Source organism: Sciurus carolinensis, unplaced genomic scaffold (assembly GCF_902686445.1).
Source record: "Sciurus carolinensis unplaced genomic scaffold, mSciCar1.2, whole genome shotgun sequence".
NCBI classification, from domain to species: domain Eukaryota; kingdom Metazoa; phylum Chordata; class Mammalia; order Rodentia; family Sciuridae; genus Sciurus; species Sciurus carolinensis.
Window position 1 is genome coordinate 337,983 of NW_025920116.1, and position 72,089 is coordinate 410,071.

At 41.3% G+C, this 72,089-nt stretch overlaps 2 pseudogenes; both read right to left on the reverse strand.

The window, feature by feature from the left end:
* Positions 1-15,147: 15,147 nt before the first annotated feature.
* LOC124973565 (alpha-1,6-mannosylglycoprotein 6-beta-N-acetylglucosaminyltransferase B-like) lies at positions 15,148-18,393 on the reverse strand (annotated as a pseudogene).
* Positions 18,394-34,253: 15,860 nt separating this feature from the next.
* Positions 34,254-34,892, reverse strand: LOC124973568 (cell division cycle-associated protein 3-like; annotated as a pseudogene).
* Between the last annotated feature and the right edge of the window lie 37,197 nt (positions 34,893-72,089).

The window sequence follows — 72,089 nt, forward strand, 5'->3', positions numbered from 1 at the left end:
GTGGTTTCTTCTACCCTGTTATTCAGATGTGAAACTCAGGCTCAGAGAGGGACACTCACTTGCCCCAGGGCACACAGCAGAGTGGGGGCATCGTGGGGACTGGAACCCAGGTCTGTCGACCCCCAAGTCTGTGATCTGAAGCACCTTGCCCTGCTGTTCCTAGAGCCTGCCTTTTCAGGGTAACAAAGTGATTTTCACATTCAGGACATGGACAGAGGCCCAGTACTTGCCCAACCATCTTCTAGACACAGAGCTGGGAGCTGCTCTCCCCCTGGGGCAGGTGGGTAAATTTGGGGGTGGAAAGGAACAGACATCATGGTAGGCCAGAGCACATGGATATGAGCAGGGGCCCTGGGGCCCACACCAAGCTTCTGCCTCTGCCTTTCCTGCTGTGTGACTTGGTTCAAGTGGCTTCACCTCTCTGTGCATCAGGTTCTTCATGGTGGTGATGGGAGGCCCTTCATCAAGGGGCAGCTAGGAAGATGCAGTGCATGGTAGGAGGGCCTGATGCTCTGGAACATGCCCTGCAGCCCTGCCTGGGGCCGTCACCTACCTCTCCAAGGAGCCCAAGCAAGGTACGTCCACGTATCACTCCCATTTCACAGGTGCCGGATCTAAGGGCTCAGAGCCCTGCCTGAGACCACCTAGCTAGGATCACCCTGTATTTTCTTCCTGAATCTTCAGGCATTATCTGAGCACCTACTGTGTGCTGGGCTTTGCCCTGAGTGCTGCTGCAGTTGCAGAAGGACAGCTTCACAGCAGCCCAGGTCGGCTTGGGGCCCTGTTCTCAGCAGAGCTTTAAGATGCCTGAGCACCACTACGCCCAGTGCTCCCGAGAGGGAGGCTCCGTCATTCTCCTCAGGCAAATGAGAACACGGAGGCCCCAAGAGTTAGGCCAGGCAGAAGGTCTCAGCCTCATGGAAGGTCAGCCAGCCAGGACCGGCGGGCAGACCCACCATCAGTTACAAAGCAGCACCACCCATGTGGAAAGGCCTGGCAGATCTGGTGGACCACAGTTCAAGCCTGGGCTCCTGGGCACCAGGAAGGCTTCCTGGAGGAGGCAGACGGGAGGCACCGAGCGGGACACCTGGAGAGGACATCTAAGGCAGTCCGCAGGTGCTGGGCTGGACGGGACCCAGGACTTAGGGGCCTGCAGGAAGGGGCTCCGACATCAAATGGTGGACGCAGGGATCAGTGGCTCACGTGGGCGTATCCAACCACTGGGGGCGACAGCCGGCTTGGCACCGTCCCGCTAGGTGACAGTTTTGACCCTGGGGCTTGTGCTTGATGAAAAATCACAGAATGCAGGGCCCCTGAGATGAACCTCAGACACAGCTGGCAGCCAGGGCCAGTGGGTGAGCCAGAGCAAAGCAGGGATGGGGCTGCAGAGACTCCAGCTGTGTGAGGTCTGGGGTGGGGAGGCTGGCGCCGTGGGAGTAAGTGCTGTGGAAATGCCCAGAAGTGCATCCGGGGCCCGGGGCAGGAAGGGCTTTGGTCAAGATGGAAGCCACGTGTTTGCCCCTCTTTGGGTGCCTGCTGGTGCCCGACCCTGTGCTCCATGCTGGGCACGCCCACATTGGGCCTCCTCTTTCCACCAGCCTGATGGGAGACTCCTGTGCCACCCTGCCTCACAGATGAGGACCCTTGGGCTCTGAGAGCCAAAGGCACCGGGGCTCTGACTCCAGAGTGCAAGTTCTCAGCCTTCACAAAACACAGAGGCCTCCTCCCTCTCAGGACTCCCTTTGCCCATTGGGGTGGGGGAGACTGAGCCAGAATGTCCCCTCCCCAGCTTTAGAGGAGTCTCCACCACCCTTCCTATGGCCTCAGCCTGTCCAGTCCTCCCAGCCTCACCCATCAGCCAGACTCCAACCCGGCCTTGCCATCCAACCCTACCCACCCTGCAGAGCCATGCCAAGAGGGCCCTGCCCCAGGGAGCCTCCCAGGCCAAATGGCCCTTCATCCTCGGTCACCTCCTCCTGCATCAGGGTGTCCTGTGCTGGGACCATTTTACTGGGTTTCTTGGTTAGAAGGATGATATCAGCTACTCTTTATTAAGCCCCTGGTGTAGGCCAGGCTTGGTCCATAGCAGAAGTTGTAATCATGGTAGAAGTGCCAGAGTGGACATTGCAATCGCCCCGGGGTCTCCATGGGGCTGCTTCCAGGACCTGCCATGGATACCCACGTCCAAGATGCTCAGGTCCCTCGCGTCCACAGCAGAGCATTGGCACATAACCTCCGCTCCTCTTCCCAGACACGTCAGATCATCCTGATGACTCACAACACCTCATACGAGGTGAACGCTCTGTGGGCAGTGGACACACTGTCCTGATCAGGACATCAGGACCCTTCAGAGAGCACTGTGCACACGTCACATTGTCCCCGAAGTACTTTCCATCCGTGGTTGGTTGAATGGACCCGCAGATGCAGATGGGGGCTGTCCTGGGCATCTCAGCCCCCGAGGCGCTGGGCACCTGTAGCGAGGACTTTGATGTGCACTGTTCATTGAGCACTTACTGTGTGCCAGGTTCCAGGGCACCATGGCAGCTGACACCTCCCTCCCATCTGCAGAGCCACACTGCCACAGCCACCTGACTGGCTGATAGTTCACTAGATCCAGATGGCAGCCCAGGGTAGCCCTGTCCTGGCCCCTTTCTCAGCTGAGACAAGTGGCCCTCAGATGGGTGCAGGGGATTTGCCCTGAGGAGAGGTGGGGCCAGGTCCCTGGCAGCCCCTGGATGTGAGCCCAGCACTCCATCCATGGCTACTCTCCCTGCTGGTAGGAATAGTGACACAGATGTGATGTCTATGTAGGTCCAGTCCCAGCCCCTGGGCCCCCAACTGGCCTATCTTTGTTCTGATCTCTCTCTCTCTCTCTCTCTCTCTCTCTCTCTCTCTCTCTCTCTCTCTCTCCCCCCCCCCTTTCCCTCTCCCTCTCTCTCTCCCTCCTTCTCTCCCTCTCTCTCCCTCTCTCCCTCTGTCTCTCCCTTTTTCCCTCTCTCCCTCCTTCTCTCTCCCCCCTCCCCCCTCTATCCCTCTCTCTCTCTCTCTCTCTCTCTTTCTCCATCTCTCCCTCCTTCTCTCTCTCTTAGTCTGGCTGTTGATTCCCTTATCCATCTTCCCTTCTCTCCTCTCCTCTCCCCACTGCCACCTGGGCTCAGGACCCTCCTCCATCCTGAGTGTGGGGGATGGACACAGCGCCACCTGGGCAGAGGTCCCCGGCAGCAGGGGGTGGGTGGCAGGTGTCCAGGGACTCGGGAGCTCCCCAGCCCCAGGAGGTGCAGGGAGCCTCAGGGATAGCAGGGCGGGCTGCGAGGCTGACCTGAAGGCTGGCAGGGAAGCCCACCAGGTCCCGGGGAGAGTGTCAGGGTGGAGAGAGACTGGAAATCATGGGGAGGATGGAGACCCAGATGGGGGCATGAGACAGCCCACAGCGGCAGGGGATGGTCGCCCAGGGCTATAGCTGAGTGGGGAGGGGTGGACTGTGCATGTGTGTGTGCATGTGTGTGCATGTGTGTACGTGCATGTGCATGTGTGGGGCTATGTGTGTATGTGTGTGCACATGCATGTGCATGTACATATGTGTGTGCGTGTGTGTATATGTGCACATGTGTGTGTGCATGTGTGGGGATATGAGTGTGTATATGTGTGAGGGTGGGTGTGCATGTGCATGTGTGTATGTGCACATGTGTGTGTGTGCATGTGCATGGCAGGATGGGACTGGGGCGTGCATGTGGAGTGAGGTGGGGTGGGATGGGTGGACTCTTCGCGTCAGGGACTGGAGACAGCTGGTGCATGAGCATCGCAGGACGGGCCAGGTGCTCTCTGGGCCGAGGGGTCGGTGGCCTACTCTCTGAGTGGAGGGAAGGCAGGTGCAGAGACAGAGGGCGCCTCCCCGCTGCCAAGGTCCAGGAACAGCAGCAAGGGAGTTGAGGCCCCGGGCAGCTTGCAGCCCCTGCACAACACATTCATGGATGCATTTTTTCCTATCTTTAAAATCAGGAGTTGCCACAGATTTCAGGGGAAGCAGCCTTGTGAGGCTGGCTGGCCAACGTGGTAATTAACAAAGGAGCCCGGATTACTGGCCTCTGTATTTACTGATGTGCGCACACAGGAGATGAGTCGGCTAAATAGCTGATTTCCCAGTGGCTTTGGCTCCTGCTTGCTGCAAGTTGTGAACAAAATGACTGTCCATGCATTGAACGGGCTTACACAGCCCTCCATATGGAAATGGAGATAATCCAGGGCCCACTTGTGTCTGGGCTCCGGCAGGGGAGTCAGGAGGGGAGAGGAGGGGGCCTGGGAGGCTCCACAGAGACCCTGGGAGGCTCAGGGCCTCTCACGGCTGGAAGGGAGTTTAGCTAGATTTTGTTGGTCAAACACTTAGGAGAATATGTTCTCCCACCTCCCCACCCTGGGGCTGCTCAAGGCCCACACAGTAAATATTTTAAACTCTGTGGACTGTAAGATGTGTATATTAACTACTCAGTTCAGTCACTATAGTGCAAACTCAGTCCTAGACAATATTATAATGAGTGGATGTGCTGTTTAAATAAAACTCCATATACAAAATAGGTGGTTGGCTGGATTTGGCCTGCAGGTTCTTGAGTCCTGACCACTGTCCTACCATGGCCATAAGAGGCCCTACAATCATCTTTTTAATTTAGTTCTGAGTTCTGATTTTTTTTCTTAGAAAACTTGAAGCAAAATGAACAGCAAACACAAAGGCATGGACACATGAATTCACACATTGTTTTTGGAAAGTTAAAAGCAAATAAAAATTCTTGGAGTACAAACCAGGATAGATGTGCCACATGGAGAGGGTCAAAACCAGAAAGGTAGGAAGGAAGTCGTCATCTTTTTGTCCGCAGTGGTAAGTGTACCTGAGCAACACACCTGGGCAGAGAGTGAGCCAGACCCCAGGGAAGACTGAGCCAATCTTTCTAAAGCTTGGTTGTCTTGCATCAAAAACAAGGAGAATAATTGGACTTCTCAGAGGGTGCCGTGACACTCGAGAGGTGACCCATTTCCCAGTACCCAGGAAATGGTGGCCTTCACTCATCTAATTACCCTCCCTGTTTCTTAGCAAAGCTGAAGGGCAGTCCCAGGGCTACTGAACAGGGAAGGAGACCTGCCATGGAGCCCAAGACACTGCAGATGTTCTCCACTTCCGGTCTTGCAATCTTGCAGGAAGGACTTCACAGGGGTCACACACAGTAGCAGGCAAGAGTTTATCTGAACAAAATAGAAAGACAAGTGAGAAGTACAGGTTCTGAGTATCCTGGACCATCTCCAAAGAGAACAGCAAGGCCCTGATAGAACTGGGGGTTTTTACAGGGTTTGAGTTCCTTTGTCCTCATTCTATTCTCTTGTATCCCCTTAAGTGGCTAGTTATCCCTTGGTCTATCCTTTAGTGCATTTCCTACATGAGGGTTGTAATGACCCCGTCACAGGGGTGATTGTGACATAGTTTTAGTGGTAAGGGATAGTGGTGACATGGCCTGGGACCACTAGTCCCTTTGAGATTATTGTTAACTGTGCCTGAGGGAGAGTCCCATATTTCAGAAGCTTGTCTGCTTTGACAAGATTCCCCATGATTTCAAGTAATGGTTTCCTTAAAGAGTTATCATTACCTATGGGTTAGAGAGTATTGGCCATTCCCCCCGCCATTTTATGAATGTTTGCTTGTCTGATAAGACTCCTGGGGCCTCAGTTTTGTGACTCATGGACTTCTAACATGCATATGTCCTTTCCTGTCCACCTGTTCAGGGCTGCTTCACCCACCTAACAGGGGTACAAGTGGCTCCATAGCCCCTTTTTGGAAAAGCAGAGGTTATAGGGCCATGTCCTGTTGCTCTCTTCCTTCCCATTCAAGGTCCTAGGTCCTTCACACTTTGTCCTCTAACAGCTCAATCCTTTCCTCCAGGGTCAGCTGGATTCAGTAGCATGGTTTCCTGGAATTCTCTTTAAGAATCCCCTTCCCCCTACTCTAGTAGCAATTTATAAACACCAAAGATTCTAGGAACAATTACCTTGTCAAAGTTAGCAGCTTTCTGCTAAAAGATCAAACTGTTGGATGGGAAAATGGGAGGAGGGAGGAGGAGAAAATCTACCCCATGGGGGAGAGAAGCCCTCCCAGGGATCAGCAGACTGAATTCTGATGAGGAGGAGAAAACCCTGGCTCCCCCAGGCACACAGGCATCTGCTGGTGACCTTGCACCAGACACTGAACCCTCCTGTGTTCACCTCCACTGCCATAATGTGTTGTTCAGACAAACCTCCTGGTCCCTTCTAAGCTAAAACTTACGTGGTTTTTATATCTCTGTGTGCCCTTGGTCTAGGGCTAGAAATAATCTCTCCAGGTACTGCTCAAATTCTGGAACAAACTATTCTCTCTCTCTTTCTCTCTGTGTGGGAAGGGCCTAATTAAAATGAATTCCTACAAAGTGCTCAGAGATCTTTGATTCCAGTGCTTCCTAGAAGCATCTTCTCTGGAGTCCATGTCCCAACCCTCTGCTTTGCCTCTTGGCCTCTGCCTCTCAGCCTGGGAGTGTGGGTTTCCAGGCTTTGCTCTCTGGCCTCCCTTCCACTTGGTTGTTTGTTGACACTTGAGCTCAACTTCCAAGGTTCCCTCTGCACTCCACACCTCCCTGAGCCCTGGCCCAGCACCCAGCTGCTGCCATGGGGAACTGCCATATCACATGCTTGAAACTGACTCAAGGTCTTCCACATGGACCCCAGTGCTTTCTCTTCTGCCCCCATCCCTGTTGGTCCATTTTCTGTTGCTATAACTGAATACCACAGACCAGGTGATCATAGAAAGAAGAGAGGTTTCTCTAACTCACAGTTCTGGAGTATGGAAGTCTAGGAGCATGCTGATGGCATCTCCTTGGCACCAGTCAGGGGCCTTCCACCATGACAGGAGGGAGTATCATGTGACAGGACAGAGTGAGTATGCTAAGGGGCCTCTCTTCCACCGATACAGCCATCCTCTTGGGCCCCGCCCACAGGTTCCCATCCATCCTAATCACCTCCCGCTAAGCTCCAGATTGGTGAGCATAATCCCCAGAGGTGGGGCTCATAGGCCCTGATCAGACCAGGAGGGCTCTGACCTCATCAGTGAATTCATCAGTTTGATGGATTAATCCATTGACAATGCATTACTGGGAGGGGGACATAGCTGGAGGAAGTTGTCACTGGAGCATGTCCAGGTCCCTTGCCCCCTGACCCTCTGTCCAGGGACAGCTCCCCTCTGCCATGCTATTCTGCTTTGATGTTCCATCTCACCTCAGCCCCCAGCAATGGCACCTGCTAACCAGGGACTGAAACCTCTGAAACCATGAGCCAAAATAAACTTTTTCCTCCTTCAAGGTGCTCATGTCAGATGTTTTGGCCACTGAGAGGAAAGCTGACCTAATGGATTCCAAATGCCATTAGCATCCAACTCTGGGGACTAAGCCTCCAACACATGAATTCCAGGGACACACTGACCCCACAGAACCCCTGAGATAGGCAGCACCTCCCAGTGACTGGCTGAAGCAGCCCTCTTCAGTCTGGTCCTGATCAGCTCCAACCGGCAAGCAGCAGCTGGGTCAGCTTTGCCCCAGCTCAGACGGGTTGGAGTCAGTCACAGTTGGAACTGACCAGATTCAAACCTCAAAGCTGCTCCTGCTGGTTCAACTGTGCTGCTTGGAGGAACAAGGTGTGGTCCCCATCACTGCCATTCCCGGGGACCCTGCCAGGTATTTCCCCTGAATAAACATGCCAAGCTAGAGACCAGTGCCCAGCCTGGCCCCCACTGGACAGCCCAGGGTCCCCTTCTCGGCTCCTCGTTTAAACATCCTCCTCTCCAACTTTCATCATTTGCCAGTTAAGTCAACTAATTTTCTACTAAACCCAATTTCACTCAAGGATGAAGAGCCCCATCATTTTTTCTCATGCCATGTACGATTAATGATGCCTGAAATTATGCAGATGAAACTGATGAGCACAGCTGATTCTCTGCACCCAAGGAAGGGAAGACTTCCCTCTCCAGTGCCCCTGTGGATCCTGGCATTGGAACCTCAACTTGGGCAGCAGTGGGTGGATGGGGCCCTGCTGAGCACCCTCCACCTGCCCACTGGCCAGGCATGTGGGACATCCCCGCAGAGGGCATCTTCCTGCATACCATCCCCTCGCCCCGACACCTTGTAGCAGCAGAGCCAGACGTGGATTCCCTGCTGCGCCCAGACATCACCCCAGTGAGCTGCTTAATTAAAACGCCAAAACAGAAAGAACAGAGAAAGTTGCTCAGCGTCCAGCCTGGGTGCTTAGTCATGGCCAAGACATCTGCAGTGAACATCTGTGAAAACGCGACAACAAATGTACAAGCCATGTCTCTGTTCTGCTGTCTTCCCACATGGGTCATCAACAGCCAAGGGTGATACCTCTGTTGCAGAGGCTGAGACTCAGAACTGGAGGACATTTGCTTCCGCTGATCTATTTCAAGTCAGCCTGTGCTGCTCCTAGACAGCCTGCTCCCAACTTCCTACAGGCCCCGTGGGTGTTCTGTGGTCTCTCTGCCCAGGCGAAATGGTCACCATCTTCTTATGGGATGCATTGCTCCCCCATTCATATTTGAAGTCCTAACCCCTGGTTCTTCAGTGGAACTATTTGGCGATGAATCTCTCTCTCTCTCTCTCTCTCTCTCTCTCTCTCTCTACTGGGGATTAAACTCAGGGGCACTCAATCACAGAGCCACCTTCCCAGCTCTATTTTGTATTTTATTTAGAGACAGGGTCTCACTGAGTTGCTTAAGTGCCTCACTTTTGCTGAGGTTGGCTTTGAACTCACGGTCCTCCTGCCTTAGCCTCCTGAACCACTGGGACTACAGGTGTGAGTCACCACAGCCAGCTGGAGATGAATCTTTACAAAGTATTCAAACTAAAATCAGGGCCTGAGGGGCCCAATGTCCACCTAACAGGGGAAGTTTGGATACCAACCTGCACACAGGGAGGCCTGGCGGAGATGAGGGCAGAGATCAGCTTGGGACATCAACCAGACAAGGAACACCAAAGCATGCCAGATGACCACCAGGAACCAGGAGAGAGCCAGATGCAGACCCTTCCCTGGAGTCTCAGATGGAGCCCTGCTAGCCTAGACCTCAGGCTTCTGGCCTCCAGAAGGGTGAAAGCATGACCTCCATCACAGTCTCCGCTGCAGCAGTCCTGGGGGAGTCACATGCAGGTCGTGCTGGGTTTAGGTCTCCCATTCCAGGAGAAGCCCACACTGATTTAGCATCAAGGTGGCCCTGGCAGAGAAGGTGCTGAGGCCTTCACAGCTTAGCCTCTGCCCTGGCCTCACCTCTGCTTCCCTCCCCTCTGTGATGGGCTGACAGATCTGGCTCCATGAGAATGTTATAGGCCAGACTCTAAGGGAAATGACTAAAAAGACTCCATTTTGCTCTGAGACTCCATGTTATTTAGGAAATAAGCTTCTCCCATGGGAACACCCTGCCTCTGTGCCCATCATCAGTTACTTGGTGTGACATGTTTAGTAATATACAATGGCAACTCCTATGTAGTAAAGAATTGCTCTCTTTTGACTCCTTTTGCTCCTAAACAATGTACCATGTAAACAGTGATTGTGTGGATGTTAGTAACCATTCTTTAGTTTGTACCTAGATAAGGGTCATTTTGACCCACTTCCCCCTCTGTCAATGATCTCATGATGTTAATGTGTAATTTCAAATCATAGCAACAGACACTTATGATTGATGTGATTTTTGGTATAAGAACCCCTACAACCCTGTGATCGGGACTGTTCTCCCAATAGCCATTTTTGTGGGCATTGTGTGAGATAGTCAGCTGGCCAGCTTAATAAAGACTCTCAAATTTGGACTTCTCAGTGGTGATTGGTCTGTTCTTAAGTTGCACCCCATAACACCCTCCAACTATGGGGACATATATCCCTCCTTTAAAAAAGGAAGAAAGCATTGTGTATTCAAGAGAGCATGGCAGGGAGTTCACTCCAGGCCAGCAGGTTGCTCCCAATCCCCTTGGGAAGGACGCACAAGAGACTCCCCCAGTTGGGCCACCTCCAACGGGGCCTCCTTGGCCCACCCTCCTTGCATTTACCTCACTCCCAGCGGCCCACAGCTCCTGCCACCAAGGGCATTCTGGGAGCCTCAGGAGTGCAGAGGATGCATGAGGAATCCTCACTCTGCAAATCTTTTAGGCCTGAGCTGCACCCCAGGCTATAGTCCCACCCTGCAGGCCCTGCACCAGGGACATAAGGACAGTTCCTTTGCACCCATCATGCAGACCAGTTCATGTTCCACAGTGTCCCAACCCCACAGCCAGCCAGATGGTGTAAAGGGGAGATTGCCAAGAAAACCCCAGCCTCCAGCTCTTCCACCCTCGACTCGACTCTCCGGTGTTCATTGTAATCACCTGGGGGTCATTAACATATCAACCCCCACATCTGCTAAATCAGAGAGGCCAAGAGAGGGGCCCAACATGACTGTGTCCAAGGCCCTCAGGGTGTCCTGCTGCAGCCCAGGCTCAGGGCCCAGTTGATCTTGTAGACCTAACCCGAGAATTCCCCTGGGGAAGGCAGCTCTGTTCTTATTATTAAAAACTTTTCCTTGTGTTTCAATTGCACCTGGTAACAGATTTAGAAAGTATCTTACTAAGGCTATCCGCGGAGGGGGCTGAGCTGTTTGCACCACTCTGCCCTGTCTGAGCAAGATCTCTCATTCACACTTACACCCCACAGGGGACCCAGGCCAGGGCATCCCACAGCTTTGGGTAAGTCAGAGAGGTGACTGCTTCCTGGAGACCCTGCCTCTGGGAGTTTAGATCAGCAGGAGCCTGTCAGGAAGTGAAGGCTTAGGGAAAAGATACCGGTTCTCTGTGGACTGTGGGGGCGGTGTGTGTGCATGTGCGTATGGGGTCGTGCACAAGGTACCACATGCAAGTGTGAGAACATGCATTTGCACATGTGTGCATGTGAGTGTGTGCATGGAGGCTGCCTGAGCATGTTCGTGCATGTGCCCTGTGTGTAGGGATGTGTGTGTGGGTGTGCGTGTGTGCATACATGTTTACACACAGGTGCATCATGAGTTGTGATGGGATAGCAGCAGAGGCATCGTCAAGTCTGGGCATCTTCTCCAGGGTCTCCCAAGTGTAGTCACTGCCTGGGCCCTGGGATGGGCAATAGCAGCCATCCCAGGTTCTAGGGAGCAGCCAGAAGGCTGGCATGCTCTGGGCATGTAAGGATAGGGTGGAGGTTGAGAATGAGAAGTCCCTGCCTCTCAAAGATTCTTGAGCTCTCTGCTTCTCTCCAGCAGGATGATCCCCTGGGTGTTTTGCTGGGCTACCAGGAGCACGATCCTCTCCTCCAGGGAGCAGTAACAAAAGCACACTCTCTGGCCCAGACCCTGCCCGATCAGACAGGAGGATCGGCTGAGGACCTTTGCCAAACACCACTTCCTCTAACCTGCAGCTGGGCTAGGGCAGTGATCCTGATAGATGCTCCCTACCCACCAAGCTATGGCAGAGGCTGGCAAGAGGAACTCCAGACACCCTCAGGACTCCCACTGCATCTTAGGGTCTCTGATGATCCACAAAAACTGTGCCTGCTGTTGTGCCTGAGGCAGACTGACCCTGGTTAGCCACAGTCCCAGCTTCCCTGACCCTGGGTCCCTTTTCCTCTGCCTTCTCCTCATCCCCACCCCATCAGACTTCCTTCAGGAAGCCTCCAGGCCAGGAAAAGACTTCCTTATCGTTCTTGGCAAACTTTGGCCACCTGAGCAGCCTCTGCTCCAAGGACAGCATCGGATCACCCTCCAAGCTCTCTGCTTGGAGGGAGTGGGGGTGGGCAGAGCACAGGTGCAGCAGTGGGTGCTGGCGGGAGGCAGGCAGGCACACATCTTCTCTGAAGTGGCCGGCACCACATGAAGAGCAGGACCTGTGGATAAGATGCCACAGTGCAAGAACCCAAGCCCAGACCCAGAAGCTGTCAGGTTTCAGCACTGGCATTCAGGGACAGCTACCCACCTGGCTGCTAGCCTGGGGGCTTGGTGACATTTGGCCAGCAGAAGCAGGAGGGACTATTTCACAGTGGGCACCTCCTCCTCCAGAACCTGCTCCAAGCTGCACCTGCTCCCTGCTGCACTCACTTCCTCGGGGGCCTGCCCCACTCGTACCTCACTGACCCGACCCAGCACCTCACTAATTCATCTTCACTGAGCCTGCCAGAGACAAGTGCATTATTAACTCCAGCTGGTGAATTCCAGGTCTCAGGGATAAAATCCTTCCAACCACTAGTTCATTGAGTGGCCCCCTCAACACACCCCAGACCCAGCCTCTTCTCTGAATTTGGCACTACTGCTCCACAGGACATCCTACCTGGGTTCCTGGTAGGTAAGAACTGCAGAGGCTGAGCTGCTGCCCTAGACTGGAGCTCCTGGGGCCCTAGTGACCTGAGACTGCTGATGGCACTGTCCCCATCCACAGTCTCCTCTATGCCACAGAGCATCAGCACTGTGGACCAGAACTGGGGGCCTTTCAGAAGAAAGTGACATCTAGAAACACATGCCACCAAGATGGAAGGCAGGCTCAGAGAGGAACCTCATTCCTGCTAGAAAATCACCTGAGAATAAGTTAATGGGTTCATAGAGAAAAGTGAATTCACACGCAAAGGACTCTGGGGTCTTCTGGGGCCTTCCTTACTTAGGCCCTGGGGCAAAGCTAGAGATCCCATCAAAAAGCCAAAGAGAAGGAGGAATGGAATCCCACCCAGCACTAAATACCTAGCCATGAAGAGAAAGAGTGATAACTATGTTAAAATTAAGGACTTCTGCTCCTTGGAGGGGAAAAACTATAAGGAAATTACAAAGAATCAAGCAAATTAGATTTTTTAATACACACAACTCACAGGGGATTTATATCTGATATATAAAAACCCTACAACTCATTAAGGAAAAGAACCCAGCTAACAACATGAATGGGCATTTCACCAACAAGAAGCAACAGCAAGGCCAGGACAGGACACTCATGGCTGTCAGGAAATGCAAAGCAAGGCCAGGCAGGACATCACAATGTATGTACAGCTCACCCAGGAAGTCAGCACCCTAAGTATGGGGGTGTGACCAACAGGTGGGACCATCAGTTGACAAAGTCACAGTGGAAACCAGTTTTGCATATTCTCATAAAGTTGAATTTTCACACACCCTAAACCCCAGAAACTGTGCATCTAAGTCTAGGCCCCAGAGAAACTGAATCAGTAGAACGATGTGTCTCTCAGCTGTATTCAGTTGAAGGATTTGTCCCTGGATGGTTCTGCTAAAACACACTGTGAGGTCAACACCAGCACTCAGGCAGTTGCCAGCCTGGGGATGAGTTCTTCAATTGACCTGAGAAACCCTTACACAGGTACCCCAAGTGACATGGACCTGAGTGTCCACCACAGCACGCACTGTTCAACCAAATTTGGTTTTTTTTTTTTAGTTTGGTACTGGGGATTGAGCCCAAAGATGCTCAGCCACCTGAATCTTATCCCAAGACCTTTTTATTTTTTTATTTTTGAGACAGGGCCTCACTAAGTTGCCAAGGTTGGCCTTGAACTGGTAATCTTCCTGCCTCAGCCTCCAGAGTTGCTGGAATTACATGTGTGGACCCCTGTGCCTGGCTCAAACCAATTTTTTATAAAAATTTTTTTAGATGTATATGAACACAATACCTTTATTTTATTTATTTATATTTATGTGGTTCTGAGGATCAAACCCAGTGCCTCACACATGCTAGGCAAGTGCTCTACCAATGAGCCACTGCCCTGGCTCTCAAACCAATTTTTAAACCAAGAATAAAATGTTTGCAGACAGCAAACACTGATAAATAAGGATGGCACGTTCATGCAGTAGAATATTCTACACAGTGGAAATGAGTGGAAGACAGCCATGGGTAGAAGGGACGAGTCTGAAGCCACAATGGAGGAGAGAGGATGTTTCAGAGGCGGGGACAGTGGACACCATGGTCACCATCACCACAAAGCCGAAGACCAGACCCAAACCAGATCACATGTCGTTTACAGACACACACATATGGGAAAAATTTATTTTGAAAAAAAAAAAAAAAGCAAAGTATGATCACAAAATTCAGGGCATGGGTTTCCTCTGGGGGAGGCAGAGAAACTCAGCCTCGTGATCCTCTCCACCTCATGGTGGGTGGCAATACCGTGGGATGTCAGTCTGTTCCTGGTATCATCACAGAGTTTCCACATACTTTCATCTGTACCAAATATCACATGATAAATATAAAAGATAAGGGGAGGGAATCATGTGTATTTTTCCACCCCAAAAGTGCAGTGCACCCAATCTCCACCCACCGCCCTTTCTCCCACACTCACAACCCATTTCTCCACCCTCTCCCAAGTACCAGGAGCCTCCACCTCTGACAGATGTCAGGAGTGGAACTCTGGAGAGCCAGCAGAGGAGAAAGAGTGGACATCACCCGCCCACCCCAGCATCCTCCAGGTCCTATGGCCCCAGCCTCCACAGTAGACCCAGAAAGGAATCTGGCTGTAGAGTAGAAACCCCCAACGGTGTGCCCAAACCACCATCTTCATGATGTGCCTCAGTCCCTCAAGTCAATTTTTTCTAGGGGGGTACTGGGGATTGAACTCAGGGGTACTTGGCCACTGGACCACATCCCCAACCCTATTTTATTTAGATACAGGGTCTCACTGAGTTGCTTAGTGCCTTGCTTTTGCTGAGGTTGGCTTTGAACTCACGGTCCTCCTGACTCAGCCTTTGGAGCCGCTTGGATTACAGGGTGCACCACTATGCCTGGCCCTCAAGCCAATTTTGTCAGCCCCTAAGTGCAAACTCTGTCCCCCAACACAGGCTCAGAGATGGAGAGTAGGACACCGTTAGAACTGTACTGTACAAACACACTTACTGGGTGCGTCCCAAACGTGATTGAGTGTAAGCATGGAGGGGAAGCAGTAGGGAGCGGGTCAGTGGGGACCTGGGTATGTCAGTACCTGACAGAAAGTCAGGAAGCCTCCCAGGATCCATGGGCCATGGGACCTGCAGTGGAGCAGGGGCTTCTGGGATGTTCTCCTTCATCCCTTCCCGCCCCATCACAATGTACTGGCTGTCCCCAGCACTCACCTCTGCAGCTCCTTCAGGGAGATGGTGACCCACAGGCTACAGCCCAGGATGTAGAGAGCAGCCAGGATGTCCGCTCACTGCACTATCTTCCCTAGAGGCCTGCCCTTCAGCACCCATGGGCTGAAAATGTCCATGGACTCCTCCGTCAGGAAGCCAATGTAAACGAGAATCTGGGACAATGTGGGGCGTGGGGTTGGCAAGGAACAGCAGCAGACCTCTGACCCTCCCACTCCAGCTCACCAGCTGGGAGACCAGTGGCAGCAGACACTGTCTCCAGGTTTGGCCCAGGCAGTCACTTTTGGATGCCAAGGTACCCACACCAGGTATCGTGATGCAAGGAGTTACGTTCCAGGTGGACAACAGTTAACATAGACCAGAGAGTTCATGAAATTAGAGGGACTCAGAGAAACATCCAGGGTGAGACAGAGTCAGTGTAATTCTCTAGTGTATGGCATGGATGGACAGACGGGTGGACAGGCAGATGAATGGATGGACCCACAAGTCTTCCCGAAATAGACTGTTACTCTGAAAATTATAGGTGGAAGCCATGACTTCTCTGTCTGATCTGAATGAGTTGTCTACACAGCACAAAGCACTCCTCAGGGCCTTGTCCTTCCCCAGCTCTGCAAAGGGCAAAGGGCTTCACCTGCACCACCATGATCCAGCCATCCCCACCTCTCTCCCTCTGGATCATATGCAAAGAAATCCAGTGCCACTAGCTTGAGGGCCAGCTCTGTGCCTGCTCAGAAGCTGATGCCCTGAGAGCATCACCCAAGCTCTCAGTGCTCTGTTCCCTGAGATAATTACACACCTGCTTCTGGTCCCTCCAGATGCCCCTAAGTTTCTGTGCCAGGTGTTGGACAGCTGTGGCTCACTGGGCAGTGAGCTGCTTGGTCCACTTCTTCATGAAGATCGGGGACTCCTTCCCATTGCCCATCAGCTCCAGGAGGTGAGACAAGTTGCTCCGGAACACTGCCTAGAGGTGAGTCCTGACCTCAAATCTTCCAGGCCCCACCTGCAGCCAGAACCCCCATCCCCTGCCACACTGGGGACAGGGCTGCCTCTCACAATATGTATTAAACCCCTTAACCCTAAGCCTAAGTAAGATTCATCATCTGTTAGATGCAATCACGTAAGGATGGCCAGGAGACTGAGGTACAAAGAAAGTGCCTGGCATGCAGAAAGCCCTAGTAAATGACAGTTATTATTGGTATTATTCTAGTCCCTTGAGAGGGCATCTGCAGAGACCCAGCCCACCTATGAAGGCAGGCTTTGCTGAGCAGCACCCCAGGTTGTGGAGGGACACTGTCCCCCTGACCTCCCATCTGTTCACCTCAGGCAGAGCCCATGGCCCCCTTCCATCTGGGCAGGGCTGAGGTCTCTCCCACTATCACAGAGAATGTCCAGCCTGAGGAGGACATCCCACCCCCTCCAGGCCTACCTGGACTCTGGGAAGGGGTCTGGGGGCCGTTTGCACAGCGCTCTGTTTCCTCCAGGGCAGCAGTGGGCAGAATCACTCAACCTCGCTGAGGTAGCTGAGGAAGGAGCACTTGGTGCTGTCCACCCTGAAGAAGGTGTAGCAGGGGTCAGAGGTACAGTGGGCACACATCCGCTGCAGAGAGGGCCAAGTCTGAGCAGGTGGCCAGCACCAGCCCTGGCCCCTGCAGGCTCCCCTTGCATGCACATCTCCAAGGACCCCAAGATCTGCCAGGACAGGGTGCATGCAGTGTTTCATGCCCTAGAGACACAGCAAGGAAGGGCAGAGACCTGGCCAGCTGCCCTGGCCACTAAGGACTCCAGAGAAGGCAGGGTCATGTTCTCCCAGGCCCAGGCAGAGGAGGACCCTGGGAGAGGTCAGGACACTCAGGGGCCAAGTTCTGGGCAAAGAGCCCAGAGGGGCAGCAGGGCATCCAGGCCTCATCCTTCATGCCTCAGTCCCTTGTTGTCGGGCAGTCTCCAACTGGGGCTTGGCTAGGTCCAGGGAAGGACCCCCACAGTGGTCCTTAAGGAGGGGGTTTCCAGCACTACAGCTCAGCTCCTCAAAGCAGTGAGGAAGCTTTACAGCTGTGCACTGGCTCCCCGCATGGACTGGACGCACAGCCAGAGGCAGACTTGGAATGTGTTGGGAGGCACCCTCAGTCCAGCCGTGGACCAGGCCAGGAGGAATGGAGACAGAGCAACCGAGGACTGTTCCTTCTCTGAGCTGTCAGGAATCAGGCTGCCGATGGCACATATTTCATAGCTCATTTACCAGAAGAAAGTGCTGAGCCCCTGGGGGAGATGTCCAGGGGAGTCTGGGTTGGTGGGCATGCAGAGCGCCCAGCAGAGACATCTTGAGGTCAGTTTCAGCCAGCTGCACCTGGGCCAGGAGCCACAGGCTGGGCAGAGGCCCTTGCCAGTGAATAGCCCACAGGGTCAGACTCCCAGGCTGCCACCTCCCTGGCCATGCTTCACCCCCAGCCAGGTCTCACCTCCACCTGCACAGTCAGGGAACTTGAGGTCACTGGGCACCTCACACTGGTCCCAGTGACCTTCAGACACTGTGTGGAGAGGTCAGCATGCTGAGGACAGGGGTCCAGGGAAGAGCCAGGGGAGAGATGGGAGGGACAGGATGACCTCTGGTGGGTCAGGGCAGCAGTGGCCCACCCCCTCTGCCTGCCAGAGTTTCCTCACTAGCTGAATGGCTTGACCCAGGGGTCCCCAGATCTGAGTTGCCCTCCTCCACCCGCCAGCCTGCTAGAAGAGGAGGTCAGAGTCCGCGAAGAGCGGGCGGGAGCAGCAAAAGACTTCAAGTTCCCACAAGCACACCCCTACCCTCTCTGAGGATGGCAGAGATAGGCCTGAGGCCCCTGCTGCTCCCATGGAGGGGAATGGAGGGGGTCTGAGCCCCTTCCCCAGATGGCCTCATTCTTGGAGCCCAGGGACCAGGACTCCAGGGGCCTCCTCTGTCCTTAGACCCCTCAGGCAGGTCAGGGTGGGTTGAACCCTGGGTCACCTTGCTGAGAGCCTGGAGCAGGACCTCAAGAACCAGGGGAGCTGTGGTGGGAGGAGTCAGGCCTCCTCGAGAAACCCCCACCTGGTGCAGCAGCCTCGGGTGCATGGTGCTCACCCCTCTGCCGGCACCCACCCTTGCTGTGCAGGAGAAGGCTGTGGCGCAGGATCTGGTCCACCTTCACAGCGATGTCAGAGACGTTCTGGGTGATGGCTTGGATCCACTCTATGAAGCCAGTGCCAGGGGGCATCCTGGGTAGGCACGAGCCAGGGTGAGCCACGCAACCTGCCTGGGTGACCTACCGGGGCCTGGGCCAGTCAGCAAAGGCAAGAGAGTGGGCTCTTGGGTGCCTAAACACTGTTTCAGCCAGGACCAGGGCCAAGAGAGCCAAAGTCAGGTGGCATGGAACTGTGCTGGTCCCCACGATGCAGTGGCCTGCAGGTGCCTGGTTGGTCTGCATGTGCACTGCATGTGCTCCAAAGGCCAAGCTGAGGCCTGAAGTGGCAGGGGAGTCCCTGCCAAGGAGGAAGAGAGGACAGGTGAGGATAGGACGGGGACGGAACCCCACAGACACTCATGCACACGCACACACACAATCCAGCCTCTCTCCCACTTCAGTTTGGTGCCCCGATGCCAGCTTCAGCAACAAACAAAAATCCCTAGTGGAAAATGACACCACTTTGGGGTCACTTTGTGGGTCAGTGGCAGAGCTTGCCTGGCACATGAGGCACTGGGTTCGATCCTCAGCACCACATAAAATAAAAATAAATAAATAAAATAAAGGTATTGTGTCCAAAAAAAAAAAAAATGGCACCACTTTTGCATTAGTTTCCTACGGCCACTGTAACAAAGTTCCACTGACACACTGGCATGAAACAACCTGGAACAAGGCAGTACTGGAGGCACACATTATGATTTCCAGATCTTAAAATAGCTTTAATAATAGAGACAAAGTTTTGAAAAGTTCTGGACAGTGTTTTCAGAGAACAGATTTTCCTTGATATTATTTTTAACTTATTCTCTAAAAGGAAATATTTTTCTACAATAACAAAGGAGGTTAAAATCTCAGACTTTCAGCCAAATATAGCTATACCCACACATTTACCTATATTTTTAAATTCTTTTGTGTTACAACATCAGAGGTGAGTAGTTGTAGACTTCCTCCTGTATGGGAATCTTAAAGTATATATCACTGGTCACAGAAACAATGTTCTCATTCCTCCATTAGTGCAGTAGAAATATTCTACCTTAGATGTAGATGAATATTTCAGTGGGGAATTTTGCTAATTGAAGGACATTCATGAAACTTGGGAAGTCATTGTAGGAACTGAATAGAATATTTAATCTTTCCTGTTTGTACAGGATTGGATGGTTTTCCCAAAGATTCAAGCCTACCTGGAACTTGTGAATTTGGCTTTATTTAGAAACAGAGTGTTTGCTCATAAGCAAGTAAAGATATAATCATCCTGAAACAGGGAAGTCACTAATATTTCTTTCAATAAAATTTTAACTTTAATCATCAATATTAATGATTTGATGAGCAGTTTATTGCAGTACTAATTCAAGGGTGAAATTTTCAGTGTAGAAAAGAACAGAATTCATTATTTTCTACAAAAATTCAATTTAAGGAAACAAAAAAGAATGCACAGTTTGCTTTTGGAAAACTGAATTACCTTGGAAAGTAAAATGCTATTACTGATGAAACAGCATCCAATAAAAGGAAGCAAATGAGTACATATTTTGAAATCTGACTTGTACCTGTATGAGTGAGAGATAATTTTGATTCCATTAATATCTGTAATTCTTAGAAATTGTGTGTGTATTGTGCAAATTTAAGTGAGACAAGCAATATTGGTTAATGTAATGTGGAACACCTTCTATAAATGATTTTTCTCATTTTTATTCACATTTTTAACAGATCATATTCAGGCAGTAGGCCTGCATTTAGCAGAAAGCTTTAAGTGCAAAGATAAATGGTTAAAAGTAATACCTAGGCCGCTGCTGCAGAGGTCTCCACATATTTTTGTGCATTAGTTGTTGAAGATGGTGATCTATTTGCATGGTGTTTTGCAGTTCTGCTGAATATCTTCTATTTTTTTTTCTCTTTATATGTATTCTTCCACTTACTTGTATGTCTACCAAGATTCCCTTTTTACCTTTTCTTCACCTAACAGTCAATCTATGTTGGTTACTCTTCCATTCTTCCCAGGAATTTTTGCTTCTGGCTTCTCTCTTTCTCCCTCATGAACACCATGTCCTGGACTGTTTCTGTTTTCTCCTAACCCAATATTTGAGATTGTAAATCTGTTTGGCAAATTTTCTGTTTTTATTGTGGACAGTGATTGAACTCATCAATTCTGTTTATAGCAAGAGGGAAGTGGAGGCCTTGCTGGGAGCTATGAGATTTGAGGCTGTACATTATTTGCACTGGGTGTTGTTGATATTGGTCTCACCCTTAAAGGTGGGATACTGAAAATCTTCAGTGACAATATAGGTCTACTGGGTAGAACCTGTATTGCCTCATATCCATACAACTTGATGGGTAAACACAGAAGAAACATGAAAAAAACAAGAGTACAAAATACCACAAACAAACCAAATGCCCCAATAAGAGAAGCCCCTGACAACACAATAGAAGAAATGTCCAAGAAAAAGTTTAGAATGTACATAGTTAATCTGATCTGCGAAGTAAAGAGTGCTATAAAGAGGGACATCAAAGAGAAAATACAGGAAGTGAGAGATCGCTTCAATAAAGAGTTAGAGATTATGAAAAAAACATGCAGGGATTCTAGAAATGAAGGAATTAAAAACATCAAATTACGAATTCTGTGGAAAGTATCACCAACAGATTAGACTATTTGGAAGACAACTTTAGATGATGAAGTCAAAATATATAATACTGAAATTACAGTTGACCATGGAGAGAAGTTGGTAAGAATCCATGAACAAAACTTCCAAGAATTATGGGATAACATAAAAAGACCAAATTTAAGAGTTTTGGGGATAAAAGAAAGAGCAGAGGTACAAACCAAAGGAATGCACAATCTTTTCAATGACAAAATATCAGAAAAATTTCCAGACCTAAACAATGAAATGAAAAATCAAATACAGGAGGCTTCCAGGACACCAAATATACAAAACTACATCAGACCCACATCAAGACACATTATAATGAAAGTGACTATAATACGGCATAAGGATAAAATCTTAAAGACTGCGAAAGAAAAACAGCAGTTTATGTATACAGGAAAACCAATTTGGATATCACCTGATTACTCAACCTAGACCCTCTAAGTGAGGATGTCATGGAACAACATATTTCAAACTCTGAAATAAAATTGTTGCCAACCAAGGATTGTATATCCAACAAAATGAATTTTAAGATTTGAAGATGAAATAAAAACCTTCCATGATGAACACAAGTTAACAAAATTTAGTCAGAAAACCTATACTATAGAATATTCTTAATAAAATATTCCATAAAGATGAAGTTAAAAAAAAAGTGAAAAGCAGCAAATGGAGGAATAGTGAAAAAATAATCTAAATCAAATTAAAAGCCAGAAATAAACCAAAATGACTAGGAATACAAGACATATCTCCATAATAACCTTGAATATTAAAGGTCTAAGTTGATCAATCAAAAGGCAAAGAATTGTAGATCAGATTAAAAGGAAGACCGAAAAATATGCTGTCTTTAAAAGACTCACCTCATAGGCAACGACATCCAGAGACTGAAGGTGAAAGGATGGGAAAAATCATATCACTCAAATAAATTGCACAAACAAGCAGGGGTTTCTTTCCTCATATCAGATAAAGCGGACTTAAAACCAAAGTTAATCAGAAGGGACAAAGAAGGTCATTTCATTCTATAGAAGGGAATTAATTATACAGCAGCAATGCATATTGATTGTAAATACTTATGCCCCAAACAGTGGAGCATCTACATATGTCAAACAAATCCTTCTCAATTACAAGAATGAAATAGATCACAGCACAGAAATACTGGTGATTTTAACACACCTATCTCATTACTAGATAGATCTTATCAACAAATCTAAATAAAGAAACTGTAGAAATAAATAATACAATCACTAATTTAGACTTCACAGATATACATTCAACATTTCATCCATTGGCTAACAAATAAGCATTTTTTCAGTGGCACATGGATCTTTCTCTAAAATAGACCATATCTTATGCCACAAAGCAACCCTTAGTAAATACAAAAAAATGGAGGTAATACCCTGAATTCCATCAAATCACAAAGGACTGTAATTAAAAATCAATGATAAATTAAAAAATAGAAGCTACTCTATAATATGTATACTAAATAATACACTATTGAAAGACAAAGGGATAGTAGAAGAAATCAAGGATGAAATGAAAAAATACTTAGAGGTAAATCAGAAGAAACTGTTATGAAAATTTATGCACCAATAAAATAGAAAATATTGAAGACTTATACAAATTTGTAGAGATATATGGCCTAACTGAGCTAAATCAGGAAGTCATTCAGGATTCAAATAGAACAATTTTAAGCAATTAAATAGAAAACACCATTAAAAGCCTACCAATTAAGAAAAGGGCAGGACTGACTGATTCTCAGCTAAATTACACAAGACCTTCAAAAAAGAATTAACATCAATACTCCTCAAATTATTCCATCTAATATAAAAGGAGAAAACACTTCTGAACCCATTCTATGAGGCTAGTATCACCCTGATACAAAAACCAGACAAAGACTTACCAAGGAAAGAAAACTTCAGACCAATAAGTCTGATGAACATGAATGCAAAATTTCTCAATAAAATTCTGGCAATTCACATACAAAAACATATTAAATACTTAGTGCACCATGATCAAGTGGGGTTCATCCTAGGGATGCAAGGTTGGTTCAATATATGGAAATCAGTAAATGCAATTCACCACATCAACAGATTTAAAAACAAGAATCATATGATCATCATAGTAGATGCAGAAAAAGCATATGACAAAATATAGCACCACTCATGTTCAAAACACCAGAAAAACTAGGGATATAAGGAACATTTCTCAACATTGTAAAAGTTATACATGCTAAATGTAATGTCAATATAATTCTAAACTGAGAAAATTTAAAGCATTCCCTCTAAAAATTGAATTATGAGAAAGATGTGCTCTTTTACCACTTTTATTCAACATTGTTCTTGAAACTCTAGCCAGAGCAATTAGAAGAAATTAAAATTATACAATTAGATAAATAAGAACAAATTATCACCATTTGTCATTCATATAACTGAATATTTGGAAGATTCATAATATTCCACCAAAAATATTCTAGAACTAATGAATGAATTCAGCAAAGGGCAGGATATAAAATCAATACCCATAAATCAAGCACATTCTTATACATCAGTTTTAAGTCACACAAAGAGCAATAAAGAACACTACTCCATTCACAATCACATCAAAAAATAAAATACTTGGGAATCAATCTAACAAAGAGGTCAATGACCTCTACGATGAAAGCTACAGAACACTAAAGAAAGAAATTGAAGACCTTAGAAGATGGAAACACCTCCCATGCTCCTGGATAGGCAGAATTAATATTGTCAAAATTGCCACACTACCAAAAGTGTTATACAAATTTAATACAATTCCTATTAATATCCCAATGATATTCTTCATAGAACTAGAAAAAGCAAACATGAAATTCTTTTGGAAAAATAAGGGGGGGAGGAAAAAATAACAGAATGAATCAAACATCATTATCCTATGTAAATGTATGATTACACAAATGGTATGCTGTTACTCCATGTACAAACAGAAACAACATGTATCCCATTTGTTTACAATAAAAATAAATTAAAATTAAAAAAAAAATATGAAGAACTCTTAAAACTGAAAAATAAGAAAATGAACAATCTGGTTTTAAAATGGGCAAAAGACCCAAACAGACACCTCATCAAAGAAAATATGCACATGGAAACATGAAAAGATGCTCAACATCATATGTCTGCAAGGAGTTGCAAATTAAAACAACAACATGATAACATTACACACCTTTCAGAATTCCCCAAATTCAAAACATAGATGGCAGCAAATTCTGGTAAAGATGTGGAGCAACAGGAATGTTGATTTTTTGCTGGTGGGAATGCAAAATGGTACAGTCACTCTGGAGGACAGTTTGGCAGTTTCTTGTAAAAAATAAACACATTCTTACCCTGCAATCCAGCAACATGCTCTTTTTCATTTACCCAAAGGAGTTGAACACTCAAGTCCACACAAACACAACACCTGCACACCAACATTTCAGCAGTTTCATTCAGAATTGCCAAAGCTTAGAAGTGAGCAAAATGTCCTTCAGAAAGTAGCTGGATAAACAGACTGTGGTGCATCCAGGTAATGGAATAGGATTGTCTAAAAAGATGAACCATCACGTCTTGAAAAGACATGGAGGAATCTTAGATGCAAATCCTGAAGTGAAAGAATCCAACCCGAAAAGGCTACACAGTGTAGGATTCCAACTCCATGACAATCTAGAAAAGGAAAAACTATAGGCTGGTAATAAGATCAGAGGTTCTCAAGGATTGGGGGAGGGAGGAAAGAATAGGCAGAGCACAGCACACTCTTAGGGCAGTGAAGCTACTGGGTATGGTACCTAATGGTGGCTGCATGTCACTGTGTGTTTTTCAAAATACGTGCAATGTGCAATACCAAGAGCGAACCTGTCATGAACTCCAGGCTTCAGTGATTATGATGTGTTGCTGCAGGTTCTTCAGTTGTAAGAAATATACCCCTCTGTTTGGAGATGCTGACAGTGGGGAGGCTTTGCATGTGGAGGGGTCTGGGAAACATCTGCACCTTCTGCTCCATGTTGCTATGAACCTAAAACTTCTCTTAAAAAAACAAGTTTACTTTGAAGAGAACAACTTCCACCATGGCTGTCTTAAAGCTACCGACATGACATCACAGAACTCAAAGCTGGGAAGAGAATGCACAGCTGGCTCTCGGGAGCAGATGGGAGCCTGGACATGATGCCCCAGACGTAGGGAAGCCTTGGGGCTCTCCAGGGAGGAGCCTCATCAGACTTACTGGGAGCTGGCTGTGCAGCTGCCCGTGGAGGAGTCAGAGCTTTGATTTATTCAGAAGGAGAGACATTTGTTTCCTTTGTGTCCTTTACCTTTAATACCAAGACTTGTCTAGACATCTACTGTGTAGCCACTCAGACTGGTGGAAAGTGAGAGAGCCTCAGTGAGAAATGGAGGCTGGACCAAAAGCAACTTCAACAATGAGGGGTTTGTGATCTCCCAGAATGAGGTATCTGGACGTGGGGTAGCTCCCGGCTTGCTTGACTCGGTAGCTCAGTAATGCCATCCTCCAGCATCAGTGGTGCCACTGCAGTGGCTCCTGCAGTGCTAAACATCACATGCAGACATGGTCATGTCTAATGAAGAGGCACATTCACTCCCAACCTCAATTAGTGAGCAAAACCTGTCCTAGAAGCCCTTCAGTGTTCACTCCCCAGACCCCACTGCAAGGTTGGATCACCTGCCATTCCTAAGCCATCTCCTAGAGAAGGAGCATGCCATGATTGACTCAGACCAGGGGGAAGAACCTTGCAGGGGAGTAGGATCCAGGAGACAAGCAGGGCTGTGCCCACCGGAGAAGCAGGCTTGGGTTGGGAAGGGGCGGGAATGGCTGATGGAACCCAGTGTAGGGAGACTATTAGAAGCCACTTATTTTATGAACTGGTTGCTTCATAAACATTTCTTGAGATAATTAAGAAATAAGAAGGCTGTATGAGGAAGCTCCCTGCCCCCAAATGGAAATGCCTATGTGGACACACTTGGACATAGCCGCCCCCTGCATCAACCTTCCTCTATTGATTCCCACATCCACACCAGCAAGTTAATGGAACAAGTTCTGTGCTGTTCAAAGGAACTAGCACTGTACACAGGGAAGCCATGTGTCTGCTGTGGGGTTGAAGGTACCAGCCAGCCCTGAGGGCTACATAGTCCCAGCAACTCGCTGATCCTGGCATGAAAATACCACCTCCTTTCCAGGTATACCCAGGTAGGGCTCTGTGTGAGGTCATTTATGGCAAACCCATCTCTAAAAGTCTGAATTCCCCAGAGAGGCTGCACATGATGTCTCGATTCCCCAGCTCTGACCTGGTTATGGGGAGTTGCTAGGTAACTGCTTCCCATGCTGGAGGAACCTTAGTTACCATGGCAAGCTCAGATGGGTGGGAGTGCAGAGGAAAGGAGCCCTGGTGGAGAGGGTGCAGCAGCCTGGACTCTTCCTCATTCTCTTAAGCTCCTGGACCTCAGAGAAGTGTCTTAACCCCTCCAGGCCTCAGTTTTCCCATCAGTAAAATGAAGGAGGGGCTGGGTCTCTTCTTGCTCTAAACCTCTGAGGCCTGCAGATGACATCACTAAATGAGCACTGATTCTCAGACCCCTTCCCAGGCAAGGAATGACTCCAGATGGTGCAAAGAGGAATGGATGAAGTTTCTTTTTCAGTGAATAGGGGGATTAGCCAGCCCATGTCACATGCTCCTGGGCTCCCTGGATCTTCTTCTGAACCTAGACCTCCTAAGGTCCCTAAAATGACCAGCTTGTTACAGTGTGCTGTCCTACCTGGCAGGGCCTACCAGCTCTAGATCTCTGCTGACCCCTCTGCCCCAGCTGGAGCCAAGGCAAAGCCTTTCCTAGGTCACTGGAGTGGACCTTGACTCCTGTGGTGTGGGCATCTACACAAGCCTCTTGGGACCACTTGACCCTGGCTTCATTCTGAGACCAGACTCCACCCTCATCCCTCGTTCCTGCAATGAAGTCCTGCCTGGCCAGACACTGGATCCTCTTCTGTCCCCAGCTCCTCGCTTCGCTGCCTCACTCGTGCCAATCCGGTGCAGGAGCCAGGTGGTGTCTCTCAACCACCTGCCTGTCCACGCACCTGAACCTCCATATTCTGGGGGCTGTTCCCCTTCCCATGTGGGCCTCCCTCCTCAGCACTCCAGTGACCTTGTGCTGAACCCTTGATCCTGCCACCACCCAGGTTCCCCTGACTCCAGAAGAAGACCCAACTCTTCCCATGTAGCAGCCTCTTCAACCCCTGCTGCCCAGGTTCAGTTCTAAACCTTGGCCCCTCCTGCTCCTTCCCCTTCTCCATACAGACTTGGCAAACAGATGATGTCTGAATGTGGTTGAGGACACTAGAATTGTCTTCTCGGGGAACATTCTCCACTGGACAGTGAGCTGCTGTATGGTTGGGAGAAGGAGGAATTCCTACCTTGTACATAGGGAGTGAGAACCACCAGCTGTCACAGTGACTTCTCCAGTGATATCATTCTATCAGCTGACAGCTGTGTTCTGGTGCATTCTAGAACCTTCCAGACACAACGAGAAAGCCCCATCCTTGAGCCGTGAGACTGGGCATCTCCCCTTCTTTCTAATGATTCACTTTCTCCTCCAGGTGATATAGCACAGGCACAGCTTTGAGTAAGACTGACCTGGGCCCCAGTGCAGACTCTGCCACTTACTCTGTGAGCCTAGGCAAGTTACTTGACCTCTCTGAGCTGATCTAGATAACTGGGGAAAATAGCACTGAGCTGTCACAAGAAACAAAATTATGGGAACCAGTTGGTAAAGGGTCAAGCAAGTAGTGGGTATGACATGTCAGTTTGCTTTCTTCCTTCTCTTTATTTTTATGGCCCAAGTCAAGCCAAAAAAAAAAAATAGAACCAGAATAGGGAAAGCAATAATTAGCAAGAAGAGTGAAGCAGGAAGCATAACAATACCAGACTCCAAACTATACTACAGAGCTACAGTAATGAAAAGAGCATGGTATTTGCAGCAAATAGACATATACCAATGGTGCAGAATAGAAGATACAGAGACAAACCAACATAAGTACAGTTATCTCATACTACAGAAAGTTACCAAAAACATTTGCTGGAGAAAAGATAACCTATTCAACAAATGCTGCTGGGGAAAATGGAAAACTGCATTTAACAAAATGAAATTAAACCCTTATCTCTCACCCTGCATGAACCTCAACTCACTGTGGATCAAAGACTTAGGCATTAGAACAGAGACCCTGTGTCTAGTGGAAGAAAATGTAGGCCCAAATGTTCACCATGTTGGCCTAGGACCTGACTTCCTCAACAAGACCTCTTAAACCCAAGAAGTTAAATCAAGAATTAAATAAATGGGATGCTCTCAAACTAAAAATCTTCTAAGTGACAGAAACAATAAGTAATGTAAAGGGAGAGACTAAAGTGTGGGATAAAATCTTTACCACAAGTACCTCAGATAACACTTTAATCTCTAGGATATATAAATAATTCAAAAAGCTTAATACAAAAAAATAACCTAATTAATAAATGGACTAAGGAACTGAACAGACACTTCACAGAAGAAGATATACAATTGATCAAAAATTATATGAAAAAAGTTCAACTTCTGTAGCATTGAGATAAATGCAAATAAAAACTACTATAAGATTTCATCTCACTCCTGTCAGAATGCTATTATCAAGAATACAAGCAACAATAAATGTTGGCAAAGATGTGGGGAAAAGGTTCACTCCTACATTGCTGGTGGGAATGCAAGTTGGTGCAATCATTATGGAAAGCAGTATGAAGATGCCTCAGAAAACTTGCAATGGATCCACCATTTGACCCAGTTATCCCAGTCCTTTGTTTATACCCCAAATGACTTAAAATCAACATACTACAGTGACACAACTAGATCAATGTTTATAGCATCTCAATTCACAATAGCTAAAATATGTACCCAACCTAGATACCCTTCAACAGATGAATGAATAAAGAAAATGTGATATAAATAATGGAATATTACTCAGCTGTAAAGAACGAAAGTCTAGCATTGGCTGTTAAATGGATGGATTTATAGAATATCATGCTAAGTGAAATAAGTCAAACCCAAAAAACCAAAGCCCAAATGTTTTCTCTGATAAGACAATGCTAATTCACAACAAAGGGAGTGGGGGATAAGGAAGAATAGAGTTACTTTATATTAGGTAGAGAGGAGGGAAGGGAGGAGAATTGGTACAGGGTAAGGAATGATAGTAGATTAAAACAGACATTATTTCTTAATGTACATGTATCACTACATGACCAATGTTTTCCTGCAATGTGTATAATCAGAAAAATTTGAGATTAAACTCTATTTATGTATGATCTATCAAAATATGTGAATGCACTTTTACTGTCCTATACACCTAATTAGAATAAATAATATAAAAAATTTAAGATAGTAGTACTTCTATATCATTGCTAGAATAATTGAAAAAATTACACTGGTCCAATGTAAGAGGAGTTTTTCCATTAGCTCAATTATTTTTGTTTTCAGATTTTTGAGATTGATCTTTCCAAAGGGAACTTGATTGAATCTACCAACTTCTAAACCAGGAAAGTACATCAATCTCTCCATATTAGTTCAGCAGGAGGAATACATTTCCAAAAACTCTCCCTGAGACTTAATGGGTCATGGGGACAAACATCTTATGAAAATAGCTACGTAACGCACAAAACTATTCATTTTTGTATGTCTGGATCACTGACCTCTCAAATACAGGCATCATTCTTCTTAAGGGTTTGAAATCATTTTTCCCTTAGATAATTTCTTTGACATTGTCAACATATGACTGCACCAGTAATATGCACTATTAACCTTCTCTAATGCTATTTGATGTTTTATAATATTTTTCTTCTAGGTACAACATAATTTAAACTGTTATTTCATCATATTGCATTCAGGATAACTTTAATAAATAATTGTATAAATCTTTGATTATTCTCTTGGTGTAAACTAAATTATTTGGTCAAAATGTATGCATATATCAAATACCTTAATACCTATTAATAAGTTGCTTTCTAAAAGATATTAGCAATTTATACTGGTAGCAATTGTTTGAAATGAAGTCTACTTAACTAGCAGTAACAAAAATATGAAGTTTTGCTCCTGAAAAATACAAAATAAATTTTATTATCATCTTTTGAAAAGATTATTGTATGTAAAGACTAAAAATGGGGATTCTAAATTATGTATAATTAAAAATCTGAAGACAATATATTTTGTAGCAATTGCACAGAAAATTAAAAGCAAAATTTGCACTACACAAAGTTGAGCAAGCAAGGAAGACTTTACTCAATACTACTGTAGTAGGTGATAGAGCTCAAAACTGAATCTGATCTCAACTCAGATGAAACAACAGCTGAGAGGGTTTTGATGCACTAAGGTAATGCTGTTGAAAGAGTTTCCAGGATGAGCCCCGGAAAACAATGTTGGGCACATTCCAATTTTGTTAATAATTTTCTCAGAGATTAGACAATGTGTGTTTGTCAATTGGTGATAACTGAAGTTAAACTCCTGCCAAAGCATAGAGATTAGAGCACTGGGGTTCCATATCCTAAATGTTTATATTTCAAAGAGTCCCTTCCAAGTTCCTCAGAATGACATTCCTAGGTTCTAACCTGCCAAAGTAACTTCAGAAAGACATGTTTTCTAAATTTAAGAGTAATAAGATAATTGAGGTTAGTATAATAGAACTAAGAAAATGGAGGGTCAAAATAAGAAAGAAACATGTTTTAACATTAGTCAAATGTAGAAGTCATGTTGATCTCCTGTAATGACAACTTATGATACAATATTAGGGCAATACTTTAAGAAATTAATCCAAATTAGCAAAACATTTATATTCCCAATGGAAGAATGTCATAACTCATTAAAATCCATATTAAGTGAATAGATTTTCTTCCTTAAATATCACTAATATCTGGGAGGCTCTTGTGGGCTGAGGAAGTTCAGATAGACTGGTTATGCAATGAGATTTCTCTTGTCCAACAAATATGTTTCTGAGAGTCTAACTACAGTCTTCATTCTAATAGGAGATGTCTATAATTTAAAAATGAATGCAACACAGATTCTGTTCTCAAGTAATTTGCAATCTAGTGGGAGTAATAAGATGTGCATGTGAATGAATTCAAGAAGCAGAAGATCCACAGATGCTACATATAGATTTGATTTTGTTTATAATTTTAAATTTTAACAACATATTTTTCTTATTGTCATTTTTCTATTTTCTGTTTAACTCATTAACATTCCTTTCCATTTTTTCTGCATACATCAGCAAGTTTCATAGTGATTACTTTTCTGTGAATATTCTTTTGCTACTTTCCTTAAGGGAAAGCATGCTGTTGTCTATTCATATTTTTTGTCTTTTCCTTCAGTTAATTTACTTGGCTCTAGCTACTATTTACTCTCAAGATGAACTCTCTGCATTCAGAATATTTACTCATTATTAAAAAACAATATTACACAGTGTTCAAATACTCTAGATTATAAAAGATACAGATATTTTATTATTCTGATGTAATTTTTTATCAGTTATAGCAAAAGTGCTTACTTTGTTTATCCCCAAAGATTGCTAACAATTTTTTGTCTTTTTAAGAAATGTTCACTCCATTCCAACCATATTCAAATATACAAAAGATAATGTCTGCTAGCATATTGCTTACTGTTTTTATTTTCTTAATAAATTCCAATAGCAACACTGAGTAATTAATTGTATTACACTTAAGAAAAATGTTAGCATCATAGTTATGTTTCAGTTGTTTTATCCCCAATATTATGAAATTCATCATAATGCATGCATCATGAAAATGTCTTAGTATTAATAAAAGGAAGCTTACTTAAAATTGCATACATGGAATTGTTACGTAGACCTGATGGACTCTTTAGATGAAGAAGAGACATTGGCCAGAAAGATGAGGTACAGGAGTATTTGGGGAGTGGGAGAGCAAAGATGAGGCAGCCTGGCTCTTCCTGTGCTGAGCATGTAAAACTGGCTCTCACTGTGCTAAGCATAAGCCTGACCAAAGGGGAGGCATGGGAATGTGTGATGGAGGCCACTTTTCTCTTTTCCCTGCACACCAAAAAATAACACCAGTTCCTCCAAACATAAGGGGAAGAAGTGAGATGGAAAAGCACCAAATGAAGTGCTCATGTGTGCAGGTGAATAACTCTTTCAACAAAATATCTCCTAAAGGGGAAAATTAAAAAGAGGACACACATTAGTAATTTTTCTATCATTTTTTGAGCTGTAGAACTCTAGTTAAATTTCAGAAGAATCTAAAAGGTAAAAAGGAGTGAACTTTTCATGCAAGGGTTTATATTGCACTACAGTTCACTGGGATATTTTGATAAGAGTGTCAACTTATAAATTACTTTTTAATTTTCAAATTCTCTTGTTTATAAAATAATTCTGCAAAAGTACAATTTAAAGTCAGAATGTTATTTTAAGACATCTTAGCTTTAAACTCTTACTTTTCTAGATTTTAGGAATTAAACCTGCAAACCCATTTCCAACATCCTCAGCTATAATTTAGGCTGCCCTAGGCTCAGCCATCCTAACTGCCTTTCTGCATGGAGGAATTAGATTATAAATCTCATATGTTTGTCTTTTGCATACATTAAGCAGAGAGACCACCTGCTTATTTCACACAATATATTCAAAGAAATGTTATTTAAGAATGTTCAGAACTTATTATTTATTTGTTAGTACAGGAGAAAAAGAAGTAGTATTATTACAAGATTCTTCTTGGGTTATTAATGCAGAATATTTTATGTGATACAAATAAAGCATATAATTAAATACTTTTTATATAAGTTCCATCTACAGATTAAGAATTCATAAATTTCAAAAATAAGCACTTTAAATGCTTAAATAAAAACACAACCAATTTGGTCAGTCATCTTACATACAAGAACAGATATAAAATGGAACATCACAGGAGAAAGAAAACTTTCATGATTGAAGCAATATTTGATGATAATTCTATGAATTATCTTTTAATATACAATACTAGTTATTTTGGAACCAAGTTCATAGTTTGCTCAAAACTCAAAGCTTATTGTCCCACAGGGTCAGGAACTCAGCAGAGAGGAATTAAACCCACCATGACAGAGTTGCTGAAAATGTAAAAGATGTCAGATTAAGAGACTGGAGTAGGAGTGCAAGAATGGGAGACGGCCTGTCCTTGTGATTTTGTAGTCACTAAATGATGCTTGGTATGAGAGCTGACACTCAAGACTTCACAAAATTATGAACAACATTGAAATATTTTCATGAAAAATGGAACACAGCACCCGCTATTAGACCAGGATTTCCCAACTTTGTTATTATAAATTCCTCCCATCCTATTGTTCTTCATAAAGACACTGTATTTCAAACATTGTCCTCAATGAAGTTTTAATATCACTAATATATAATCTTTCTCTGTGTTTATTTTTTGTATATCTATATAGTATGTATTTAAGAGTAAAAACATTTACAATCCTTCACCTAGCATAATTTTGGTCTGTCCCTGGGAGACAATACAATTCCACCAACTGCCAATTTCAAAACTCCTCCTAACACTGGTCAAATGTATCCAAACTTAAATTTTTATATTTGGCACTTCTGCCCAATTTTAAAGTCTTAATTAATTCATTAATTGTGCAAATATATGCAATTACACCATGTAACCCCAATTTTCTTAGTGTTTGTATATTATGGCCAACATTCTCTTGATTCTCTAAAATAACCTTCTGAAACTTCAAAATCCAGCATGTCTCTACTTCTATAAAATCATCGTCTACTTTTACGGGAGTGTGTTTTTCAAGTCCAATTTGTGCCAACTTATTATTTAGCAGTGTTATCCATTATACCAATTATAGCACTTCAAATATTTTTATAACTTTCCTTATTATATTTGAAAACAAATAATATTTAATTCACTTTCAAATATGTATCAATTGGTCTGACTCAGTATAAATGTAGGAGTGAATTACTAACATTGACATGTTAATGGAAAAGGTAGGGGATGAGCCTATAAAAAAGAATTCCTAAAGATGAACAAAATAGGAAAATTCACTAAGTGCTCTTTTTTTGTCTTTTAAAAGCATCATTAAAATCACAAACTTTAATACACAAGAAATAAACAAGACAAAAAGAAAGTCTGATAAAGTTCTAAGTCCCAGAGTTGGTAGTTTAGGAGGAATCAAAGAAAACAATCCTTTCCTTAGTCTCCCTGGAAAAGAAGGGGTGACAGAAAACAGAACATCAACAGGCCCTGGGTGAATCCAATGTAGGGGTCACATAGGGGCTCGCTCTTACCAAAGTAAGGTGCTGATTTTTCTTGTCATGGTCCTGGCCTTGCTCCCACACTCGTCCTCCAGTTTTCAGAAGCCATCCAGTTCCATGAATGGTTCCTTTCTTTAATTTCCTAACATTTTCACTTAGGGGAGAAGGTTACTTACCCTGTCGTGGTGTCAGGGTTCCAGGGGAGTTGCCATCCTGCAGGATGGTGAGGGGGTATCTCTTTTGGACCTTGTTGTTTGGTTTCCATCTATAGCACTTAGAACCTGAAGATCAGGGACTCTCAGCATCTTTTGAGGAATTGTCTGCACTCTTGCTGGCCACAGGGGTTTTTGTGGGATGTCTTGCAGACTCTGGGGAAGACACCTATTTGGAAGAGAGCTCAGGGTCATTCCAAGGTAGCATCTGGTCCTCAAGTGATAACTGAGTAGCCAAAGGCAAATCCAGCACAGAAGATGAAGGTTCTCCCAGGGTCAGAACAGATTCTGGGGGAAGATTTGATTTGGAGGCTTCAGTCTCAAATACTTCACCCAGCTCTTTCACCAGTGGACTCTGAGGGTCTGCACTGCTGGTCTTCATAAATGTCCATGCAATGGCAAGGGTAGGAGAGTGGCAGTGGAGTCAGGGAGTGGTGGAGTTGGGCCGGGGTGGGTCTGAGCACTGGAGTTCCTGCTGCAGCATGAATGCTGACACACAAGCAGGGTGAGCCAGCACCAAGGGGAATGAAGGCTCGCTGACCTGTCACTGACCTGCAGCCCTGAGGTCCAAAAAGAGTAGGGAAGCTTGTCTCACTGCAGGCTCATCCGGGACCTCAACCTCCACTTCTCGAACTGCATTGAGAAAATGGAAATGGGGCAGAGCTGAATGAAAGCTGGGACTCAAGAACTGACCAATAGCGTTTGTATATTCTGGACCAATAGCATTGGTACATTTTCAAACCCTAATTAGCATAACTGTGGACCAATCACAGTAACCCAAGTGCTATATAGACCCCTCAGCCCGCTTTGTCAAGCTTTTTTGGAGGAAGAATACAAACCGTGAGGTCTGTCATTGAGGTGCTCTTGTTCTACTCTTGATCTTCAGCAAATGCTTATTCTTGCCAGTTGATTGTGGTCTTTGAATTCAAGAGAGAAGAACTTTGGAAGAAAAGGAGGGTGAGTTGCTGGGGTGCACTGCACTGTGGCATGTCTGGGGAGTGGAGTGCGTCCAGTTTCACAGAATTTCTTTTTGACCTTCTGGAGGTCAATATGTGTTGAAGGTGCCTATACTGACTTTTTACTTTTGTTTTTCTCTTGTTATTGGAAAATGCAAAAGGTGTTTTGTCTTTATTGTGAAAATTCTTTTTTCTCAAAACCCTGTATGATTGTGGGTGAGATATCTGAAATGTAGACTCTCCAATTCTGATGTAAGAACATTTGAAGTAGTTAGATACTAATTTCAGGAAGAACAAGAAATAAATGTGCAGGGGAGACAAAAAGAACCCCTAAATAAAATAATGTGTCAAGTCTTGATTTACATGTGCTTGTGTGCTTATACACACGAACATATACACATTTTTTAATCATATAATTAAAATTTATTCCAAATGTTTTAACTCCAGTTTTATCAGGATTTTTGTGGATTTCCCCCCACAAGTTAAAGTATCTTGTATTTGTTAATTTAAGTGTCTTAAGGCCTGGAACTTTTTTCCCAGATCGAAATGGTCTAGTGTGATAGAATGAATTTACCAAGTGTCTGAGGATACTAGAGCACTACAATATTGGCTTGTAACTCAGGCTGACAGAGACTCGGTCTATGAAATATTGAAAATGTTGAATTTTCTCAATATTTTAAGGAGCTGTCTATTGCTGTTTTCATTGTGATTCTAGGTTTAAGCTTGGTGTGTAAGAAAAAAAGGTTTAAATGTCCACATTGAATGATCTATCTCACCTGTTCCTCAAGGGGTCAGAGAGCCAGTGATAATTTATGAGAGGTGAATGTTTGCTGAGGTTCATTACCAGCCTCCACACAGAACTGGAAATTTGGGCTTTCCAGAACCAGTCTGGGCTTAGGTCTGCATATTGAGCATAATTTACTTCAAGATGTTTGCTAATAGCCCCTCTTGTTTCTTCTTTGGCCAATCAGTTACTTAGAAGGTATTAATTTTTCTAATATTTTGTGGTGTGTTATATCATTATTTTATTATTGCTATTGATTATAACAATTCTATTGGAAAAAAGCAGGGAATGAGGTCCTGCTGACCTGTGCTGTGTGGACTAGAAGCTGTGTGATCTGGACAATTTACTCTCTGAAGTTTGGTTTCATCATCTGTACAGTGAGATATATTGGTAGGATTAGGGAGGTCCCATGACTAATACAAGCCATGCACACAAGCTTATTAAGTGTTTGACATGTGAAAGGTACTTAATGGTTATTGTCTTATATAACAATCACTAGGCAGTAAGATTCAATGATGAAAGACACTGTGTTCAAGAGTTTAGCTTCCTAAACTGTACCCCAGAAATATCTTGAACCATTTCCACATGTTAAGTTACTGAAAGCACAAGGTTTTCTTGTAAATTCTATATAGTGTAACCTTAGAAGCAGGGACATCAAGGATTTAATCCTAAAGTCATACAAAGAAGCATCAATATAAATTGTCTGCCAAGATATTTTTGGTTCTAGCAAATGAAAATATTTTTAAAAAGAATCAATTATAAATGTTTTGCCTAAGATTTTATAGAATACAGTAGTTTCCCCTTTTCCACAGGAGGAATGTTTCAAGATCTCCCCAGTGGATGCTTAAAACCATGGACAGTTCTGAAACGTGTATACACTACATACTTTTTCTATATCAGTGCTCTTCAACTTACAGTGAGTTAAGCCTCATTAAACCCATTGTAAGTTGATATATCCTAGGTTGATATCATAGCATACCTCAACCCATGAAACACCAGAGTTAGCAACACAGTACACTGTATGGGCTGTTTGCCCTCATGATTACATGGCTGGCTGGGAGCTGCAGCTGAAACAGTTGGAAATGAAGCCATCTGTGGTGTTGGTTTTGGAAAGACCAAGCTCCTGTTTTCTGAAATAGTCACTGAGGCACAGAGTTTCAAATCATGTCATCAAGGACAGACTATAGGCTTCGTCATTCCCAGATCTCCCAACAGTCTTTATTACTCATTGCTTTTCTTTTCACTGGAAAGATGAATGTTTCAAACTATACACAAGGTGCTGTATCATTGCCTGCCAATAATTTAGAATATTGAAGCTGCTTCCAGATTCCCATCAGAACCTTATGACCTCCTCAGGACTGCACATTTAGTGATTTTTAAATAATACAATAAAAAATTGACTATTTTGTGATTCTCATTTATTCTAGTGATGACTGTATTAGAAGGGAAAAAAAAAACCAATGTATGGGTTAAAAATTGAGAAATGTTATTAAGTTATATTCTAGCTTTGCTCATTTTTCATAAATTAATTTAACTTAGTAAAACATCTTTCTTTACAAAATTAAATGTACCCAGGACAGGACTGTATTAAGGAGGCCTATAAAATTGCTTAACTTTAATACTGGTGATTTTGAAAGCAGTTTTAGAATGTGTATGGAATGCAGTCAATAAATCACATTGTTAAAACCACTTAAACTTGAATGTATACAAAGTCTTTTATAGGACATTTCTGGGAATGATATATTTCAGTGACTTCCATCAGTGTTATTGAAAAAGGCAAAAAATAGGATACTTCAGTTGTTCAGTAGGGTTTAATTAAATCCATCACACAGGTAATTAAATATGCAAATATTTCATTTATTGATGAACTTCACAGGAACTCTTGTAACACTAACTCTTGTAACAGATTTTGAGCTTGGTGGTGCTGCAGGTCCATCACAGATCTAATCTAGGTGAATGATGGTATATTTAAGAAAGAACAATGATCTTAAAATGGAAATAAAAGTGACCTGAGAGCTTGCTTAGTTCTTAAATGGGTATTTTTGAACTGTTTATGAATTATACAGATATATTTTTCAGAGCATAATAGTAATTTTTAGCATCACTGTATTTAAAATTGCAAGGATACTACGGATGATTATTAAAATGTTTTTCTGTAACAGAAAACTCTTGGTATTAGTGAATTACAGCCTAATTTACAGGACTTTCAACTTCATATCTGGATTTGTGGTGTTTATTTCCATATAAATAACTGATAAATATCAAGATATTTTTATTGTCTATCAATTCATATTTATATCTTTCAACTATCATTCACACACCTGATTGAATTGCATGAGGTAACTTCTTTGGATCCCAGAACAAAAACAAACATTAGACTTACCCTATTAATCATTCCTTTTAGCACTATCTTTTACTGCATCTTAACACCCAAATCTTGAGTAGCAAGTGGTTCATAATCCAGAGAGCCATTGCATAGTATAATCTTTTTTTTGTACTGGGGATTAAACCCAGGGGCACTTAACCACTGAGCCACATCTCTAGCTCCTGCCCCTCTTTTTTTTAATATAGAGAAAGGGTCTCACTAAGTTGCTTTAGTGCCTCACTAAGTTACTGAAGCTGGCTTTGAACTTGCGATCCTCCTACCTCAGAGTCCTGAGCCGCTGGGATGCACCACTGCGCCTGACAATATGATATAACCTAAAAAACTTAGTTTAGCTCCCTCCTGTGCTGAAATTCATGTATCTGTCTAAAGTGCTATTTAGGGAAAACAGCTGTAAAAAGGGAGTGCTGACAAGAAGAGATGTCAATTTCCGCTGCAGAGGATATTGGAAGTTCCAGATTCTCAGTTCCTTTCAGCATGCTGTAGTTGTATCGAAGTTTGATGGTACCTCTTTTTCTCTGTTTCCAATCCTCTTACTAACCCTATTGATCATTTTTTCCCACTGCTCATATGTTAATAGCAATATCATATATGGTTTTGCTATTAAAGTGTTTATACATAGTTCAAAAGATGAATAAAGTAGCACTAATTTTATTTTCAAGGTGATAGCATTTGGAGTTTATTCCACATAATAGAGCTACAGTTTGCATACTTTTTGTTTTGGTAGCTTTGCTTTGTAGGCAACATGATAATCTGTGGAAAATCAGACTTTTCTGATAACATACTTGTAACCTTCTGTAGCTTGTATCAAAGTTGAGGACAGAAAGGCAAGTGAGTTCAGAAACAAGTGCCATCCAAAATCTTACTGGTGTCTATAGGGTCTTGGGAAGACTGTACTCTAAACACTATGAATAGGCATAGTCACCCTTGGGAATAGTCACTCAACAATCATTGTCCTGGTTGCTCTTATATAAAATGCTATTCATCTCAGAATTAATGAGTGTTAAATAAGATGATCAATTGATAGAACTTGATCATTTTCTTGCTTATATGAAATTAATTATTAGTTATTATTAAAGTACTTTAAACTTCCTGGAAATTTGTTTCAATTTTTGGGATCTGGCAGAACATGGGTGTCAAAGTCTTTCTCCCCCCCGTTTCCAGCAGTTAGTCCCTTTTGTATTTCCTCTTAGACATGCAAGCTGGAATTCAGTCTGCACCTAGAATGCTTGATGAACTAGGAAATATTAACACTGCTTCTTATTCATCCACTCAATGTCAAAATGGAGTCAACTGATTAAAGAGAAAGAAGACATGAATAAAATGATAGAATACACATTAAATTTTAATCACTATAGGTTCATCTAAGACATGTAGCTGACGTACTGAAGAAGAATTATATTTATTTCTGGGAGACAACAGTATTCTTTAAGAGGGTAGTCAAATTCATCTAGTCAGGGGAAAGAGAATGGTGAGATAAGGATGGAAGAACACAATATTTTTCTACTCCTGACACAAGCATTTAGACCTTTTAAGTTACATACAAAGCATAGATGATACTTTTGATATTACTGTATTTGGAATAAAATGTGTGTGTTAAATAAATCTTACTGGGGTAGTTTCTTCTAGTGTCCTTCTCAGTGAACTGAAGTAAGTTTCCACAAAATGGGTGGGGAAAGAGATACCTGAAATAACCCCTTACTGCTTGTCAGATACAAGCAGTAAGATGAATTTCAAGTGACAAAATGTTTATTATAGAATTCTAGGCTATTGCTTAGTGTGAAATTGTTCATTTTTACCATGTCAATTTGGGTTTGTCAAAATGAGGCATGAAGCAATTTTAACTACTTACCTAAAAGTGGTCACATTCCTTAGCATAACATTTAATGGAATCCACAATCTGAAATCAATCTGCCTTACATTTCACTTTTCTTGTTTATAAGTTCAGTAATTCAATTACCTATCAAAGTGCCCACTATTGTCCAACAGACCCCTTCCAGTCAGGGTGTGGGGACGGACAGCGAAAATCCACTCCAGTTTTAGTCTATTTAAATCTATTTTTGCAGGCTCAACTCAAATATTATCTCCATATCAAATCTTCTCTGTTATCTCTTTGTTTTGTTTTATTGGGGGTTACCCAGGATTGAACTCAGTGACACTCAACCACTGAGCCACATGCCCACCCCTATTTTGTATTTTATTTAGAGACAGGGTTTCACTGAGTTACTTAGCACCTCACCATTGCTAAGGCTGGCTTTAGACTTGCTATCCTCCTGCCTCAGCCTCTGGAGTCTCAGGGACTACAGGTATGTGCCATGGGGCCCAACTTCTTATCTTTTTATCTTCCAGGAAAAGACAATAAGCAATCTTTCTCTTCTTCTTATGTTTTTGACCATTTATTTATGCCTACTCTTTGCAATTTATTACTATTTTCTAAAATAATTTTTAATGCACATTCCTTACTGTTCTCTAAAATAATAAACTTCCAAAGAGCAAGGTTCTCATCCTGTCATTACTGTGCACCACAGAAGCTAGCAGGCCACCTTGTTAACTATCATCCATTTGCATTCTAACCCTTTATTTACTCTGCAAACTCTTTATGTTCCAGGAATATTTCAAGGCACTGTGAGTACTAAGGAGAGGGAGGGAGAAAAAGAGAGAGGAGGTAGGAGAGAGGGATGGGGAGAAAAGGAGAGAGAGAGAAAGAGGGAGGGATGGAAAGAGAGAGAGAATTCTTGCCCTAAAGGACTAATACTGTGAAAAATTAAACATATTATCTTAATGCTTTAAGTACACTGATATTTTGGATAAGCAAATGCTAGGGAAAAGAAAAGAACACTCATGAGAGATAAAGAACAAGTTGAAGGGTCAGAGGTGTGGCATGAAGCTCTTCAATACTGTTATGTCTGGAGTTTTAACTGAGGTCAATGAGGATTTGTTGAGGATTCTTAAGTTCCATAGTTAAACCTTCTGATTATGTAAGGATGGGTGGTCTTGGCATCTGAAAATTGAGACAGTGAATCCAATTTGAATGTCATTGAGGTTAATAAAGAAACAAAAATAATAAAGTTGGCTCTAAGACAGTAGCAAAGGTGAAAGAAGAAAGGTTTAAGAGTTAATTTTTATGAAGCCTTGACCATGTCCAGTCATTGATTTGAGGCACAATGAAGGAATTGAGGATGGCTTCAAGGCTTACGCAACCACAGCGTCACATTAGTGGACCAGAAAATGTGGTGGGGAGAAAGGTTTGGGAAGGGAGTGTCATCAGTGTTAAACCAAATGAGTTTAGTGTGTATATAAGTGGAATGGAGGCTGAAGGTCACTGAAATTGAAGGGGTCAAGCGATTGTAATGCTCAGATCCAAGTGTCTCATTTGCATGCATTTGAATTTGATTAGCAAGATAGGAGATGCTGGGTCAGTTGAAGAATATTTTTATCAATGACAAGAATACTTGGGGAAAAGGGTGTAAATTTCCTGGAGGTGAATCTCTCAAAAAAAAAAACAGGGAGGAGTTCCTAAGAGGACAATCCCCCAAAAATTTATCCTAGGAAATCTCCCATCAGACCAAAGGTTTCTGTCCTCTCCACTGCTTGGTGAATAATTGCATCTGAGATTTCTATAGTGAAAATGAAAAATGCATTCCTGGGAGTAAATTGCATTAGCAACCTCCATGCTAGCCTCAGAGCTGGGCCTGATGAAAGAAGCCACTTGGAGAAAGAGAAGGAAAACAATAGTCATTTAACATCTGTGATATTATGTCCCTTAAATTGCACAGGAAAATTTGGGGTTTATTTTTTAGAAATGAAAACATATATTCCAGAGGCTAAATGGCTTGCTGCATGTCATGTCAGAGGTGACTGAGGTCCTAACACCATTCTCTATCACAATAGCATGATGTAGTAAGAATGATGATACTGTTGACAAACTCATCTCCCTGGCCCTTCATACTAAATGTGGTACTTTGTTCATTGTATATCACATTGCGATTAGTCCTCTCAATATTCCCAAGAAGAAATGCTTTTTTCTAACTTAATAATACTAGAAAACCGAGGTTCAGAGGAATCAAGTAATATGACTATTATCCTACAGCTCATAAGATTGATGAAATACAGATTCAAATCTAGATGTAATTGGCCCACCAGCTCATGTTCTTAACCATTATTATATTACCTTGATGTCCGTTAGTTCTTTGATAAGGGCCAAGAATAGACAAATGGAATTTTTTTAGTGTTATGATTTAGTTAATTGGCAGCATGTTCTTATTTAATACACACTTAAGAAATCAGTTACTTAAATTTTGAACCTTGCCATTGTCAGCTCTCATTATGCCCTTATTGCCCTTCACTCAAAAAAATTCACATCATATCCAAATGGGATATACTATCTTATATACTGTCCTGTGCTTCAACTGGTAGTGCACCTGAAGCTCATTAGAAGTGTATATTTTAATCAGGTGTCTACCTTGCTTCAAGAAATGACGGAACCACCTTATGTGTTTTTGTGGCAACTCAAAGAACTTATGATTAATTTGCAGTTGCATTTAATGTTGTCAGTAGGCTTTCTCATTGCAATGACTAATGCTCATTCAAGGCTAAAGAGTTAGGTGTGCTGGAAAAACACCAACTGGCCACAGATTTTCACCCAGTGAAAAGATGTAGCTGAAGCAAGTTGTTATATTAGAACAAAATGTAAGAATGTGAGAAAATATGGAATGATGACATTTATAGACTAAATCATGTTAATTATTTGCCTATCAGCTGAAAGTGAACTATTTTTAAATACGGGATGACAGAGTAGACAGTCGATTAATTCCAAGTGGATAGAGTCTGACATCATTTGTTCTTCCTTTTTGAGATGACTAATAAGTAACACAGGCATTTTACTCCCCTACTGGGCATTAGGACATTAATGAGATATGTTTTGTAGAAATTGCCAGGTATAGGAGCCACCTGGATTTAGAATCAGGAATCAGAAGGTTAACAAAAACTAAAAGCAGATAGAAAATTCACAGAATGAATTTAGGAACTGCAGAACAATATCAGTACATTTAGAATATAAGTATGTTATATCTTTGCCAAACTCCTATCCTTCTGTGCCAATGTGATCATGCAAAATGTTTTCCTCTTTGTTGCCAAGTGTTTTTAGGTGTTCAAAACCTTAACATGAAAGTTTCACTTCATTGATAAATGTTTACTCTCATTACCACGTTCTGCCTTTTTTACAAGTTACTTTTATATTTCTATTTAAATTGGATTATCCTAGCATCTTCTAAAATTTTTAAAATTATGTCAGATGCACTTGATAAACCTGTAATTAAGCACATTCAGTTTATGGTGGGAGTGCATTTAATTAGTAGTTATAATTTGCCGCTTGATACTGCTTTAAATTTATAGAACCTTGCTATTCCAATAATATCAATGATAGTAACATTGTTTCACATATCATTGGAGGTATTTTTCTCACATTAGGAAAATAAAGACAACACATCAATTTAAATGTTTTGTGGATGACACACAATAAAGGTTCGTCAAATTGGGGATTTAAATCTAGAATTACAAAATTGAGACTTCATCTACATTGGGACAGAAATATATAATTATGAGTAAAGACTATGATGTTATTTAATTGGATATTAGCTAGTTTTTTGTCATTATGGCAATGATTGGCCACAAGTTTAGCAGCTTAACACATCACTTATTTATTATATCATTATATCATTTTCTTTGGGTAAGAAATCTGTCACAACTGGTTTCCAGCTTAATCTTACAAGGCTTAAATCAAGATCTGGGCTTGGGAGATATAGGGAAGAATCATTTTCAAACTACTTCAGGTTGTGGGCAGAGTTGAGTTCCTTATGATTATAGCACTGGGTTGTAAGAGTCTTAACCCAATCAGTAAAATAATCCCTGATGAGATTAATTGAAGTGGTATGGTGTAGCTGGAGCAGGTGGGAATTGGGGCATGGTTATAGGGTACATATTTTGTATCTGGAGAGGGGAGTCTGTTTCCTGATTGTAATGTGAGCTCTTTCCCTCTGCCAACTCTTCCACGGTGATGTTCACCTTCACCTCAAGCCCACTACTGAACTAAAGTTAATCCCAACATCTGGTGATATACAACATTTTATCTAACATTTCTACACTTAGTTAAAGAAACATGCCCATATCCAGTTATGGAAACTAATAATTTTGAAGTTTTACACAGTCATCCATGCTGTTTGTCATCTTAAAATGTTAGGTCAAAATCGTATCCAAACATTGAAACTTTGAGCTGTGTAATACTCTATGTGCAAACATAACTAAAAATCATGTAAACAGAAAATAAACAGAAGAAGGGAAAGAAAACAGAAAGTATTAAATATTAAGGAACAGATGCCCAGTGTAACTCAACAATAGGTGACATGTGGATGTCTTTCCAGGCCCTTTAAATTTTCCATGAAAATGTCATCATTCTGTTAAACCTGGTGACTGCACCAGGAGGGAAAGGAGCATGTGAAGGTTTTCATAGCTTGATGATCACCTGTTTCAACAGTTTTTTTCCTTTTTGGGGAAAAATGTCTCTCCTAGGCATGTTTTCTAAGATGGAATAGTGCGGGTTCCTTAAAGGTTTCTTAGACTGTAAATGACAGTGCTTTCTCTGCAGCACTGACTTTTTGTTTCTGAACTCTCACAACTGGTATTATCTGTTTCTCTGATATGTCACTGTTGGCAGTGACTGTTTTTAATCTCTACTGTTCTCCCTGTTTCCTGCTGTGTCTGCCTTCCTTTTTATTTTTCTGCTTTCTATATCCTTCTTGTTATCTTTTTCTTAACACCCATCTCTTATTTCATAAAACATTCTTGCGTGTATAGCTTAGCCTTACTGTCTCTCCTTCTTGTTCACTTAGTTTATAATTCTGCCCATTGAACTTTACTGTCTTTTTCCCACTGCTCTCACCAAGGATGCCAGTTTATTTAAATTGCCAAATATTGATATCTTCCTAGACACTCTGCTACATTGTATATTCTTATATCCCTTAAAGGTTGGTATTTTTTTGGATTCTTTCTTCTTATTTCTTGTAGCTGATGTTACCCTTAAAATTCTTTCCAGGGATAATCATGAATTCTTAGTACTTTGATATTGTATCCCACTACTTTGATGAATTTGTCATCCTTAGAAGACTTTTGATGAAACCTTTAGGATCTTCTAAGTATAGAATTATATCATCTGAAAATGGGAATAATTCAACTTCTTCCTTTCCTATTCGTGTATGTTTTATTTCTTTTTCTTGCATACTTGCTGTGGCTAAAATTTCAAATAACATATTAAATACAAATGGTGAGAATGGGCATCCTTGTCTTGTTCCTGATTTTTAGAGGAAATATTTTCAGTTTTTTCCCATTCAGTTGACTTTTGTTTTACGTATAGCCTTTATTATGTCAAAGTAGGTTACTTTTGCCATAGTTTCTCAGAGTATTTATCATGAATGGGTGCTGAATTTTGTTGAAGATCTTTTTTGCATCTGTTGAGATACTCATATGATTTTGGTCTATGGTTCTATTTGAAGTGCAATACATTTATTGACTGATGTATGCTGAACCACTCCTGCAGCCCTGGAATGATATCAACTTGATCCATAATATATGAATATTTTAATGTGTTGTTGAATTTGGTTTGATAGAATTTTAAAGGATTTTTGTTTCTATTATCTTCAAAAGTACTAGTCTGTAATATTTTTTTCTTCTTGTGTCCTTAGCTGGTTTTGGTATCAGGGTGATACTGGCTTCATAGAATGAGTTAAGAAGTGTTCCTTCCCTTTCTATTTTATGGAATAATTAGAGAGACATTGACATATTTTGTTCTTTAAAGATCTGGTAGAATCCAACTCTGAAACCATCCAATACTGAGCTTTTGTTGGAAGGCTTTATAGTACTACTTGAATCTGATTGTTTTATGCCTGCTTAGTTTTCTATACCATTTTGGCTCATTTTTGGTAGGTTGTCTGTGTCCAGAAATTTATTCACTTCTAGACTTTACAATTTATTGGAGTAAAAGTTTTCAAAATGGTCCCTGTGATCCTCTATATTTTAGTGGTGTCTATTGTAATAGTCTCTTTTTTATCTCTAATTTTATTAATTTGGGTAGTCTCCTTTGGTTAGTTTGGCTAAGGATTTATTAACCTTGTAAGTCTTTTAAAGAATTCTTTGATTCATTGATCTTTTACATTGTTATTTTTGTCTATAATACACTAACTTAAACTCTGATTCTTATTATTTGCTCCCTTCTACTAGATTTGAAAATGGATTCTTTTTGTTTTCTAAGATCTCCTGATTTATCATTGAGTTTTGTATTTAAGATCTCTTTGATTTTTTAATGTAATTATTCATAGTTATAAACTTGCCTTTTAGAACTACCTTTACTGTATCCCAGAGATTTTGGTATGTTGTGTATCCATTTTCCTTGGATTCTAAGAATTTTTAAATTACCCAACTGATTTCTTCAATGATCACTCACTATTCAAAACCATATTGTTCAATTTTCATGTTTTGTGTAATTTTTGTAGATCTTCTTGATATTGATTTCTTTTTTTTTACTAATTAAAATATTTAATAATAAGACTTTCCTTAAATTTCTGTTATCTATACTAAATGCTATAACTTTACAAAAGTGTGTCCACCTTTTTCCTCTGGTCATTTTTACATTTCTCTACAACCCACATCACTTTAAAATACAGTAACCTAACCTGGAAATGGTACTCATAAGGGAGAAAGCTTATGAGCTTATTCATAGAATAGAGAAAAAGCTGTATCTGGGGTACTATATCCACTTAAAAAGACCTCAGCATGCACTGACTTTCTCACTAACTTCTCTGCAGGCCAGCCAGATTGTAACTTTCCTCCCTCCTTATTTAGACCTAGCCTATCTTTCTCCAACCCATATTTATATAGTGGGACTTCCCCTCCACATACCACCTTGACCTTAATTCATTAAATTCATAGGTCCATTTATCACAGTACTTTATAGAAATGATTAAATGTGCAATTTGTAGTAACTCCTATTTATGCCTTAAAATATTAGCTTTATGGAAGTGCATAAAAACCAACACGACATACACTGTAGTTTATAATAAATGACAGAACTAAGGACACCATGGTACCAATGCCTACAGACACCTACCTCCACTGGACGATCATTCTTTACCAGTGCTATGCATGCCCTTTGCAAGGAGCCATCCATTAGCTTGTGAAGTCTTAAAATTAACTTTCTTAACCCCATCTGCTTCAGTGCTTTGTCTACAAAGGGTCTATAAATAGAAGTCAGACAATGTCTACTGAAGCCTACTTCAGTGCTGTAGTCTGCCACTCCCCAGCCCATGGACTCCTCCTCAGATTCCAGTCTCTCAAGCTTCTTGGATGCATAGTCCCGCGATTGGATGTTGAAGCTGCGGTCTACAGACTGCCTGACTTCTGGTACCTTTGGGTGGGAGATTTTCTCCTCTTCACTTTCATCTGTACTACTTTCCAATTCCTTCAGTTCTCCCTCTGTGTCATCACCCTCATCTTCCAGCTCATTACCTTTGGATGGTCGAGGGGAAGGGATTTCCAACACTGGCCAGTCAATGTCTGACAAATTCTTGATACTCAAAACAGTGCCCATGATCCTTAGTTTCTGATTTAAGTCTTTTGTGATGTTCAGCCACAAGCAGAGCACCTGCACCCTGTCCTGGAAGTCCTTTGCAGCATATTTTTCATAGTCCTTTTGGAGAGCTTGCAGTGACCGATAAAGTGCTTCTATGTGTTCCAACAACTCCATTATCCATTTTACCTGTTCAAATGAGACCCTCTTGCGCTGGAGGTGCTCATGGTATGTTGAGTAACCCACACTCTTGGTTCCGTGAGGGGCTCTGCACTGCCCTTCTACTGAAGTACCATTGAAACTAGCCCCATTTCTAACAAAGGCAAAGGTTCCATAATTAACCTTGAAAGTAAGGATTTCATTGATGATATCTGGAATGGCTTGACGGGCTGTATACAAAAAGAGGTCCTGGTCATTAATGGTCCGTCCTGCATGCCAGGCTTGTAGCTCTAACCAGATCAGTTCATTTGACTGGCTAAACCAGAAAGCAGAAGTATTTTCTTGTCCTCTTTGCTCCCTATCCTTCTTTGAGACTGAGGTAAGCTTTAGCAGAAGTCGTAATGTTTGGAAAAACTTTAAGCGATCTGCAGGGCAGTCAGTCCTGGAAGTCTGGCGTGCGGTCCTGGCAATAGGCACCGGCACAGAGACGGGGAGCTTGGCGTTGCTGCAGCCAAGGCTGAGGTAAGGCTTGTTGAGATCCACATCTGGAATCGATTTTTTTGGCAAAGACCCGCCCACTGCGTCTAACATAAATGAGCATTGCACATTTTTCTTATGATCGCGTTCTGTTGTTCTAAGAGTTGCTCGGATCTTTTTATCCTGCTTATAGCTGTATTCATCCACACTCTCCACTGTTTTCCCAGTGTCTTTATGTGGAGGCTGATTTGGTGCATTCAATTTTTCTTTCAAATTAGATCGACTAATCGGCCTCCCTACATTATTCCTCTGGTGTTTGGCTGACATTCGTTTCATCTGTCGAGATGTGCTGGGGGGAGAGGCGCCATAAAGATGTTCTGTGTGTGTTTCATCAGAGAAGTCCTCTGGATCAGATTCGGGACTCTTGCAAGCTGACTCTCCCAATGTGGACACTTGCAGAAGTAAGAAGTATTTTATTCATTTAAGAAGGGAAGTACTCATCTTTCTTTCACCTCCACCTGACCTGACCGTCCACTATTCTTCAGCACATAGTAAGTAAAGGGAAACCGATGGAGCGATCTGGGCAGAGGTGACTGACTTCAGGTCCTTTTCTTCAAGAATCTGTAGAGCTTACTTGACCTCGCCGCCGGGCAGCGTTCGGGCTAGGGCTCGGGTTCCCGCGGCGGCGGCTCCTTCATGGCGGCGGCAGGGGTGGCGGCGAAGGCGGAGGGGGGACCAGCTCGGCGGCGGCTTCTCTCATCCGTGCACGGAGCCCCGCATGGCGGCGGCGGGCAGTAAGCTGCAGCCTGGCGAGGGACCAGAGCCCTGAAGTGCGGGAGTGACTTGGCTCCGCCTCCGCCTCTAGCCCTCCGCAGGAGCCGAGCACGCCGAAGCCATCTTGGGAACGGCGGCCAGCCGAGCGCTTGATATTGATTTCTAAACTCCATTATGATGTGAAAAGGTATAATTAATTATTTCAATGTTTATTTTGTATTTGCTAGAACTTGCTTTATAATCAATTTCTTGCTAATCTATGATCAATTTTGGGGAAAATTCTACGAGCAACTGAAAGTATATTCAGCTATGTTGGATGAAATATTGTATAGATATCTATTAAGTCCATTTGCTTTATACTATAGTTTGAATTTCTTGTGTCTTTGTTGATTTTATGTCTCCACTATTATTTGGGGGCCTAGCTATTGACCCACTATTATTGATGTTTGCTTGATGAAATTGGGCACACAATTATTAGTATTACACTATCCACATCTATATTCACATATCTCATTTTCTCTTAGACATCCCTCAAAGTACCATTTGGGTTCTCTGGAGGCAGATGTAGAGAAATAGATGTACAAAATGATTATCCAGTAACAACTCCTTGAAAGGAAGGAAAAAAAGAAGTCTTGGGAGGGAACTGTTGGAACACGGTCCAGACCTGACAAAGTCTCAAACAATCCAATGAAATGCTCCAGAGAAATAACTTCTCAGCAGAGGAGTCTTGCATGGGCTCAAAATCACCAAGATATTATGGTTCCAGTTTTCTCATTTATGGATTTAAGCCATACCTGCATGTCTCTGTGCTAAGGCCAGCCCTGAAGGAAGAAATGGCCAGATATTCTCTGCTGACAGCTTTCTTTGGAGCTGGTCAGGAAGTCATTCCTCAAAGGAATATCTGGGTAGCACATCTCCACATCCACTGCTCTCCTAAGTGCTTCCTTACTAACACAAATTCCAGCATCCCTGAAGTTATCTGAGGTTCTCATTATCCCTTGAATGGAATTAATATAAACCTCTCTAATTTATTAATTCAACTCAAATTTGTTGAATTCCTCTGGAAATTCTTCAGTTAATACCATAAAGCCTCTTATAGAACTTACATTTTGAACAAATAACTCAATATATAATGTTCAGGTGGTTGTAACTTCCACATATTTAGATGGATGAACATGGATGAGTGTGACTCTCCTGGTCTCTCTCTCTCCACAGTGAATATTTCCTCTTCTTCCTCATCTGCAGCAGAGCACTGTTGAAGCAGCCATTTCAGATAGCTGTACCTGCACAACAGATATTGTGTGGGAAGGATAGGGCAGAGAAACCTGATAGTTAGATTTGGAGGAGTATTTAGGGATAGAGACTACAGTAAGAACTTTGAGTAGAAGCTGTAAAATAACATTCTATAATAAGATGTTTTAGCAATAAAATTGACATTTAAAATCCATTAGTGCCTTTCCTATGCTTTCTCTCTTGATCTAAATATGTGAGGATAAGAAAAGGGTATTTCATTTTAAACCTTCTCTAACTCCACCATGTAACATGTCAGGTGTAGAAAAGTGATGTGAAGAATAATAAAGGCAGTGTAAGAGGAAAGGAATAGGTAATGATTATTTAATAAAGGGTTTTCAGGAGACACCTCTCATTATTATTTATTTTTGAGTGTAAACCTCCTTGAGGTGACCCAGTTTTACTGGCTGGAGAAAGTACCTAGCTGTTGTCTTGTCATCTTTTTATTTTGCCACTTTGAGGGCTGACTCATTTTCAGACCCTTCTTCAGTTTCACATTACAAAAATCACAGAAGACATTAATAAATTCAGTTGCCATTATTGAAGACAGATGGGTATTCACGTAGAGTAGTTACATCATGTAGTCCATTCCTCTCAACACTTCTGTACTCAAAATGCTTCTTCCTCTATAAGGTAGAGAGTTTTTTCCTCAACCCGAGTTAGAAGATAAGTGATGGCCAAACCTTAAAATTTTGGGTAGAGCACAAGACGAGGCTTATCTATTCTATTTCTCAAATACAAACTTGTTGCACTTTTTTCTATAATTGAAAAATTCTTTCTGCAGGAATAATTTTGTATTTTTTGTTTGTACTGTCCCTCAAAGTTATTTACAAAATAAATACTTTAAGTCACAGATGAGGAGTCTCAAAGAGCACAAAATTAAGTTCAGTAACTTATAAACACCTACTCAGGTCAAGTAATGAGCTATCTTAAGCAGAATGGTTTCATGGTACACAGAAATTTCAGGAATAATACGAGAGAGTTCTGAGAAAGCTAGAATATTCTAGGTCTCCTTTGACTTAGTACTCCAATCTGATTTTTTGCAGGTGTGAAGCGGCTCCTTGAGAGCCATGTCTAGTGTATAATTTCTTTACTTAAACCTCAGGCCCATGGGCAGAGTTAATTGCCCTCCCCATCTGGGGATGAAATGATCCCACAAGGCCACCTGAACTCTAGTTGTATCAGTTCAAGGTCCTGCTGTTTCTCCAAAGGGCTCTCGCATGCCTCAAATAGAGATGTAACTTTCCAGGAGAACTTAAAGAAGACCTAAATAGTAAGCAGAAAGCACAGCTATGTCCTCTACTTTGTTTTCTCTACTCTCAGAAACAGTGCATAGTGTCATGTTACTGATTTTCTAACCCTGACAGAATATAAGTGGGATATGCTTATCTTGTTAATCTTTTCCTACTAGATTTATTTCTTTTTAAAGCAGAATTTACCCACCCCTGTTTTCTTTTTCTGACCTCATATTCCTCATATTATAAATCATAGTGTAAGGATTTACTATAGATAAATTTCACAAATTTAAATAGAAGAATTATTGCTTCTCAGAGGGCTTGCATCTTTTTTTTCATAAAATGAAATGGAGTATTTTTGCTAACAGGTTTAGTATCTATGTGGTCACAGATATTCTGGTTGTAGCTATTCTATGATGAGGAAAAATTAAAAAATGGTGCATGTAGAAACTTAACTGTGTAAAAAATATTGGGGAGTAGAAATTCTTGGTAGAGATGGACAATTTACCTGTTTATTCCACTCCCTGAGGTCTTGTTTAACAAGAATTTGTCCTCAAAATTTCTAATTTGTACAAATTTCTGTGTTTCAAGTTTTAAGTAGGGTTTCTGGTCCTAATGGTGATTTTGTTTCTTGCCAGCAAATGTTACCTATTTTCAGTTGCCTTTCAAAACCCTTGTGCTCTATGGACACTAAGGGACTTTTCTATCACTCTTGGGGAATTTCAACTCTCTGGGAATATTTTGCTGGGCTTTGCTCTCAATACACTGGCTCCACTAAAAGTGGATTGTTTAACCACATTCTATAGTACCTTTCCATTGTTATTCTCTCAAAATGTCTGTGCTTCAAATTTGTGTGTAAATCTCTCATTCTTCCTTTTGGAAGAGAGCAAAATTTTTTGGAGGTGTTCCATCAACTCTCTATATCAGAGAATCCAAGTAGTATAATGATGGTGATAACAACAATTATATGTAAACCCTTTGAATGGCTTCTATGTCTTCATCATATGACGGCACTGAAATTGTGATGTTGTTCTGGAATCTATCATGTAAATGAGGCAATGCTGAATAATTTATTTTCTTTTGTAATTTCATACTATTTTTTAAAAAGAACCATTAACTTCAGTCATTGTTAAAATATGAGGGGAATTTCAGAATGAAGGAGAACTTGTAAACACATTTATATATGCATATACATATCCACATATCCCTCCTTTAGTGCACTTACAGAAAGGACTATGAACTGAATTGACTTGTGAAGAGCTATCTTTCTTTTATATTACACTGAATTCCAAGGACATTTTTTGACATTCCAGAATCCCTAACTAAATAACAATTTTTAGCTGAGATAATGCCCTGGGTTTTTGTAATCATAAAATTATGTCTGTATCATGCTGAAAAAGTGTTCTCAGAAGCAATGCCATTGCCTTCTTTTTTAGACATATAACTGTGAGGAGTTACATGCACATTCCTGTATTATAAATCAAATTTGATTCACACTACCTTTTAAACTACAGAAATAGGATTTATAAGGTATGATAGGCACTTTCTCTTCATAGAATGAATTTTCTTTTCCACATTTTGGAAAGGGTATAATATGTCTTCAACCAGTTTGAATCCATTCTGGTCACTGTCAGATTTGATGATATTTTTCATTAGTTTTTGATGTCAGTTAAGAGGCACTGTCCATGGACAATAGCCAAGGCATACTTTGATCATTCCTGTTTTTTTTTTTTTCTCTGATTTACTCAAAAGTCACTTCAGTGTATGTTGAATAAAATCAGATTCATATTTAAAATTTATGAATTTAAGATTAGTAAAACATTAAGTGATAAAACTTTGCTATAATAGAATTAAACAAATATGACTTTCTTGGGTACCAAGGTGTTCCGATTTCTGGATATAAGAAGTAATAGCAGTAAGTGAAGTGAACATGCCAGATTCTCTCTAAAACAAGTGTCTTATGATGTTGTATAATAGGGGAGACTAGAAAGGAAATGGAATTATAGGGAGTCTTTTTGCTTTGGGCAATGTCAGTTTGACTATCCTCCTTCTGACATACAGGTTAGCCCTTAACTTACATTTTTGGTCAGTTATAATTTCCTGCAGGACAGGTATGACATCTAAAAGTCTTTGGTTCTCCCTGAGCATTGCTTTGTTCAGATTAGGACTTACTGATGCTTAAAATTCTCATTTAATTGATCTTGCTTTTTTCAAACTTATAGTCTCCTCCACCAATGGATTAATTAAAATCCATTTGACATTAAGTATACATGCAATACTGATACAAGAAAGGAAAGCTTGTGCAGTCTAGGTGAGTCATCCATCATGACAAAATCATTTTCTTATAGTGGGCTAAGACTGTGGACATAGCATATGCTAAGCATGTCAGGCACTACAAAGGATAAATGGAGTGATACTACTATTACATGAGAAACTGATTCGAAACATATTACCAAGGTCTTTTATTTTATTGCCATCATTTGCTCCAGGACATTGTTCAAAACCATATCAGATAAGGGACTCTGATGAAGAATTAATAGTTACATATTTGGTGGCATAACGAGGCCCCTGTGACTTTTCCTTTCTGAGTAGTCTTATTAAGTTTTGTCTTTCTGTGTCAACCTGTGCTAAGTGTCTACCAACCCAGGTTGACATTACAGAACAGAGTTAAACCAATTGAATTCCCAGAAATATTGCTATCAAGAGGCATAACTGGGGGCTGAATACCATGACCTGTATTTGTGTAGAATTTTTACAGTGTTGGCAACCTGTCAATTTTATTTTATGGTTAACTACCATGAAATGCTGTAGGAAGAAAAGTTTCATTTTCTTCTCCATGGTAAAGCTAAGCCTATAATACCACACTTCTAAATCCATGAACCCTCTCTTTCCCTTGCTGTTTAAATATTTAAACATCAGTTCCTAAGGTAAATTAAACATCAGTATACTTCAAGGTGTAGAATTTATCTTATTAAGAGCATTAATAAGCATGAAGGTGAAAGATGAATTTAAATATTTTTTGGTAGAACTACTTATACAATATTGTTTTGTTCAGGCAGAATCAATTTAAGTTTGTACACTTTTAATGACTAGAATATAAAAATGAAAATCAGTTCAGAAACGGGAAGCAACAGTCCAGTACATATTGCCTTGTCTTTATTAGTTTATCTCCATTCTACTCACTCTTAAAAATATAATGGCCATATTTTCCATTGTGTCTCCTTTCAAAAATAGAAATACATTTTAAAAGCATCTCTTGCTTTTATTTTTTAACACTATAACATATATAAGTAAGAGACATAACTTATATCTTGTATCTGTACCTTAATTTTAAATTTAAGAAATGCATTTTGATCTATCCATTCAGAGACATGACCTACTTGCCAAATCAAAAAGAGAATAATGGGTGTTATTTTAACAAAATAATTCAACTTTTAAGTTAAGGAAGATAATCTCTGGATCAAACTTTTAAAGCTCCTGGTAAATATTTAATATATTGATTCTCCATTTATTCATTCACACTTTTTTTTAACTTTTGTAATATTAACTAAATAAGGCAAGATTTCTGCCTTCAGGTAGCTCATTACACCAAGTATAAATAAATGCTGATATACAAAAGTTCAACCATAGACAAGAGTATCTGTGCCACAAAAGGCAAGCATAGTTTGCAGAAAAACTGATGACAGAGAAAGAGGAAAACTAAATAAATTAAATAGGTATATATTAGTTGACTTTGCATTGCTACAGTAAAATACCAATGATATCTAATTTTATAAAGTGAAAAGTTTACTTAGCTTATGGTTTTGGAAATTCAAGGGCATGCTGCTTGCCTCAACTCAGTTCTGCTGAGGATGTCATAGTAAATGGTTGATCATGTAGTCTGCAGGATCACAGGAACAGAGATAGTGGGAAAAGTTGAACTTAGGACTCTATAACAAGCCTCTTGGGAGGAACTATCAAGGAGGCCCGGGAGAATACCTTCGAGGACATGCCTCCATCACCTAAGGCCCTCTTACTAGGCTCTTCCTGCCAAAGGCTGAATAGTACCAAGAGGCCCAACAGTGTCACCCTGGGGACATAACCTTTAATCACAATGGACACTTGGGGGGCATTGATAACCACACACATAGAAAGATATCAAGTTTAAAAATTATAACCATTTAAAATGAAAACATTGAGGATTTTGAGAAAAGCAAAAAAAATTCAGAATTAGAAGGAAGAGTATATAAATCTAGAATATAAAACCATGTAAATCATCTCTGGCTGCTCAGAGTTGGATAATTCTGAAAAGTAAAGTTGTATATTGAGCTAAAAACGTAAAAAAAAATTTTGAAACAATTCTGTCCCTTTATTCTATCCTCAAATCAGTTTTATGTTGTCTAATATGTCATGGAACATAAACAGAACATAGTATTTAATATCTGTGTATAAACTCATCATAGGAATATGCAATGTATGGATATATCCATCTGTTTCTCTTTGCATTTTCACTAACTAAACAAGACTTCGATTTCATTATTTTATCAGAATGATTTAAGTTTTTATAGGGCCTTTTATTATGAACGTAGTGAAAATGATGAATTATGCAATTATTCATAAGTTCATACTGTGAAATATAATTTCTAAAGCACATCCTACTGAGTATTCAGTTTGGAATTGTGTACCTTTATTTTATTTTTACTTAGTTATTTGGTAATTAATAAAAGCAGTGAAAATCAATCTGCTGATTCCCAGACCAATTTGTAGTTTTCAGCTCTCACGTGAGCTCTAGCCCTTATGTCAGATTATGTTGTTGACTGTCACAATAATTAGAAATTACTTGACTCACTTCCACCAAGCATAAACTTTTCCCTCAGTGTGTTCCTAGTCTTATAATCATTGTCTTCACTAAAGAAGCTCAGTTCCCTATCATTTCAGCAAAATTGCTTGCTATTAGTAATTATTCCTTTCCTCCTTTATCTCCCATATCCAGTTTTTTAATGACCTGGCTGATCATGCTCATCTGCATTCCTGTCTCAGGTGCCTACACTTATAGATCTCCTAAATGGGGAAAACTTGAAGATGTTTTCTTTGTTCTGACTCAGTACTCAGTACCTATCCACACCTAGTCAACCCCCTCCCCTGCCTTCACTTTCTACTTCTGGGTCCATAAAACTGTAGGAACCTGTTTTTGAGCTCCCTCACCAATGAGATCATGGCTATGTCTACACTGATCCATCTGATCTTTGATAGAGTGTTGTTCCTGGGGGAAATGGATTACAGGGTGTTAGTGCTTTCTCTAGTTTTAGCCTCTTTCTTACATAATCACAATAAATGACTAAAAGCTTTAATGTTACTTTTATTCACTTGTTTTCAGGTGATTCATCTGATATTGACAACTCAGTTGTCTCCAGCTCACCTGATCCCTGACAAATTCGCAGGGTGAGTAGAAAAGTCAATTAAGCAGAATGCCATTCTGGAGGATTCTAGCAGATTGTTTATATAAATGTTTTGTTTTCAAGAAAGACCTTTGGTTCTTCTCTTTAGCTCCAACTCTCTGGCTATATGCTTACCCAATAGATTAGACTGGAGTTGCAACAAGGGACTTCAGAGAAACCTAGAGAGGTATTTCCTTAGCTTAAAGCTCTCTGTCAATAGGACAACAAATGGTGGGTGGGCTCCCATGAGTTGAGTAACTCTGGTCATGTCCCTGGTGTAGACAGACACTTTTCAGTTCAGCAAGTTGTTAAAAACCAAAGAAGAAAAAAATGTTTAAAGGGTGAAGTGTCTTTTCTGAGTGCTTTGCTAAATAGTCCTAAAGAGATTCTATCTTGATTCTATCTCCTCTGGATGTGCTCTTGCTAAATCCAATAAAGGAGAATGGCCTGAGGTATATTAGTACCAACCCTCTCTCTTCAGAGTGCCCTGCTCTCAGGGCTGCTGTCAAGATAACAGGGTGAAAGCAGAAGTTACTGCAATCCCCACCCCCATTCTGAGAAAGCTCCAGCTTCTCTTAATTAAACCAACTTGCCCTCAGACATCAGACAGTAAAAGCTAATTGTCCCCGGTCAACTGCTTGACCTGGCTCTCTTCTTCATAAAATTTGTGACTGTATTAGTCAAGGTTCTCTAGAGGAACAGAACCAACAGGGGATATGATTATTAAAAGGGAATTTATTAGATTGGCTTATAGAACCAGAAGCCAGATAGTCCACAATGGCTGTGTGCAGGCTGGAGAGTTGGAGGAACAAGTAACTGCACAGTTCAAGATGCTGAGGCCTCAGAACAAGAGGGATCAATGATGCTACCCCAGTCCAAGATTGAAGGCTTCTGGAAACTCCATGGAGAATCACTGGAACTAGCAAATTCAGCTTTGGAAGAGTGAAGAACTGAGAGTCTGTTGTCCTCAGGTGATTGCAGCAGCAATCAAGAAACTTTCAAGGTACTACTCCAAGTGTCCTATAACTCTGGGTGAATCCCTTGACCTTCCAATTAGGGGAATCCAGAGGACCCTAGAGAACAGATAGCCAACAAGTACAAAGAGGAAGGTTATTGGAGAGGGAAATGTCCAAGGGAAATCTATTCTGGAAGGTGGCACATTGGTAAAGAAAGACTGAAAGAACCAAAAGGATTGGCACAAACTTCTAAAAGTGACCCCTGAGAAATCTCAGATGCCCTAACCAACTGTGGATAGGAACAAGGTCAATTTTTAACCAACTCGGTCTTAAACACCTGGCAGAAAGTATACATAAATAAGTATCGGGGCTTAGTTTGTGGCTCAGTGGTGGAGTACTTGTCTGGCACACGTGAGGCACTGGGTTTGATCCTCAGCACCACATAAAAATAAATGAATGAAATAAAGGCATTGTGTCCATCTACAACTAAACATAATAATAAAAAATGAATAAATGTATATTTAAAAAGGCTTATTCTTTTAAATGTAACTTCAAATACATTTACATCAACCTTACCAAAAGAAAGTAAAGGATATAGAAAATAATTCAAAGTCTGAGATATGTACAAATAAAACTATGAAATCTTACTTACTTAACCTCACTTGGCTGTTTCCACTATTAGGACCCCTGGTAATTATACTTCTGCTCCTATTGCTCAGTCCAGGTCTTTCTAATAAATTTTATATCTTTATCAACAATTCCATGTTAAGAAGATGGCAACAAAAGAATATCAACCCATTCCTACAACTGAAAGCAGTGTCCATTTCCTTTAGAATAGTCAGGATGAGACTTTTGATCCTTGGCTAGACTGGGTCATTGTCCCTTGTCAGCCTGAAGCATCCATAGAAGACAGATCTTCACCCTTCACCAATCCTTAAGATTAAGGAATCAAAGTGTGGTGGGTAATGAGGTAGGGATTTAGGATAAAGAGAGAGAAATAGGGAATCTTAAGGGAAACATTGTGAAGCCATTAAAATGCAGAGTCAAGTCATTGAGATGCAGAAAACATAATTGCAAACCTTGGCCCATGCCCTCAGCATATGCCCTTGTTTAACGAGGGAAATACACAAACACAGGAAAACTGGCATGAAATTGTGCAGCTCACCCTGAATCTACTTCTTGTCCAGCCCCTGATACAGTCTATGATCGCCCACCACCCGCAGGCGGGTGATTATTGAGAACATCAGCCTATCAGAGAGTAGACTACCAGGAAAGTCAGCCTATCAAGGAACAGTCTCCAGGCACATACCAGGATCGCCTCATGTACAACAGCCAATCAGAGTTACTTCCTAAAACTTGTTTACGAGTGCAGCTATGTTTGGCAAGCTGCCAGGCGCCATCTTAGAGATCAGGTCACGGAGTGGCTCTGGGGCCCTCAGAGCCCGCCCCTGACATCTCCCCCTTATTCTTTAAATAAAGAAAAGATGACTTGGGACCATGCCTGTCTTAGGTTGTCCATGGCAAATTACATCCTTACCCATCATTGGAATTCTGACCTCCAGGCGTCAGAACCCTGTCTTAGGTTGGTATGCATTTCCACGGATCTTACCCGTCTTTGACTACTGGTCCAGCATGCTTAGCCATACTTGGGGGGATGTGCCTGTCAAAATGGCTGCCAAAGCCTGTACTATAGCCCATCGATGATGTCGGGCATCTTGGCGAACTCTGATTTGGCTGCGTATAATATAGGCAATCCCTAAGCAGATAATAATCAGAACAGCTACTGTTCCAGCCCACTGTTTTGCCAATCCCAGGGCTTTAGATAACAAAGAGAACATCTCAGATACCAATGTAACTGAACCCTGGTGGCATTGACTCTGAGTATCAAATGTAGATGACCAATTACTAGTAAGATAGACAGAGAGATTTTTAGATAACATAACCACAGAGCTAAGGTTATTATAAGCAATAGGGGTGACACACACTGCTCTTAAAGGATAAACACATCCCAGTCCCAAAAGTTCTTGTAAGATATCCACTTGTTCTTGTAGTAAGTCCACTCTTTGATTTACAAGGAGTAAGCCTGCTGTTAGATGTTGGTTTAGGGTCTCTTTAGTCTGTAAGGCTGCAGCTGTATTTTCGGCCAAGTGATTGACTGCTGTTGCTGTAGGTATGGCAGTTGCTAGTGCTGCTGTTGCAGAAACCACTATTGCAGTGACCATAGCCGCTGTGATGCCAAATTCTCTCCTGTTTCTTGATAGTAACACTGGCAATTCCGCATCTGTAACAGAGACTGGGACTGGTAGGAAGGTAGGAACACACATTAAGACTGCCAGCAGGAACCTAGAAGCATTCCAACATTGAGAGAGAGAGCATAAATCTGAAGTACAATTGAGAGAAGCAGTTATTTCGTTAGTTCAGAAACATAAAAGGGGGAAACACACAAACTGGGGTAGGTGGAAAGGTACATAATTGAACTGTTCCTCCTAAGAGATTGAAAAGAGGTTGTAAGTTAGTTCAAGGGGGGAAAGGCTACAAGCATCATGGTCATCAGGAGTCTGAGTTACTTGTTGGTAGCGTTGGCACTGGTCGAGTTAGTCGCTCAGGAATCCAAATAGGCGATGTTTTATCCTGTGGAAACACGCAAACCTAGCCGCGGCTCCAGTTAAGCACTGGGTCCGGGCCATTCCATTGTCCTGTAAGAACATCCTTCCATTTTACCGTCACTCTATCATGTTGTTTATGATTGCCATGTCTCTCAGCGGCACAGCGACCCTCATTATCCAGAGGTAAAAATTTTTTAAATAAAGAGGCAAAGAGAAAGTTTATCTTTAGGGGACCTGAAGGTCTCCCCTATTCCCCCTTTTTGTTTATTTAGAGTCCTTGTGGGTTATAAGGTATACCTGTGGTTGGAGTTATTTCAAATTTAGTGAGAAATTGGTTCTTACCAAATTTAGTTTTTAAAGAAAAATTTAGACTCTATAACATAGTACAATACTCTAACAGTTGCTTAACCATAATTGTGTAAATCCCTATTTTTAAGACTAATTGTTCTAAAGAATAAAACTTAATAGACACAAAGTTAAGAGTAAATTAGTGTTTCTAAGAAATCCTTGTTATTTTACCATGTCATTTTACCATATAGATTAAACTTTGGTTTATATTAGAACATTAGTATTTCACCGTAGGAAAAACCTTAAATAGCTTTACCTGTGTCACATACACACAACCATCTTAGTTACATGCAAACTTGTTGAAACTTGCCCTTTACTTACATAGACTTTCTTAGCACTTACTTAGACCCTCATTTATTTCATCACACAAGCACTTTCTTACCCAGAAACATTTCCTTTTTCCTTTTGTTAAATATATTTCCATACCCAGAACCTTTTTTTTTCTCTTTCCTATTTGTTGACCCCTTTTTGCTCACGTTCTGAAACAACTCCTATGAAATTTCTGAATTTAGATAAATTACTCTATTTTAACAAGATTAAATATTTTGTTATTTATAGTACTCTAATTAAAACACAGTTGAAACTTTTAGAACCCTTTGTGTATAGAATTGTACCTGTTAGGACATAACTCTTAGTAACCTTGTTTTTAGTTTGGTGATGACACAAAAAAATTTTCTGTACAAACACATTTGAGTAATCCCATGCATGTCAATTCTAATTCACTTATTTTCTTAAAAAAAAAAAACCAAGATATTAGACAAGTGTCCTGAACAGTATTTGCTGTCTCTTTCCTGGTGAAGAAAAGTCCTAGGAACAATTGATATTAGACATTTTATTAACATCAATATTTTATTAGCTTGACCATCTCGAGACTTGTGAGTTATTTTCAATGACATTTTACTTTCATTCATTTACCCAATTTGAATTGAACCTTTAAATCACGTAAATTAAGAGTATCTGGATCCATTTTTAAATTTCAATTTTAGGAGCGCTCAATTTTGATACAGACAAAACATGACATTGGACAGCACGACATACACATAACACAAAATCAAAGGCCTTGAAACTTTATAGGTGAATCTCCATTGCAATGTAACAGATGTTCAAAACTTTAGTTGAATAATAAAAAAAAAATAGAACTGATCAAAAAAAATCATGAGCTCAAAAAAAATATGGAATTAAAAAAAACAAGAGTCCTGGAAAAATGATACAGCCCTTAATTACTTTAGTAAGGCACCATAAAATTTACTTTTGCTGGAGTTTAGGTAAGGCTCTTTTTTACCTTTTTTTCCCTTGGGTTTGAGACGGGTCTCCTACTGAGCCTTCAGGCTTTCTCCATTTACATTTCAATGTAAGCCTTGACTGAGATTTGGATCTGAAAGGGGAGAAAATTTTCCAGCAGAAACTTGATGCCTAGGGCATTTTAACCCTTAATCCTGGTTAGTAATCAATTCAGGTTTGGATGCAGAAAATGGTGAAACAATTATCTCCCAATATTTGTGGGGACTGGGGCTACTATATCATACTCCTTACTAGGACATGCCACTGATGGTTGGGCTGGTTTGTTTACTATGTGGCTAAATCAGCTTATGAGGGGCTATGGGTCCAACCAATTCCAATTTGGGAATTGCCTGAGTGATGCAATCACTATCAGCAAAAAGATCTGTTACTCCTTAAACTCTATAAGGGCTATGACAGCCTCTTCCATTTTGTGAGCCTTCAATTGAAGAGCCCTGTGCCTTGTTTCTTAAATGATTTAGTAACATCTTTCCCTCAACAACAGTAACCAATTTGCACTCGTTAGCCCAATGTGTTTCCCTTCTGCGCCTTGGGCAAAGACCTGGGGCATGAGGTGCAACAGATTTTACTATAGTTATCTCATCTTTTCTTAGGGCATTATCTCTTTGCTGCTGATTTTGTGCATCTATTGAAGTGTATTGGCCTTCTCCTATTAACATCTCAACATTTCTATCAGGAAACCTTGCTACTATGTTTCTGCAAGCAGTTTCAACAGCTATTTCTTTGCCACTGAGCTCTCCAATTAGACATTGTCCTCCAGATAACACTGCTCTGCATACCTGTTTCCAATCAGTCTTAACTGCCTCTTTAAAGTTTTTCTAATGGTTGATGGTATCTCTATTTTGGTCCTCAAATACGGGCAGGTTCTACAAATTTTGAAGCTCTTTATATTAGGTTTAGCTTTCTACTACCTTTTCCCCTAGTTCTTAAGTTTTCACTACCACTTGGTTATTTCTTTGGGGGTTCTTTGTATTAGATTTAGCTCTCCTTTTCCCCTTGTTCTTAAATTTTCTGAGTAATTGTTTTCTAGGTTACTACCACTCAATCCTTCCTCACTTTGTTCTCTTTAAGAGTTCTTTTCTGTTGCTATTAGATCCTGTTTATGAAGATCCTCTCCAAGATGTTCCTACTGCGGAATGTTTAATAATCCTTCGCCTAAAAACCAAGGAGCTACTTTCTCTATTGTATCTAAGAATGTTCTAGCAGTTTTGGTTTTTAAAGGTGTACCATTGGCCTTAAGCAGTTCCCGTAAGGGTCGTTGCATACAAACTTTTGATGTTTCAGACCCCATCTTGTACAATGTAAGCTGCATTCTGAGTGCTTATCTAGTCCTTGAACCATCTTGCGCTTAGTTCAAGGTGTAGCCGCCTTTCGCGTGCCACTTTCACTTTAATGCCTTTAATGTGGACCACCTTTCGCTTAGTCCACTGTTTTACTTTCCTTTTAACTGCTACATTTGATTTAGTAGATCCTGTAATAGCAAGATTTTTTGTTCAATATAGTAAATCCTCCTCTTCATCTGAACTATCCTCACACCCAGTTACATTTTCCTTGTCTGTCTCTGATCTTATTGACGCCCTTTCTGATGCTTTAGACCTTTCCTCTTTTATTTCCTCCAAAACCTCTTCCCCTTGTTTTATTGCCTCTCTGCATTTGGTATTAGGAGTATCTAAACACCCTCTAACTAACATCCATATGGCCATGGTTCCCAGGGGTAATGGTTTTACTCTCTCTGTCGCTCTCAAATCCTCCCCTAGAAGCTCCCATTGAGGGATATTCAGTAATCTCTCGTCCAAGAACAATGACACAATATCTTTCACTGTGCGTAAAAGGTTTCAGGCTGTTTTAGTTTCAAGAAGAATTCCATTGGCCCGGAGCAAATCCTTTAAGGGACCTTCCATGCGCATTCGTGACATTTCAGTGCCCATATTTCTCTATTAAACTAACAATGCAAAGCACTTTAACTAGCAAAACAAAAGCAAAAGCACTTACAAACAATCTTCGTCGCTTAACTCGCGAACTTTAACTCCCTCGCTTCCAGCGAACTTTAACTCCGTTGCTTCCTGCCAACTTTAACTCTGTTGCTTCCTGCGAACTTGAACTCTGTCGCTTCCCGTGAACTTTAACTTGTCGCTTCCCGTGAACTTTAACTCTGTCGCTTATCCAGCGAACTTTAACTCGTGGCTTATCGAGCAAACCTTAACTTGTCGCTTACCCTGCGAACTTTAACCTGGCCAGACTGTACTTTACTTTCCCTGTATTTACCTGATCAGTTTCTTCTTTATAACTCGAGGGTCCCGGGTTTCGGCACCACTTATGATCGCCCACTGCCCGCAGGCGGTGGGCAATCACAACGCGTACGCTTTTCTTGATCACAGGAACCAAAAAAGGGCTTTATTCCACAAGTCTCAGACTTATATTGAGAACATCAGCCTATCAGAGAGTAGACTACCAGGAAAGTCAGCCTATCAAGGAACAGTCTCCAGGCAGATACCAGGATCGCCTCATGTACAACAGCCAATCAGAGTTACTTCCTAAAACTTGTTTACGAGTGCAGCTATGTTTGGCAAGCTGCCAGGTGCCATCTTAGAGATCAGGCCACGGTGCGGCTCTGGGGCCCTCAGAGCCCGCCCCTGACAACAGTCCTTCTATAAATATTGGACCCCCAGCCCAAGTCAGGGTTGCTTCTCACTCTCAAGACAGCCTGCTAGTCTTCCTTGAATGTGTATCTACCTTCATAAATAAACTGTCTGTGAAAAATAAAAAAAAACTTGTTCAAGAAGAATCAAGCTTCCATCTGCTGCTGCTTCCTTGTTCTACTTTTATTTCATTCAAGCCTCCAACCTATTGGACAGTGCTGACCATGCTTAGGGGGGGTCTCCAATTCTGTTCACTATCCTGCATGCCAATCATTCCTAGACACAACCTCAGTGACACACCCAGGACCCTCTTATTCTTCATCATCTCTTAATCCAATTAAATTGACAATTCAGGTTAACCATTACGATGGTCAAATCCTAACAGGAGCCTTCTGTAACTGACTTGGGTAAACTGCCTCTTCAAGTGGATTTGGGAATAGATCTTAGGACCTTCACTCAATTTTGTCCAGATTTCTTGGTTTTTGAAAATAAATAAGATTAGTGTTTAAGTTGATGAACTTCAGTCCCCAAGAATAATCACTAACATCTTTTATACCTACATTTGTATTTACATCAACCCTCTCATTACAGATTGCACCTATATTATCAATTATGGACTAGGAATTTAGGTTAAATGGACTAAAAACTTTGAAATATAAATTAAGTATGATTAATATTTAATTCCTGAAATAAGGACTGCAAGCATTTATCTTACATCAGTTTGAATCAAATCAACCACTGTAATCTAGCAAAATCCTTATTATGTTCCTAATTTATACTAAGATTAGAGTTTAAAGGGAAGGTGGGGAGAATGTCACAATGTCACTTCTTGAGCCATTTAGATTTGAGCACACAAGGGAATGCAATCCCTGGAACCCCTGGCACCAAGATGAGAAGAAAACAGAATTTTCTCCAGTTTAGGATTGAGGCAGTTACCATCGGGACACTTGCACAAGTTCGACTAGGAATGGATCCATTTGGGCCCCTGTGAATCTCCACTGTTTTGGCCTCCACTCCTGAAGTTATTGATGGTGTTCATGTATGATTTATGTACATGCCTGTTAGTCTTTCAGATTTTTTTATCTCTTTTTTCTTTTTTCCTTTTTTTGTGATACTGTGGATTGAACCCAGGTGTGCTTTACTACTGAGCTACATTTATTTGTAAATTTTGAGATAGGGTCTCACTAATTTTCCAAGGCTGGACTTGAATTAGCAAACCTCGTGCCTCAGCCTACAGAGTGTCTGGGATTACAAGTAGATGCCACCAAGCTTGGCTTTGCACCCACTCTTGATGGGAATTGTGCAGTTAGAGAAATTTTGGTGGATTCCAGGACTGTATCTAGTGGACTCTCCATATGATTCTCAACCCTCAGACCAACATAAAACACAAGATCTTATGTGGGACTGTGACATTTAGATAACAATCAGTTCTGCTCCTGGAACTTTTTTTAAACCCAAGTGAATGCTCACCAGAGAAACACTAATAAAGAGTCTATAACAAATTTTCCTACCTAAAAAATGTATTTACTGGTGCATCTTAATTATACATAATAATGGGTTCCATTGTGGTCTATCTGTACATGAATTTATCAGTTTTGTCACTGATACTCAATACTCCACTTTCCCTCCCTCTGCTTCCCTTCTTCTACCCTAATGGTTTCCCTTCTACTTTCATGACACAGCTTTCCGTACCCTCTCATTTCCACATATGAAGGGAAAATGTTTGAACTACATGATCCATTATGCAATTCACTTTCTAAAGGAAAGCTATTCTGCCTTTTTACTTCTCCCCATTTTTATTTCTACCCTTTTTTCTTCTTCCTCTGACCCTGATTCTTATGTTCATAGATCATTATTTAGTTTCATTGTGAAGAATCTTCTATCCTTAGTGTTCTTACTCCCTTAGTAAACTCCACCTTAACCCACAAGACCCAGCTCAAATATTACTATTTTTGTTAAGGTTTCCTGTTCTCTTTTCCTTTAAATTTTGTTCTTTTTTAGATATAAATGACAGTGCAGTGTATTTTGGCATATTATGCATACATGGAATACAACTTATTCTAATTAGGATTCCATTCTTGTGATTGTATATCATGTGGAGTTTCACTGGTGGTGTATTCATATATGAACATAGGAAAGTTATGTTTGATTTTCTACTGTCTTTTCTATTCTCATTCCCCCTCCATTTCCCTTCATTCCCCTTTGTCTAATCTACTGACTCTGTTCCCCCGCCCCTGCTTATTGTGTGTTAGCATCCTCATATCAGAGAAAGCATTTGGCCTTTGTTTTTTGGCTTTGGTTTATTATCACTTAGCATAATATTCTCCAGATCCAACCATTTACCAGTAAAAGTCATAAAATCCTTCTTATTTTATGTCTGAGTAATATTCCATTGTATATATACCACATTTTCTTTATCCATTCATCTGTTGAAGGGCACATAGGTTGGTTCCATAGCTTGGCTATTGTAAATTGAACTGATATAAACATTGATGTAGCTGCATCACTCTAATATGCTGATTTTAAATCCTTTGGGTATAAACCAATGAGTGGGATAACTGCATTAAATAGTGGTTCCATTCCAACATTTTTAGGTAGTCTCCATACTGCTTTCTAGAGTCATTGCATCAATTTTCGGTCCCACCAGCAACATATGAGTGTACCTTTTTCCCACATCCTCACCAACATATATTGTTACATGTATTCTTGATAATTGCCATTCAGAATAGAGTGAGAAGAAATCTCAGCATAGTTTTAATGTGCATTTCTCTAAATGCTAGAGATGTTGAACATTTTTTCATATATTTGCTGACCACTCATATTTCATCTGTGAATTAACAGTTCAGTTCTTTTGAAAATTTATTCATTTATTTTTTGGTTTTACATTTTTTGAGTTCTTTATATATCCTGGAGATTAATGTTCATTCTGAGGTGTAGGAAGCAAAGATTTTCTTCCATTCTGTAGGCTCTCTTCATATTCTCAATATTTTCCTCTGATGTGAAGAAGCTTTTTAATTTGATACCATCCCATTTATTGGTTCTAGATTTTACTCCTTGTTCTTTAGGAGTCTTGTTGAGGAATTGGTTCCTATGCAGTCATGATGGAGAGTTGGGCCTATATTTTCTTCTAGTAGATGCAGGTTCTCTAGTCTAATGCCTATGTTCTTAATTCATTTGAGTTGATTTTTGTGCAGGGTGAAAGACAGGGTATACATTTCATTTTATTACATATGAATTTCCAGTTTTCCCAGCAACATTTGTTAGAGAGGCTATCTTTACTTCTATGTATGTTTATGGCACCTTATCTGGTATGAGATAACTGTATTTATGTGGGTTTGTCTCTGTCACTTCTATTTATTCCATTGTTTTTCATGTCTGTTTTTCTGCCAATATCATTCGTTTTTGTTACTGTAGATCTGTAATATAATTTAAGGTCTGGTATTGTGATGTCTCTTGCTTCACTGTTCTCTCTGAGGATTACTTTGACTATTCTTGGCCTCTTGTTTTTCCAAATGAATTTAATGACTGTGTTTTCTACTTGTATGCAGAACTTCATTGGAATTTTAATAGGAATTGAATTAAACTCTTAAAGCACTTTCGGTAGTATGGCCATTTTGGCAATATTAATTCTGCCTATCCAAGAACATAGGAGATCTTTCCATCTTCCAAGGTCTTCTTCAGTTTTTCTTTAGTGTTCTATAGTTTTCATCACAGATGTCTTTCAACTCTTTTGTTAGATTGATTCCCAAGGGGTTTCTGTGTGTGTGTGTATGTGTGTGTGTGTGTGTGTGTGTGTGTGTGTGTGTGTATGTCTATTGTGAATGGGATAGTTTTACTAATTTCTCTTTCAGCTGATTCATTATTGGTTTATAGGAAAACAATTGATTTATGGGTATTAATTTTATATCCTGCTTCTTTTCTGAATTTCTTTATGAGTTCTAGGAGTTTTCTGGTGGAGTTTTTTGGGTCCATGTCATCAGCGATAATTTGAGCTTTTCTTTTCCTGTTTGTAACCCTTTAATTTCTTTCCTCTGTCTAATTGCTCTGGCTAGAGTTTTAAGGACTATGTCGAATACAAATGATGTATGAGGGCATCCAATAAATGTAATTCACCACACCATTAGACTTTAAGATGAGAATCACATGATTATCTCAGTAGATGCATAAAAATCATTTGACAAAATTCAGCATCCATTCATGTTCAAAACACTAGACAAACTAGGGATAGCAGGAACATACCACAACATTGTAAAAGCTATGTATGCTTTTACACATATAGCTTGGCTATAAACCCAAGGCCAACATCAATCTGAATGGAGAAAAACTGAAACAAGATAAGGATGCCTTCTTTCACCACTCCTGTACTTCTCATTTAGGGCCTCAAGTCTGACATATGTGTTGTTTCTTGACCAAGAATGCCATAACAACATTGAGACAGAGACATGGGAAATTTTATTCACTAGTTGCTTCCTAGCAAGTGGTGTATCTCTTTAGAAGAGTACAATGTATCCCTCATCATTGTGTTGAAGACTCTTTCAGGTCTTCCACAACCTGTGTTGGCTAAATAAAGCAATAATAAAGTCTTGAGTACCAGGTCATTATTTCTTTATTTCACAAATAGACTTGACCATGACACAAATAATATAGACCAAATGGAAGGACATACTTAATGTTTTCTATTAATTGATATTGCTGCAGTTGTATCAACCAGTTTTCTGTAAATAGTAGTCTTTTAGAGCTGGAAAGAGGCTCAGGTATATTGAACAACTCTTTAATCTGAAGAATGAAGAAACTGTGAGTCCCTCCCCCACAAATTAGGTAACTTCGCTCAGCTCAGCTGATTGGAGGCAGTATTTGTAATGTCTGGTAAGCCTTATGCCCATTTAAATATTACTATAGCTATTGCTTTTCTATGTATATGGAAGAGCTGGATTTTTATTCTGCCTTTCATCTGAGCCCCATCAGGGAAGTTAGATTTATGTTTCTTAATAAACCCCACATAATATCCAATACAGTAATAGTTATTTTGTTTGCCTTTTAAAATTCTAATGTTGTGGTAACATTGGTTTATCAATTTTGAATCTATGAAACAGAATATAATTAACCAGTAATGATCTGTAGTTTAGATTATTTTACCAGCTTGTTCTACAACTAATGCATTCTGGAAAATATTCCTCTTCTTCATATTGTACTTTAAAGTTACAATAGCTGTACATCTGTAAGGCCAAATCAAATTAGATTTTTCTTGTTTATTATTTGGTTAGATGCCCTTAAAAGTAGCTATTTAAGAATGTATTTTCCTAGGTGGTTTTCATCTTGATATTTTTATCCAATTTCAATAAATTTGTTTAAATATTACTTACACAACCATATTACCTACATTTATTATTCAATGGTGTATCTTTTGGTAGAATATTAATGCTAAGCTTTTAAAATTCTATACATTTGTACCAGTAAACAAATTTTTTCATTCCAGGTAAAATGTAGTTACCAAAACAGTTGGAGATGCAGACTCATTACCTTCCTTCTGTTCTGGTACAAACAATAAGAAGGGTCTTTGCCAAAAGGAAACCCAGGTTCTGCTCAGGTCTCACCCTCAAAGAACTTTGACATAGTGGATAATTCATTTAATGTATTTGTTCTCAAAGAGACCTCTATTAAATGGATTTACTCTCATTACAAAGAAAAAATCTAAAAAAAATCAATGTAATACTAAATTAATTGTCATTTTATCTTTCTCACTGAGATTGGGTGCTTTCTTAAGCAGCTAGGATATAGGATGCCTGAGTTTGTCCTTTATGAGCTTTACATCAGGGGAGTCCTTCACTTCCCCAGTGCTTGTGTTCACTGTTCTATAACAAAGGGGTAACAATGGTATCTGTCTCACAGAGCTGTCTTGAGTCATCACATGAAAAGTACTTAGAACAGTATTAGCATGTGGTAATTTTTCTTCCTCTTTTAACTGTCTGCCTATTACCTGTTGCTATAATGACATAGATTTACTAAGAAGCAACCAATTCACAAGTTTTGTATTATAGCTGGAAATAACATTGTGAGAAAGAGAGAGGGAAAAAAAGAACTTCACAGGGAGAAGACTCAATACAGGCATACTTTCTCCCACTGTCAGAAACAGAGTTTCTGCTGAGGATTAAGTACACAATGTGGTTTCTTAAGAGACAACTTTGCTGCTGTAATGGACAGTTACAGACATCAGTACAACTGAAGAAGGTGATCCTTACCTCTGCTTTACCCACTCCTGGTGCTCTGAGCTTTTATCCCAGATCTCGAATACTGCCTCTTTTTTTTCATCCTTTTAAAGTCAATAAAAACTTCAAAGATCTTTTAGAGCTATAGATTTAGGCTGCAAATCCATTCATTTCAATTACGTGTTTTGAAACTTAGATAATTCTAGTGTCATGGTCATGATATATTTAAGTTTTCATACTATCATGGCCATTATATGTTCAGGGTTTCATTGCATTGCATTGTTTAGTATAAATGTGTAAAGATTGTTTCTCTAAATGAAGTAGATAATTATAATACACTGTTCATGAGAACCAACCATTCATAAGGCTGTGTCATCTAAATAAATTAATGGCTTGGTTCTTTTCAGTGTTATTATCTGCACTTTTCAAACAATGAAATCAGAAGTTCAGAGATTTAA